Source organism: Mus caroli, unplaced genomic scaffold, assembly GCF_978045245.1.
Source record: "Mus caroli unplaced genomic scaffold, Mus_caroli_1 scaffold_17, whole genome shotgun sequence".
Classification (NCBI taxonomy): Eukaryota; Metazoa; Chordata; class Mammalia; order Rodentia; family Muridae; genus Mus; species Mus caroli.
In genome coordinates, this window is record NW_028227272.1 from 66,078,499 (window position 1) to 66,150,587 (window position 72,089).

A 72,089-nucleotide genomic window follows, 5' to 3' on the forward strand; every position below is an offset into this window, starting at 1 on the left:
CTTTAATCTCATCCCTTCTTCTGAGGAAATAAAAGCAACAGTTAGAGTGGTGAATTATAATTTAATGTGTTCTTCAATTCTGTTTTCAAGTGTTTTAGTGATGCTTATTTGGAGGGGGAGTACTGGAAAACTGCATTAATATTTTAGTTTTGTTATTTATTGAGGTTTAGTAATTCAGTACAGAACTAGCAAGACAGCTCAGAAGTTTAAGGTAATAACTGCCGACAAGCCTGACAACCTAAATTATTTTTCTTTCTATTATATTTATTTTATTGTTTAAAATATTTTTAATTTTTAATATATTTTGTTAATTTATTCCCCTTCCAAAGACTTTCCATAAACTCTCCCCATCAAAACAAACCCAATTGTAAGTTATTTCTGAAAAAATTAGAATTTTAATTATATTTTCATCAAAGACTATTCTTATATTTGTGTTATTTAAATACATTGTTGAGCAGGCAGTGCTGGCCTACACCTTTAATCCCAGCACTTGGGAGGCAGAGGCAAGTGGATTTCTGAGTTTGAGGCCACCCTGGTCTACAGAGTGAGTTCCAGGACAGCCAGGGCTACACAGAAAAACCCTGTCTCTACCCTCTGTCCCCCCCCAAAAAAAACATTGCTATTAGATTTTCATTGATTCTTTCTCTGGTTATGAAATTAATGTAATTCTGGCTTTGTAAAAGGGAATGGAGCAAGTTTCTCCCTTTTTATTTTTGTGTGGAATAGTTGGAAGACTATTGCTGTTAATTCTTTATTGGTCTGGTATAATTAGCCTATGAATCCACAATTTGGATTGGGATTTTTTTTTTGTTGGAAAAATATTTATTTCAGCAGTTATTTCAATGGCTTTTTAGATCTATTAAAACTAGTTACTTCTTTTTAGTTTACTAGAGATATATCCATATATAAACATAAATATACATGTATCCATTATGTGTATATATGCATTTCTTTTACATTTTCATTTTGATAGAATATTAATAATTCATGTTCTTTAATTTTCTGTATTTCTTCAGTGCCTGTTGCAATCTCTCCCTTTTGATTTTTAATTTTAATAATTTGAATACTTTCATTCAGTTAGTTTAGTTAAGGATTTGTAAATCTTGTAAATCTTTCAAATGTACAATCATGTAAAATGGTTAAAAAAATACTGTATAGCAGAGCAACCATTTAACTTTTAAATATGGGAAGCTAAGAAATAAAATGCTCAGAGGAGTACTCGTCAAACATCTACTTAGGGAAAGCAGTTATTGGCAGTTGTGACCCTATGTGAGAGTGAGAGACAGTTTTCCCTTAGAATGTAGACCCTGGAATATCAATCATTCTCCTCTGGAACTAAGTTCATCTAAAAACATTTGGAAACTATAAACCAGATTTAAAAAATTTAAAATTATTTTAGTAACACAAAGTAGAATGGAAGGAAATGGGTGTGTGGGAAGAGTTGGGGCAATTGAATGCATATGACCAAAATATGTAAGAACCTATTAAAAGACTAGTAGAAATAATAATGAAATTGAAGAAATGTTTTGAAAGATCATTTATTTTGACTAATGATGGTTGGTTTAATCTCGAAGAAAATGAGATCAGAATAAGAGCATCTAAAAGTAAATAGAACCAAAGACAGGAAATTGAGAAAAATATTAAAAACAAATATGACATAGGTAAGCATGAGAACTTTTATTAACAGGTATATAAAATATAATGTTTGACTTTTAGCCATTTTCTGGTAAAGGAAATGAAAGAAAAATGGAAAATAGCTAACAGAGTATGTGGTAATAATGGCCAAAAGATGCATTGTTTTTACTAGACAAAAATATCAGCAAATATGTGGAGATTTTCATATTAGGAAACAGATAGTATGGGTTAAAAGTTAACTTTTTTATATGAATATAATGAATGATATTTTAAAGTTGAAGCTAAAGTCAAATTGGATAAAGAGTCTTAGTAAAGAGTAGAGGCAAACTTAGGGATCATAGGTAAAAATGATCAAAATATCAAAGAAAATTAAAGAAATCTAAATGCTAAATGGGATTAAAGTTTCTATACTGCAAATTGCTAAATCTAACAGGCTCACCTTTATCTATCATATCTCTATTTATGTCTATATTTCTCATAGATAGATATATTACAGAAAACAATAACAAAATCTGAATAAGCCAAAATATAAAATTATTCAAATAATCAAAACAATCCAAATATGAATAAAATTTAAAACATTAGGGATCAAGGTCAAACCACAAAAACCTTGTGCAAAACACAAGGAAGAAAACATACACGCAATCAAATATAACAATCACAGTTTAGTGGTCAAGAGAAGGAAATTTTATAGACTGTACAGGCTCTGATTTGGACATTTATCAGTGCAAAGGTGTAAAATAATTGCAATGAGATAAAGGAGACCAGGACATCTTCAAAATTCTGTCACTTATATATGATGGGGAAGTTTCACCTCTGAAGTCTTCATAGTTTAGTCACTTAAATGTATCCCGAATGTTGATATCATCAGCTGACTTACTAATATGAAAGGGCAAGATCCCTTTAAGACAAATCTTCCTTGATATGCCAAACATTATAAGGAGATAGCATCATAGAAAGAATACTGACAATTCCTCTCTGAAATAAATCACTTGTAGAACATTTAGAAAGCTCATTAAGTAAACTGTAAAACATTACAGAAACATAGACATACACCTGATTCTCTTGTTTAGATATTTCTTTGTATAATAGATATCTTTTTTCCATATATTTGATAAACAATTGGATTATTTAGAGTAACATTGCTAGCACCAGTCGGTTTTTTTATTTTTATTTTTTTATTTTTTAGCATCATTCTTAATATTACTATTAATATTAATAGTACTTAATAATATTTAATATTACTATTACTATAACTCAAAACATTCATAAATGAAAAGGTAGCCTACATCCTTGGAGTAATGACCTCAAGTTCTGCTTTCTAATAATTGTTTTTATGCCACTTTAACATGGTTGGTACATAAAATTATGACAGCTTTGTTTGTGCATTCAATAATTAATGCTATGTTATATTATATACAATTATATGATTTAACTGTTTATATTTTATTTAATTCAGAAGAAAAATAAAACAAATTGAAATTCTGGTAGTGGAGTTGACAATATTTAGTTGATATACTCTCCAATAAGGGGGGGGGGGAATGTCTGCTATCCAACTCGGGCATAGAGTTATTAAAGTTCTCATTAATTTAATGTTCAAAAATATCTCCCAACTTTGCAGTGTATACTGTTCTCTCTTTATGTTAGTTGTTTTGTATATTCTGTAAAATGAGTTTATTATCATATCTTTGAATTTAACAGAGAAAACGAAAACATCGGTCTTTCTCACAGAACATTCCACACTTTTGTCTATTTTTCTTGTGGAATTCAAAGTAATCATTAGACTCATTAATTGATAAGTTTTTTTGTTTTTTATTTCCTGATATAGGAACAACTCATGAGAATAATGGTAGATTTTATGTATGTTAGTTTTATGTGATTTGTTTTTTAATATGAAATATCACTTTAGAGAGATGAAAGCTGTTTTTTTTATCATGTGATACTGATAATTTTAATCATGTACAACAGAGTGTGAAGTTCAGAACATATACTTGTCCTTTCATTGATCCTTTATGTAGGTGGAGACTTCATGACTTATATATTATTCCTGATTTATTTTTGCTGAGTATTTATCCACACATGAAATAAGGCAAGTTTTAGACTTGAACCAGAATAAGCACAGTATAAAATTCCAAAATAAGCTGGACATGGTGACATATACCCTTAATCCTGGCACTAGCGAGTTAGATGGAGATGGATCTCTGAGTTCCAGACCAGCCTGGTCTACAGATCAAGTTCCAGGATAGTCAGGGCTAAACAGACAAATCCTATCTAAGGAAAAAAAAATCAAGAAAAAAGCATAGTATCCAAACATTGTATATTTTTTATATCATTTGTATGAACATCTAAATATATGCCATGTGAAGGCTGATACCCATAGAGGCAAAAACGAGTTAGATTTGTTTGAGGCTTTAGGGTCCACTGTCAAGAGATTCACAATGGTCCTGGGAACTGAATTCATGTACTATGAAAGAACAGCAAAAAAAATTAATTATATTAAAAAACAACAACAATAAATATAAGTACAGTTTTTGAGAAATGAATTTTTTTCAGTTATATCTTCCATTCCTGAGATTCTTTCTTCCTTATTTTTTTATTCTGTTGGTGACACTTGTATCTGTAGTTCCTGTACCTAGATTTTTCCATTTACATAATTTCCTCAGGCTGTGTTATCTTTATTTTTTCTATTTCCACTTTCAGCTCTTAAACAAGGTTTTTCACCTGTTTATTTTTTTCTTAGAACTCCTTAAGTGATTTATTGATTTCCTTTCATTTATTTTGGTCCATTTTTTTATTTCTTTCTGGGATATTTTTAACCTCTAGTGTCCTCATAATGTTGGTTTTATGATTGTTTTTCTTGTTTGAGCTGCATTAGAATATTCAGCTCTTGCTGACATGTGTTAGCAAGGATCTAGAGGTAACCTATTACCTCTTTCTTGTTTTCTTACACTGATGATTAGGCATCTGAGTTTGTGATTATTTAAGGTCTAGGTGCTGATCTCTGTGCTTGTCTGTGTTGGGTGGGCATTTTGTTCATTTGTTTTTGTTTCCTATTTGGTCTTTTCGACTATGTGTCCTCGATTGCAGTTGGCAGCCCTAACTCCTGTTTCAGTATGGAGTCTCTGTCCCAGTTGCAGGCTGTACTTCTGGCTGCTACTTTGGACTTTGGAGCAGCAGTGGTCTCTGTTCTTTTCACTTACAGTTCCTGCACTTGTGCTACACCTGAACAGCAGATGTCTGCTGGAATCAGGCTACAGTTCTCAGCAATGGGGAGGGCATTAAGCTGGGATACGAAGCACCATAGATTCTTTGGGAACCTAATATACAGCTTGGGTCAGTTTAGCAGTCCAGTGGATCCTTTAGCTGTTCTTGGTATTGTTTCAGTGTTCTTTAAAGAAGTTGTCTAGATGATTATCCTTTTCACCACAATATACATGATTTCTGCATCGCTTCCTAAAATATGAAGAATGAAGGAGAAAAGGAAAATGAGTTGTGCATGAAGTGGAATTGTCCATTTAGATGTTTACACTAACATAACAGATTTTTTTTTTACTATAGTTTTGAATAGTATGGATAAGGAAACATGACATTCACAAGTAAATGTTTCTAATATTCTCAAGCGTTTTTACCTCCTTTTTGTATAAAGATATAAATTCTGGTTAAAATAAAAAATAGTAACTTAGATTTAATAATGAACATTGATATAAATGATAGACAATAAGAAGCTACGTTAGTGTGTGTGTGTGGGTGTGTGTGTGTAAGTCTGTGTCTATATTCTTGGCATTTTGTAAATATAAATATGCAAAATCCACTGGACTGTGGATGCATTTGTCAGTACATGTGATATGTGAAATGGTCGGTGTGAGGTGGGTTTTCCTGGGTCAATCTGCTACATGTAATGTTTTATGTTATATGGATTAATAACACTGTGGTTCCAAATTGTTTTATTTTTATTGTGCTCAAGTAATGTTTAGAAAAAATCTTTAATGTTGTGGAATTGGGCTCATAAACTGTATTTTCTAATCTATATATTTCTTGCATGTATGCTGTATAAATATGTACAGTTTTTATTCCCTTCAATAAAAGTATAACAATTTACCTACATACATTACACAGAAAGGTATACACACATATATAAATAGATAAAGTAGTTGGCATTTATTTTTGTAAGTTTGTAGTATTAATTCGCAAAGAAATGTCAGCAGAATTTTCAACTTTAAAATAAGCTCCAGGTACTATTTCCAAATATAATAATAGATGAAATGTGAACAATCATAAGTTCGTTGTTTTGCAAAAGAAGCTGTTTTGAATATCTTTTCCTTCACTATTTTTGCAGATTTATGAAATGTGTGTGTGTGTGGTCAACAAGAATTCATTTCAGGGAAATTTAATTGCATAATAAACGACTGCTCAGAAACTACATGATACAGCATGTTTTACCTTATTTACAGTAATTGATAATTAAAATTAGCCAAATAACATAAACTAAGGCATGAAAGGATTGCCTACATCTTCAAAAAGGGTTAATATACACAAAAGGAAATACTCTCAATACTAATCATTATTAAACAAAACAAAACAAAATCTTTGCATAGAGCTTGTAATAAACAACTAAAGACAGTCAAAAATTTATTTTGTTGAATTATATGTGATAAACTTTAATTTTGTAAAATTTTAGTATCAACAAGAATATCCATTGAAATGACTTAAGTTATCCTGAGTTATTTTATAAATACTTTACAAAGCTCACCTGAGGGGCTGGGGAAATGGATCAGCATTCAAGAGCAGTGTCTGTACTTCCAGACATCATTATTTCTATTCACAGCAACCACACGGTGCCTCACAACCAGTCTAGAGGCAGGTTGATCTCTGAATTCAAGGCCAGCCTAGCCGGGCGTGGTGGCGCACCCCTTTAATCCCAGCACTCGGGAGGCAGAGGCAGGCGGATTTCTGAGTTCGAGGCCAGCCTGGTCTACAAAGTGAGTGCCAGGACAGCCAGGGCTACACAGAGAAACCCTGTCTCGAAAAACAAAACAAAAAAACAAAACAAAAAAAAAAAAACAAACAAACAAAAAACAAACAAACAAACAAAAAAAGGCCAGCCTGGTCTATAGAGCAAGTTACAGGACAACCAAAACTACACACACACAAAAAAAACTTTGTCTCAAAAAACAAAGAAACAACTTCAGCCTGGTCCTTGCTGCTGGGGCAGGCTCCTAGTTGTTCTGCTCCTGTGAAGACTCCATATCCCAACCCATCCTAGAGGACCTGCTGCACTCACAGCAGTTGGTAAGAACCATACCCCTCGCCTGGAATCCCCAAGTTGCTTCTAGGAGCCTGGTAGACTCAGGACCCATCACCCTCCAAAACTCCTGCCCTTCCGAATACTACTACTCCCCTCCTTCCTTCCGTTCCACCCCTTCCACCTGGTTCTTGCTGCTGGGGCAGAGTCCTAATTGGTCAGTTCCCATGAAGACTCCATATTCCTACACATCCTAGAGTACGCACTACACTCTGAGCAGTTGAGGACCCTCTACACTCAGAACAGTTGAGGATCCACTGCACTCAGCACAGTTGGAAAACAGCTTGACTGCTCCACTGAAGACCCAACAGTCTTAAGGCCTCCCAGGAGATCTACTGCAGCCAGGGCAAGAGTTCAGCATTTTCCCTATACCTGGGAAGAGCCCCAAGTTGGAAGGCCCCACAGGTGGTCTGATACCATCAGGACCACAAGCCTGTGAGGAAACCTGAAGCAACCCAGGGACAAAAGAGGCAGACTCCATACAGTCACCCAGATCAGCAAACACCAAGGATATCCAGATGGCAGTAAAAGGCAAGAACAAGATCATAAATAACAGAAGCCAAAATATGTGGGCATCATCAGAACTCAATTCTCCCACCACAGCAAACCCTGAATATACCAACACAACTGAAAATAAGAAATCTGTCCTAAAACCCTATCTTATGAAGATAATATAGTCCTTTAAGAAGGATATCAATAACTCACTGAAAGAAATACAGGAAAGCACAGGGAAACAGGTGAAGGAATTGAATAAAGAGACCCAAAACCTAAAAAATGGAAGTAGAAACAATAAATAAAACACAAATGGAGGTAAACCTGGAAATTGAAAACCTAGGAAGGAGGTCAGGAATTAACAGATGTAAGTATCATCAACAGAGTACAAGAGACAGAAGAAAGAATCTCAGGTGAAACAGAAATGGTAGAAGAGATTGACACAACTGTCAAAGAAAATTCAAAATATAAAAAGCTCCTAACCCAAAGCATCCAGGAAATTCAGGACACAGTGAAAAGACCAAATCTAAGAATAATCAGAATAGTCTCTGGATGGTCATTACTTCAGTCTCTGCTCCACACTTTGTCTCTGTAACTCCTTCCATAGGTATCTTGTTCCCCTTCTAAGAAGGATTGAAGATTCTACACGTTGTTCTTCCTTCCTCTTGAGTTTCATATATTTTTCAAATTGTATCTTGGGTATTCTGAGCTTCTGAACTAATATCCACTTATCAGTGAGTTCATACCATGTGAGTTCTTTTGTGATTGGGTTACCTCACTCAGGATGATATCCTCCAGATCCATCCATTAGCCTACAAATTTCATAAATATATTGTTTTTAATACCTGTGTAGTACTCCACTGTGTAAATGTATCACATTTTCTGTATCCATTCCTCTGTTGAGAGACATGTGGGCTATTAACATCTTCTGGCTATTATAAATAAGGCTGGTATGAACATAGTGGAGTATGTATCCCTATTACATATTGGAGCATCTTCTAGGTATATGCCCAGGACTGGTATTGCTGGATCCTTCAGTATTATTATATCCATTTTTCTAAGTAACAGTGAAACTGATAGACAGAATGGTTGTACCAGCTTGCAATCCCATCAGCAATAAAGGAGTATTCACCTTTCTCCACATCCTTGCCAACATCTGCTGTCACCTGAGTTTTGATCTTAGCCATTCTGAGAGATGTGAGGTGAAATCTCAGCGTAGTTTTGATTTGCATTTCCCTGATTAAGGGATGTTAAACATTTTTTCAAGTGATTCTCAGCCATTCGGTATTTCTCAGTTGAGAATTCTTTGTTTAGCTCTGTACCCATTTTTAATAGGTTTATTTGGTTGTCTGGGGTCAAACTTCTTGAGTTCTTTTTATATATTAGATATTAGCCCTATATCAGACACAGGATTGGTAAAGATCTTTTCCCAATATGTTGGGTGACTTTTTGTCTTATTGACAGTGTCCTTTCCTTTACAAAAGCTTTGCAATTTTATGAGGTTCTGTTTGTCAATTCTTGATCTTATAGTACTAGACACTGGTGTTCTGTTCAGGAATTTTTTCCCCTTTATTCATATGTTTGAGGCTCTTCTTCACATTCTCTTCTGTAAGTTTTAGTGTATCTGATTTTATGTGGATTTCCTTGATCCAATTGGACTTGAGTTTTGTACAGGGAGATAAGAATGGATAGAATTTCATTCTTCTATATGCTGACCACCAGTTGAGCCAGCACCATTTGTTGAAAATGCTGGGTTTTTTTTGTTGTTGTTGTTGGTGGTGGTGGTGGTTTTTTTTCTGCCCCCATTGGATGGCTTTAGCTCCTTTCTCAAAGATCAAGTAAGTGACCAGAGGTGTGTGGGTTCATTTCTGGCTCTTCAATTTTATTCCATTAATCTATCTGTCTGTTACTGTACCAGTACCATGCAGTTTTTATCACAATAAAGTACAGCTTGAGGTCAGGGATGGTGATTCTACCAGAACCTTTTTTAATGTTGAGAATAACTTTTGCTATCCTAGGATTTTTGTTATTCTGGATGAATTTGCAAGTTGCTCTTCCTAACTCTGTGAAGAAATGAGGTGCAATTTTGATAGGGATTGCATTGAATCTGTAAATTGCTTTCGGCAGGATAGCCATTTTTACTATATTAATCCTGCCAATCTATGATCATGGGAGATCTTTCAATCTTTTAAGATCTTCTTTGAATTCTTTCTTCAGAAAATTGAAGTTCTTTTCATACAGATGTTTCACTGACTTAGAGTCACACCAAGGTATTTTATATTATTTGTGACTATTGTGAAGGGTGTTATTTCTCTAGTTTCTTTCTCAGCCTGTTTATCTTTTGTGTAGAGAAAGGCCATTGATATATTTGAGTTAATTATATCTAGTTCCTTTGTTGAAGGTTTTTTGTTTGTTTGTTTGTTTTTGTTTTTTGTTTTTGTTTTGTTTTGTTTTGTTTTGTTTTAATCAGGTTTAAGAGTTCTCTGTTGGAATGGAATTTTGGGGTCACCTATGTATACTATCATATCATCTGCAAATAGTGAAATTTTGACTTCTTCCTTTCCAGTTTGTATCCCTTTGATTAACTTTTGTTGTCTAATTGTTCTGGCTAGGACTTCAAGTACTATATTAAGTAGGCAGGGAGAGAGTTGGCAGCCTTATCTAGTCTCTGATTTTTGTGGAATGACCATCCAGAGACTGCCCTACCTTGAGATCCCTCTAGTTACAAGCCCCAAACCTAGACACTATTGTGGATACCAACAAGAGCTTCCTGACAGGAGCCTCATATAGTTGTCTTCTGAGAGGTTCTGCAAGTTCCTGACTAATTCAGAAGTGGATGCTCACAGCCATTCATTGGATGGAGCACAGGCTCCCCAATGAAAGAGCTAGAGAAAGTACCCAAGGAACTGAAGGGGTTTGCAGCCCCAGAGGAGGAACAACAATATGAACTAACCAGTATAGCCTGGGACTATAGAGCTCCCTGGGCCTAAACCACCAACCAAAGAAAACACATGGTGTGACTGGTGGCTCTAGCTGCTTATGTAGTAGAGGATGGCCTATTTGCTCATCAATGAGAGGAGAGTTCCTTGCCCTTGCAAAAGTTCTATACCCCAGTATAGGGGAGTGCCAATGGCAGGAAGTATGAGTGGGTTTGTTGTTGAGCAGAGGGAGGGGAGAGGGAATAAGGGATTTTCAGAGAGGAAACCAGGAAAGGGGATAACATTTGAAATGTAAATAAAGTATCTAAAGAAAAAAAAAAAGAATCAGAATAGATTAGAACAAAGATTCCCAGCTCATAGAACCTGAAAATATCTTCAAAAAATCATAGAAGATAACTATCCTAATCTAAAGAAAGAGATGGGCATAAAGGTACAAGAAGCCTATAGAATGACAAATAAATGAGACCAGAAAAGAAAAATCTTCTCTACACGCAATTATCAAAACACTAAATGCACAGAGCAAAGGAATAATATTAAAAGCTGCAAGGGAAAAAGGCCAAGTAACATACAAAGTTAGATTTACCAGAATTATATACGACTTCTCAACAGAAACTATGAAAGCCAGAAGAATCTGGCCAGAGGTCATTCAGACTCTAAGAGAACACAAACGCCAGCCCAGGCAACTATACAGCAAAACTTTCAGTCAACAGAGATGAAGAAGCCAAGATATTCCACGACAAAACCAAATTCAAATAGTAACTATCTACCAACCCAAACCTACAGAGGATTCTGGAAGGAAAACTCCAACACAAGGAAGATACCTGCATCAAAGAAATGACAAGATATTAATCATCTCACAGCAGGCCAAAAGGAGAGAACCACAAGCACATAAAGCCACCTACAAAAACAAATATATCAGGAATCAATAGTCATCTCTCAATTATATCTCTCAATATTAATGGACTCAACTCATCTATGAAAAGACATAAGCTAAAATACTGGATACACAAACAAGAAACATCATTTTGCTTCATACAAGAAACAAAACTCAACAATAAAGACAGGCACTATCTCACAGTAAAAGGATAGAAAAAGTTCTTCCAAGCAAATGGTACCAGGAAACAAGCAGGAGTTGATATCCTAATATCCAAAAAAAAAAAAATAAATAAATAAAAAAAATTAGACTTTCAAACAAAAGTTATCAAGCATGATGAAGAAGGACACTTCATATTCATCAAGGGAAAATCTACCAAGAGAAAGTTTCAATTTGAATATCTATGCCCCAAATGCAAGAGGATCCAAATTCATAAAAGACACTTTACTACTACTCAAAACACACATTGAACCCCACACAATAAAAGTGGGAGATTTCAACATATCACTCTCACCAATGGATAGGTCATTGAAACAGAAACTAAAGAGACACAGTGAAACTAAGAGAGCTTATGAGCCAAATAGATTTAACAGCTATCTACAGAACATTTCACCCTAAAACAAAAGAATACACCTTTTTCTCAGCACCTCATGATACCTTCTCCAACACTGACCATATAATTGGTCACAAAACAACCTTCAACAGATAAAAGAAGGTTGAAATAATACCTTGCATCCTATCAGATCACCATGGACTAAAGCTGGTCTTCAATAACAGCAAAAACTACATAAAGCCTACATACATATGGAAAGTGAACAACTGTTTACTCAACTATAACTTGGTCAGGGAAGGAAAAAAGGAAGAGATTAAATACTTCCTGGAATTTAATGAAAATTTTGACACATCATACCAAATCTTATGGGACACAATGACAGCAGTGCTAAGAGTAAAGTTCATAGCACTAAGTGCCCTGGTAAAGAAACTGGAGAGATCTTACCCTTACAACTTAACAGCACACCTGAGAGCTCTAGAACAAAAAGAACCGCACTCACCCAAGAGGAGTAGAAGGCAGGAAGTAGTCAAACTCAGTGACTAAATCAACCAAATAGAAACAAAGAAAACAATACAAAGAATCAGCAAACCAAAAGCTGTGTCTTAGAAAGAATCAACAGGATAGATAATCCCCTAGCCAAACTATCAAGAAGTTCAAGAGGCAGTATCCAAATTAAAAAAATCAAAAAGGGAAAGGGAAACAGAAACAGAAATGAAGGAAATTCAAAAATCAACAGATCCTACTATAAAAGCCTATACTCAACAAAACTTGAAAATGTAGATGAAATGAATGGTTTTCTAGACAAATGTCACCACATACCAAGTTAAATCAAGAGAAGGTAAACTATCTAAATTGCCCCATATCACACAAGGAAATAGAAGAAATCACTAAATACTTCCCAACCAAACATAAATAAATAAATAAATAAATAAATAAATAAATAAATATAAAAATAAAAATAAAAGTAAAAAAAAAAATAAAAATAAACAGGCCAGATGGATTTAGTGCAGAATTCTACCAGACCATCAAAGAATACCTAATACCAATTTTTTCAAACTATTCCATAACATAGAAACAGAAGGAACACTACCTATTTTGTTCTATGAAGCCACAACTACACTGATACCTAAAACACACAAAAACCTAACCAAGGATAAGCAGGGTGAGAAAGAAATTATGAAAACAATTCCCTTCACAATAGCCACAAATTTTATAAAATACTTTGGGGTAACTCTAACCTACCAAGTGAAAAACCTATATGACAAGAACTTCAATTCTCTCAAGAAAGAAATCAAAGATCTCAGAAAATGAAGAGATCTCCCATTCTCATGAATTAGCAGAATTAACATAGGAAAAGTGGCCATTCTACCAAAGGCAACCTATAGATTAAAGTCACAACAAAATTCTTCAAAGACATGGAAATAGGGATTCTCAAAATCATCTGAAAAGAAAAAACAAAACAAAACAAAAACAAATTAATAACAAAAACAAACAAACAAACAAAAACCAGAATAACAAAAACATTTCTTAACAATAAAAGAATACCTAGAAGAATCAACATCCCTGACTTCATGCTTTACTACAGAGCAAGAGTCATAAAAACTGCATGGTATTATTACAGAGACAGACATGTTGATCAATGAAATAGAACTGAAGACCCAGAAATAAAGCCATATATTTAAGGTCACTTAACCTTTGACAAAGCCACCAAAAATATACAATTAGAAAAAAGAAAGCATCTTTAATAAATGCTACTGTTCTAACTGAATGCCTGTATGTAGAAGGATGAAAATATTCCCATATTTGTCACCTTGTACAAAGCTCAAGTCCAAGTGGATCAAGGACCTCAAAATAAAACCAGATACACTGAATCTAACATAAGAGAAAGTGGGAAAGATCTTTGAACTCATTGGCACGGGGGGGTGGGGGATTTCCTAAACAGAATTCTAATGGCTCATGCTCTAAGATCAAGAATTGATAAATGGGACCTCATGAAACTGGAAAGATTCTGTAAGGCAAAGGAAATAGTCAACAAGATAAATCCGCAATCTACAAATTGGGAGAAAATCTTCATTACCCCCAGCTTCTGGGGCTGGAGAGACAGCTCCATTGTTAAGAGCACCCTTTGCTCTAAAAGAGAGCCTGGCTTCAGTTCCTCAAATCTATATGGGAACTCAAAATTCCAGTTCCAGGGGATCTGATACTGTCTTCTGACCTCCACAACCACCCTACATGCACATGATGCTTAGATATGATGTGCAGACAAATATCCATAGAGCAGAAATTAATAATTCTTTTTTTTTAAAAAAATAAAGCTCTCTTTGAACAAAATGATAATAAAAGAAAATAAAAGCATTTCAGTAAAATCATCACCTAACAGAAAGACAGATGTACACACAGAAAGAGAGAGGAGAGAGAGAGAGAGAGAGAGAGAGAGAGAGAGAGAGAGAGAATCCACCTGGGGATCCATCCAATAAACAGACATCAAACCCAGACACTATTGCAAATGCCAGCAAGAGTTTGCTGAAAGGACCCTGATATAGCTATCTCTTGTGAGGCTATGCCAGTGCCTGGCAAATACAGACATGGATGCTCACAGTCAGCTATTGGATGGAACACAGGGCCCCCAATGGAGGAGCTAGAGAAAGTACCCTATAGGTTGACCAACAATATGAACTAACCAGTACCCCGAGAGATCGTGTCTCTAGCTGCATATGTAGCCGAAGATGGCATAGCCGACCATCATTGGGAAGAGAGGCCCCTTGGTATTGCAAACTTTATATGCCCCAGTACAGGGGAATGCCAGGGCCAAGAAGTGGGAGTAGGTGGAATTGGCAGGCTGAATCCTCCAAAGAGCTCACCTTTAGAACAAGGTTGTAGCCAGTTTCTTTGTTGTGGAGTATTACATTTTCAGATGAAAAGGGCATTGACATCCACTAGGTAATTTTTTCTGATTATGATGATCTATCTACAATGGCATAATATAGCAGTAAAAAAAAAAAAAAAAAAAAAAGAAAAGAAAAGAAAAGAAAAGAAAAAAGTTAGTAAAAGTAATCCTATAATCAGAAATAGTAGGGTAAAGAAATAAAATTAAGGCTACATTTTAACTCCTTTGGTCATACAAATTTTACCAAAACAACACACACACACACACAATCACAGAGACAACAGAGTAAATATAACAAATGTTATTTTAAGACCACATTGTCCACTCTCTAGCTTCTAATATAAATGATATATTTAAATAGCTTTTTTTTTAAACCAAAACAAACAACCAAACAGAACAGTGGTGAGATTTTTCTTTTTTTTTTCCTTTGGTAATTTTTTAAAAATATTTTTTATTATATATATTTTATTATATATTATATATTTATTATATATTATATTTTCCTCAATTCCAATTCCAATGCTATCCCAAAAGTCCCCATACCCTCCCCTCCACTTCCCTACCCACCCATTCCCATTTGTTTGGCCCTGGCGTTCCCCTATCTGTTAAATATTTTAAAATTTTATTTTTAGTTGGGTCATGATTAAAATGAGTGCACTGTTGCTCCAGTAACCAGTAAAATGAATGATAAAGCCCTCTGCAAAATTTGTTGTGAAATTGGATTGCAAAGTTAAGTTTATGATTATGAATAAAAACTAAATAAGAAAAAATAAAGTTTGCTTTGAAAAAAATGATAATAAAAGAAAACAAAAGCATCTCAGTAAAATCATCACCTAAAAGACAGACAGTACAGACAGACAGACAGACAGACAGACAGACAGACAGACAGACAGACAGACACACACACACACACACACAGAGGGGAGGGGGAGAGATTTATTTATTTATTTATTTATTTATTTATTTATTTATTTATTTCTAGACAACTTCCAGCAGTAGGCTGCTGGATAATGATTGTAAACTCAGAGCCAACCATCAGATTGAACTCAGGTACCTTGGGGGGAACTGGTGGAAGAACTGGAGAAGCTGAGGCAGATTTCAACTCCATAGGAAGAACAACATCAGCTGGACAGGCCACCTATTGCTCCTAGGAACTAGACCACCAACCAGGGATTGTACAGGGTAGGATCCATGGCTCCAAATAAATAGCTAGCAGAGAATTGCCTTGTCTGACATCAATGGGGGTGCAGTCAGCTTGGTCCTGTGGAGATTTGATGCCCCAGCATAGGGGGATGCTGAAGGGGTGGAGTGGGAGAAGGTGGGTTGTTGGGAGAGCACCCTCATAGAGGCAAAAGCGAGGGAGGAGAGGAAAATTTTTGTGATGAAGTGGTTTTAGATGATTAACCTAGAAGTAGGAAATCATTTGATATGTAAACAAATTGAATGATTAATCAAAACAAAACAAACAAACAAGAAAACAAAAAACAGAGCACATGAAGGCTGAAGGCTCTTTAAATACCAAAATACAAAAAAAAAAAAAAAAATCAAACAGAAAAGAATGACTCTAAACATGTAAACATACTGAGTTCTCCATTCTTTCATGCAATTATCAAATATGATGGTTAGAAATACAATCAAAATGTATTTAAGTTTAAAATTGTTTTAAATAACAAAAAAATAAAATAAAGAAAGTTCATTGTGAATGGATCTGGCAACTAGCATTTCCACCTAGAAAATCTAAAATATCTTGAGAAATTTCAAAGAAGCAGAGACATCACATACACCAACAACAACCTGCCCATATCAAACGGAGCATTGCTTTATGCCAGTGAGAATCTTTGCTCTTCCACAACACTGCCCTAATCCCATCACAAAAGAAGACGATACAAAATAGACCTATGATTGAAGATAAGTACTTTCAACACAAACCTGCACATGATAGCTGCAGTCAGAGTTCAAGAAATAAAAAATAAAGAGAAAGAAACGGAGAAGAATAGGAAGAAAAATGACGGATAAAAAGAACCATGACCCCATTTAGAGCTGCAAACTAAAAGGCTTTAAGGATAAAACCAAGCCCTTCAAAACAGAAAAGTGCATTGGACCTGTGTGGCAACACAAAGACTAGGATAAATAAAGTGACCAAAAAATGAAGTGCAAAGTTAAAGCATCACAGATCTGATGTCCTTATTGGGTTCAGGATGAAGAAAACATAATGAAAGATCGTCACGCTAATAGAATAGTTTAAAGCTGCAAAGGGAACTCAAGAAACAAAAAATAAGTGTGGTTTTCCTTTTATGGTTTTTAAAATTAATTTATTAGCATCCCAATCACTGCCCAACTCTTGGTCTCCCCCTCTTTGTTCCTCCATCCCCTCTCCCCTTCTCCTCTGAGAAGCTGGCCCACCCTTCTATATCCCCTGACCCTAAAACATCATCTCTCTGCCTGATTTGTCTCATCCTCTCCTACGGAGTGTAGACAAGACAGCTCTGTTGGGAAACAGATACCACAGTCAGGCTCTAGCTTTAAGGGCAGGCCATACTCCAGTTGTTGGAGGACCCACATAGAGACTGAGCTGCATGTCTGCTGCATATGTGCCATGTATGTTCTTTGTCTTATGGCTACATATGTGCCTGTGTATGGTCTTTGGTTGGTGGCTTAGTCTCTGAGAGCTCCCTGGGGTCCTGGTCAGTTGATTCTGTTGATTCTATGAATTTTCTACCCCCTACAGAGCTCTCCATATCCTTCAGCCAACTCTTCCATAAGAGTCCTTGACCTCTGTCCAATGTTTTGCTGTGGGTATCTGCATCTCCTTCACTCAGCTGCTGGGTAGAATCTCCCAGAGGACACTTACCCTAGGCTACTGTCTGCAAGCATAACACAGTAACATTAGTAGTGTCAGAGAATGGTGCTTGTTTGTGGCATGTGTCTCATTTGAGCCTGTTATTGGTTGGCCAGTCAGTCAGTCAGTCTCTTAGTTGCTTTAATTAAGGAGAAAGTAAGAAACAAAACAAAACAAAAACAAACAAACAAAAAAGAAAAACAAAACAAGCAAACAAACAAACCAAAAAACCCTATAGAATCAGGATATTATAGCCTTATAAGGAAAGAGCAATTCACGCAAAGTCTAATACTTAATGTGCGGTATTATTCCAGAAATAGAAATTGAAGGACACTTCATATGTGAACATGGTACAAAGTTCTCATAAAATAGTCCATAATGAAATAAACATTGTTGAAAATTTCATGATTGTTGAGATTATATTTACATTTTGACTATGCATAAGTGAATTGTTGTAGGAATCCTGTTGAATATTTATTACTACTAGTATTTTATATGTCATAGAGCATGGGCCCAAGTGAATTACATTATTTTGTCTCAACATCATTCATATAGCAAGGAAAGTAAGGATTTATTTCAGGAAAGAAGTATTTCTAATAAATACTAATAAATTCTAATAAATACTAATAAAACTAAATCCAAACATAAAGCATCAAAATTAGCCATGAGAATGCGTTTCAGCTATTAATGTGCTTGCCTAGTCTGCGCAAAGACCTGGATTCTTTATCCAACACTATGTGAACCTGGTATGATGGTATTTACTTACAGTCTCAAAACTAAAGAGGAGGCATGAAGATCAGGATTTCAAAATAATCCTTGGCTACAAAGTGAGTCCAATACATATGCATAAGTCCATATCTCAAATTAATAAACAAATAAACAACAATAAACAAAAGGAAAAAATGTAATATACCAATGGTCCAAAAACTCATAATACCTCTTACAGATAAAGCTCAAACTACATAACCTTGAAATAGTCAAAGAAAACAATATTATAGTGAAATTGTGTCCCTCACAAAAGAATCATATTATGAACAAAGGTTTAAATATGTTTAAAGTCTTGGATACTATATATCATGAAAGAGAAATCTATACTCTCAAATATAGTGATGATCAATATTATGTAAGATTATTATCAGGGACAAATGCTTTAAGAAATGCAAAGTCAAGAGGATGAATGCACATAAGAATTCACAGTCACGGAGGTAACATGCCCAGAACCTGCACGGGTCTGCACTACTTGGGATTCTAGAACAGAAATTAGAAGTGGATACTTGCCCTCTTTGCTAACCTAAAAGCATTTTCCACTTAATAAACTCTTGCTAATGAAGATGTCCTTTTCTCCAAGCATCTTGCTGTGGGAGCACACAACTCTTAGTGGGATGACCCATGTCCTGAAGTAGATGTGCAACACAAAATGAACTAAATGGCTCCGTTGCAGTTTCCTTGTCTCATAAAGGTGTGTCAGGGCTTTAAAAAAACTTAATTTTCATTTTATTTATATATTTTCTTTCTTTAACCACATAAATGGTTGGGTATATAGCATGGCTTCCAGTTTAGTGTTTTTAAGGAATTCCGGATGTGAAAACAAATGAGCCTCTCATCCTTGTGCCTCTTCTTAGGCTATTCTCCCTCTGTTCACTTGTTTTCACCCTATTCTAGTGTGATCATCTTGGTTTATTTTATTTTGTTATATTAACATTCCTTAAAAAGCCTTTTTCATTTTTTTTCTAATGAGAGAAAGAAAGTGGGTGAATCCTTATGGGAAAGGAAGATGGAGGAACTCTGAGAAGTAAAGGATGGAGAAACTATAGTCAGGATTTATTATGTGAGAAAAAGATATATTTTCAATAAAAGAAACATTTTTTGTTTTTTGTTTTGTTTTGTTTTGTTTTTTCGAGACAGGGTTTCTCTGTATAGCCCTGGCTGTCCTGGAACTCACTTTATAGACCAGGCTGGCCTCGAACTCAGAAATCCGCCTGCCTCTGCCTCCCGAGTGCTGGGACTAAAGGCGTGCGCCACCACGCCCGGCGAAACATTTTTTTTTTTTTTTTTTTGTTGGTTTTTTCGAGACAGGGTTTCTCTGTATAGCCCTGGCTGTCCTGGAACTCACTTTGTAGACCAGGCTGGCCTCGAACTCAGAAATCCACCTGCCTCTGCCTCCCGAGTGCTGGGATTAAAGGCGTGCGCCACCACGCCCGGCTGAAACATTTTTTAAAAAGGAATATAAGTTTGAAGTTTGAAATGAACACTCATGTTTTTCTAGAATTCCTTATTCAATGTTTTAACTTCTTCCAGAAGTTATATTATCTTTTTGCGGCAGGTTATTACATTGATGTTAATTTCATAAATGTGACAAAGAAATTACCAAAAATTTTCTTAGAAGATTTGGGGAAGTTATTAGGTAATGTGTGGAAGAAAACTTAGGGCACTGGTGAGCTAAGTTGAAACATGACAAGATCTTTTGGGTTGAAATGTGATTTTTAGTTTTGTCAAACTTTAGTTTTCTTGTTACTTTAAATGTACAATAAACCTTGTTACAGAGTGACTTGGTTGTGCACTGAAGCTAGCTACAGTATGAAAAACTGCTATGTGACAGTAAAACCTTTACAGTCTCACTTATATATGCATGAATATTTTCTCTTCAAATTTCAGTAAGAGAACCATCAGAAAAAGACAATGAAACAACTGTTTGGTGCTAAAACCCTACAGTGACTTTCAAGAGCTATGTTGTATAAGCAAATAGACTATAAACTACTAATAATATCCATGTCAAGATATTCACTACAAAAATGAAAATGTGAACAGAGTCTTTCAAAATATTTCCAACTATATCAAATTGGTATCCTAAATGAAAATTTTAACAGAAATGGATCATTAACAATGTTATCTTTATGAATAAGTAAATTTAAAAAGTACTTAAGTAGAAGATATCCAAGTATATATATATATATATATATATATATATATATATATATACCCAAAGGTAGTGAAAGGAAAAAGAATAAATATAATAGTTTAATGACTAGTGACCTTAGGTTTTGGAAGAACACAAAAATTATATTTTTGTGTATGTTTGAAATTATAACACAATTAAATCATTTTTCTCCCCTTTCCTCCCTCTAAACCTTCTATATACCCTGTCCTTGTTCCTTTTCAAACTTATGGCCTGTTTTTCTTCTAATTGTTGTTTAATGTTCGTATGTGAATCAATACTGTTCCTGAATATAAACTTCTTGGTCTGTATCATGTTGTGTGTGTGTTGTCAGTGCTGATCATTGGGGACTGGATAATCAATTGCAGCATACTTAATACCTCACTAAATGTTTGTAATTCATACTCTTACAGACTATGCTCTTCGGTTTTCCCAGGCTCAACAACCCTCAGGAGTACTTTTGGATCCATTTTGATTCAGTTACACAGCTTCCATTGAACCCTCGCTTTTAATGACCTTGAACACATTTATATATGTCCTCTGGTGAAGGGGTTCATGTTTGCAAGTTTCCTGACATTAAAAATGTATACTAAATCATCTTCTTACAGAGGGCATTCTGCTCATTTTATTGTAAAATAAATACCTTGAATGAATTATCTGCTTATGAATCTTCATAGTCATTTTCAAAATGTTTGTATTTCTCTTACATGTCTGTTTACCCAGCTCTGCATCCAACATTTACAAACTTCTGGAGTCACAAATTTCATGGGATTCTGAAAGTTTCCAATAAAGCAAAGGCCTCAAGTGTAAGTGGCCAAACTTACTATAGCAACAGCTCCATCGATTGGTGCCATTTTCTGCTTTTGTTTGTTTGATGGTAGACTGGTTGGTTTGTATTTTACTCTGTTGCCAAGAAACATATGGGAGATGCTTTATTTGACTTACAGTCCTTTAGGTACACTTTCCATCAAACTGGTGAAGGCAGCATACTAACAGGAGTGTGAGAGAGGCAAGAGACAAGGACAGTGAAAATGGAATAGAAAGTTCAAAGTCAAATCACAAAACTTCAAAGCCCAGGCCTTATGATGTTTTCCCATTCCTAAAACCTGTATAATTTTTCTGCGTAGCAGCATTGGCTAGGGACCAATCAAGCACACTATTCAATGTGTAAGAACACTTAGCATTCAAACCACAACAATGTATTTAATTTTTTATCAAACCCTGACAAAACTAATTTTGTAATTAGAAATATAGTTTGGTATTAATATCCTGTATAACACACTGGCTAGAATAGGATCTCATACACAAGAGATACACATGAATTAATCGAATTTTTCTCCCTCCCACTTCTGACAATCACTCCCCTCAAATTCCCTTTCCACATTCATGTATTTTTGTATTATTTTATATTCTCTGATTTTTAGCAAGGCTAGTTTATGAGACTATGTGTGGAGCTATAACCTTTAGTTTGGCATGCTCACTGATGGGTACACAGTTACTGAAAAGTGTTCTACTCTCGCAACATCTTCAAAAAAAATTATCCTAAATGATGAGGTTTCCATATTGCCTTCCCATTTCAAGACTATTTTTCAATTGAAGTAGCTCTGTGAAGACTTAGTTTTAGAAGAAAGTTTTATTAAAAGCATTTGTTAATAAGGCCAAATTCTAAATGCTCAGAAATCATTATCAGTCCAGATGATACTCAAAACAATATCAGCTCATTTAGGGTGTTTTTTCTTAAAGGAGTATCTAATAATTTAGCATCCTGAACATTATAAATTCTGCTAAGGGAGTTACTTTATGTTTATTACACTAGAACATACTTCAACAAGAACTGACAAAGAAATTGATGAGGTTGTTTGTACTATGGTTTTAAATAAGTATATTTCTTATTGTCTCATACCTCATAAATTGTTTTCATTTATTGGATTCACTTCTATCATCATGTATTCTCTGGGACTGAATTAATTATTTGTTCTTTCTATTTATCTGAATGAAGTTCGTGTGTTTATAAGAGAGTCATTTGATCTTGTTCAAATAATTTATGATTTTCCACAGGGTTATCTTTTAAATTATGTTCTCTGTGTTATTTGCATATTTGTATTAAACATATTTTTGGACATGAGTTGTGAATTATTGTTGTTTCATGCATCAAACAATCTTATTTGTGTCATTCTGATGATATAAATTCCTCTTCTAAAATGTATTCAAAAATGATTCTTACAGATACCTAAAGAATGAAATTCTATTTGCATTAATATAAATTCTCTTCTAGCATCAAAGAACATAAGCATTCTTGTTTGACTTAGTTGTCTGGCGATAAAAAGAAAAAGCTTAATAATTGATAGACCTTATCTTTCTAACTGTCAATTTTGACATACATATATTAATAGACTAATAATGTTTGACATGGCTCAATGATAATGCATGCATTTATATCATTAAAATAAAAGAACATCATTTATTAAATCTTGAAGTTGAATACCACATTTAACTTGTTATGCTAGACCGTAGAATTCATGAATGTCAGTTTTCTATGAAGCAGTTGTAAAAAATATCAAAGAGAGAGTTCTAGGATGAGAAAAGAAAAAGATAAGAACAGGAAAAAAATACACTTGTCACTTTTTCCAGGGTAAATTATTGTCTTGTATCTGATAGAGAGGAAATAATGAAAACAATTGTCCTCTGATCTCTTTATACTTTTGAGGATACCATGTATATGTTCAATGAAATTTAATAACCTACCACTATTGACCCCCCAACTCCTTTCATTTAGTAATCATTGTTGCCAAATTACAACACCATGTAAGACTTTTTTTTTTTTGATAATTCAGTGATTTCAACTGTTATTGCCTTATGGACATGAGTGCAGGGTACACGAATATAGCAAGCCTGAAGGTAGCTGCATTCACAGTGAGTCTCCTTCCTTGACCACTTTTCTACTGCCAATAGTTCATGACTAAGTGATGGAGCCTGGAAATCTACTACCCTGTTGCTTCTGAAATTTTGGGCTGATTTATCTTTTGCAGAGAACCAGCAAAATATAGAGAGCTGTATTATGAATGGGATATCCATGACAAATGTATCTCACAGCAACCCTCACCGTCCAACTTCTTCCTGTTTAGTTGTTGTGCTTAGCTGAGGTAAAAATAAATAAATAAATAAATCCACAAGTTTTAAATAATTACAATTGCTGAAGGTCTTCAGTCCTACAAAGATCTTCAAGGATATACAGACAGATTTGAGAAAACTATTAGTATGTTACCTGGTTTTCGCCATATACTTGTCTCACCATATTTTCATATGCACACACACACATGCACACATACACTCTAACACCTACTAACACATAAACTAATATAATATCTACCCACTAAGGATCTCTATTATCTCTTGTTTTACCATGTCTACCAATTTTGCTGAAATTTCTTCCCATGTCACATTTTCAACAGAAAGAGCCTAGAATAAAGAAGTAAAGGATTTTGAATTCACATTTTAAAATTTTGTTCATGCAAATTTTTTGTGTCTAAATATTTCAGTATAATGATATTAATTTCATATTTTTTCATTAGTTAACTGTTAAGCCATTATCATTTAAATGGGGATTAGATTTATCAGTACCATGAAACTCTAGACTAGAAATCTTTATATAAAATCTAAGAAATATACCCAGGCCTCTCTGGTGACCTCATTATCTTCTCCATATGTGTCTGAGGTGAAGAATGATTTGCCAATCACTGTCCTGAAGGACCCGTTTAAGCTCACTGAGAGGATATGATTTTTATCTTTCATGCCTTTGATCTTCACAGGGTGCAATTATCAGGGCACTGACTCTTCTGTCGTATTTGTCTTTAGGGAAACACCTGCAAGCTTCAATTCTTAGAAGGTGAACCTCAAGCCCTCCTTTATTTTACTTTTATATGACAGATACAATTTAGATATACCAGTACTTATTAACTAAGTTATCAAATGTAGTTGCTGTTCTATTTGACTTCTGGAATGTGTAAATCATTGATAAGCTTTACATTTAACACACATTTACAGAAAATGCTGGACTAGATAAAATACTGCATCTTATAGGAAGTTCAACATTTATTTTTTTTTAAAAAAAGATTTGTGTTTTATTACTAATCAAATAAATTGACATAGCTAACAAAAGGCAGTATTTTTGCAGCACCAGTATAAATTATTATATATCTTTTGCCTCAGTGATGGTAGCTTTTAATCTGCAAAACTCAATAATTACTACAATATATCAGTTGTAGCCAGAGAATTATAATACATGAAAGCCATTTACTGTGCTACAAATAGTGTCTGCTATTAGATATTTACTCAAGTACATATCCACTCAATGATATTTATATAAATATTCATAGAGCCATTTATTCTAATACACTCAATGTAAAAAATAAAATGAAGTGCTAATTGCATTGTGCTGCATGTATCCACACAGTGATCAGGAAGAATTGCATAACATTGCTTTACACTGCACCCCCCAGCTTGCAGACACCTCCAAAAGAAAGCTATGTGATGGATAAAAATCATGGTCACAGTCAAAACTGTTCAAATGCAGTATAGTAATGTTAATTTTTATAAAATATTTGAGTGTGTGGGATAGAAGGTAGATAGAGTATCATTAGTCTTTGGCTGAAAATAACTTCAAGGTGACAGGATGGACCTTTTCTGAATTACAAAAATATTCTATTTCTTTATGATGGTTTTAATGTGTGTTTGTGTGTGTGCATGTGTGTGTGTGTATATACAATATATGGGGATAATACTACCACCATGCAAGTACCATAGACTATCTAAGAATATATTCTTTCAGATCTTTATCAGAGTAGAACAAGCAATTCCTCCAAAAAATTAGACTATTTCAATTGTCCTTGATTGCTTCTGAGGACTTAAAGTGATGACTGTATTATTGAATAAACCTCTTATTTGGATACAGGACCTGGAGGAAATAAGATGGAAGTGACTTGAGAGCCCTTTTTTTTCCAGGACCATCTCTCATATTGTCAGCAGGTACTGTATAAGCTGCCAAGGGAGAAATTCAATCCATGTTTCTACCCAGCATCAAAACTCACAAATGATAACAGAGGTGAAAGATCTCTCAGATGTGCAATATTTCCACTTTTATTTGGGAAATAAGCAACAATTAATTAGTTAGACTGAAAGTCGACTATATTTATGAGACTACATGCCTGGGAATTTAAAGTTAGGTACTTTAAATGTAGCTGGAGTGGTCATATATCTCAGAGGAGAATCTACTATTGTCTTATTTTTTTTTCATTTTTTATTGGTTATTTTATTTATTTACATTTCAAATGTTATCCCCCTTCTCAGTTTCCTCTCTATAAATCTCCTATCTCCTCCTCCCTTCCCCTACATCTATGAAGTGCTCCCTTACTCATCTACCCACTCCTTGACACCTCAATGGGGTATCAAGCCTCTACAGAAGCAAAGGGCTCCCCTCTCAGTGATGCCTGATAAGGCAATCCTCAAATTCCTATTTTCATTTGCACATATAAGTAGAGCTCTGATCCATCTAAGTAGCTTCTTTTCACAACAGACAGAAAGTATTACAGAGAAGTAAAGTAGTTAAATAGAAACAAGAACTAACACGAGAGCACACTGCCACATTTAAAACATGTACAATACAGCAATTATCCCCAAGTCTCAGAGAAATCATAGAAAAGGAGCAAAAGTTCATAAAAACCAGAAGATTAGTATTTCTAATTCTGCATAGTTTCTGAAAGACACAGCAGAGAAATTGCAACCGTGAAATCTCAATACTATGGTGTCTTAAAGATAAGAATAATGACAATATCAGGTTATATGACAACTGGATGTGTTCATTTTACAGGACTTTATACTTGGTTAAAGAACTACAGGCAACAGGTGCTTGTATAAGAGGAAGATAAGATGTATTTAATTCTCAATTTAAAAATTTACCTGTGCTTGGTGATGCATGTTTTAGTTTTGTCATTGAGAAAGCAGTCAGGTAGATCTCTAGAACTGTTGGGGGCTACATAAAAACACCACTTTTTACAAAAGTAGAAATGAAATAAATTAAAACAAGGAAATTGTGAAAAACATTCCTGTAAAAATCAATGCAATGAAAGTCAATTTTAAATAATGATTATTAAAAATTAGTTGGCATTTCAACCTAAACACTTAATTCTCTTTATACATTGACTTCAGATTGGACAATTCTACTCTAAAGGGTCAGTACCTATTGTCATATATATATGTTAAGGGTTGGAGTTGGGGAAATAACAATAAAATTCTACTCAGATGCCAAATTTGGTTCTAATTAAGAAATGTCAATCATTTTATTCTTATAAGTATTTATGATTAAAATAGAAATAACAGGAATTAATATATGCATATTAATAATTTAGTTTTAAAGTATAAATTATATTTTAATAATAAAATTATTTTAAGTTTGTAGATTATCTCTCGTAGTAGATAGTTGTCAAACAAATTTTCATTCCAATGAAAAAAGTATCGATTTTTATACTTTGAATTAAGTAAAAATATATTAGATAATTTAAGTTTGAAGAGTATGCAAGAAATTTAATTAACATAGTTATTTGTTAATTCCATTTATTAGATTCATAATAAGTTTTCATAATATTCAGGAGATTTGAAAAGTACTTGTGTAGGTAGATTATTTTAGTTGGATTTAAAATTGTTCTTTTGGATACCTAGAATGCTAGATCAGACAGCAGAGTTAAATTTATACATATATAATTTTACATATTTATTTTAAATATATTCACCACAACCAATCATTGGTCTGTTGTTGGGGACTTCTATGGAAGTGTTAGGGGAAGGAGTGAAGTAGCTGAAGGGAATGGCAACCCCATAGGAAGACCAACAGTGTCAACTAATGCGGACCCCCGGGAACTCCCAAAGTCTTATCCAACAAACAAAGAGCTGGTCACTGGCCCAAATATAGCAGAGCACAGCCTAGTCTAACCTCAGTGGGAGAGGATATAGCTAATCCTGGGAAGACTTGCTGAACCAGAGCATAAGGATGCTGAGAGTGTTGTATGGTATGGGTAGGTGGTAGAGGTAGGGGGTGGGTGGGTAGAGAAGCAGCGACTCAAAGGCAAAGAGGATGGGGATAGGGGGTCAAGATCTCTGGAAGGGCAACCAGAAAGGGGACACATTTGGAATGGAAATAAATAAAATAATTATTAAAAATAAATGTTAATCGAATAATTTACAGATATTTTATTTAATATGGTTTTCTCAACCATCTAGTAATAAAATAATTTATGAGTATGAATAGTCTAAAGTTGGTAGACTACAAGTATAATCAATTCAGTGTTATAAATGCTCGGCTTGAAATTTAACTTAAAATATGGATGTACAACTAAAGATTCTACTTTTCCTGTTTTGATTGTGTGAGAAAAGATCTTTCCCTGTAGCTTGGGCTAGCCTTGAATCATGAATTTCTTGTTACCCCATCCTTACTTGTGTTGGATGAGCCTTTAAACCCAGGTCAAATAATTCTTTTCAACATCTAAACATTACCCTGAAAACTTACATAGAACTTAGTATTCTATAATGGAGAATTGAAATAAAATATTTTCTGAAGAGTTTGTTGTTGTTGTTTTCTTTTTCTGAAAGCAAAAGATTAGCTTTAGAAATTCATGACAATAGCATGTCAATTAAAAATAAGAACTTAAGTCCACACACTAATTCTAAATTTAAAGTAGATAAAAATTTAGTATATACAACATAATTTTCTTCCTTTAAACTATTTCAAGAATAAAACAAAGTAAGCATGTCTGATCTGATGAGTTTCAGAGAACAAGATACATAAAGAATGTTAATGGAAGGAATGTGAAGATAGATTTGGAAACACTAGATAAACGTAGGAATGGAACAATATTAGGTGATGTCAAGAGGTCAACTGCAAGAAGGATAAAGTCCTGGGACACTTTCAGATTTAATGAAGAGTTCCATCCAGTACAGATGCCCATCATACTGATAGTCCGCTAAAAGGTGATAACGTGATTTAAAGCTCATCATAAAAACAGAACACAGTGGCTTCAATGATGATTTTGTAGCAATAGATTGTTATCATCATTTGAGTGTGAAACATCCCCCAAATGACTAATGTTTTCATTCTTTCTGTGTCTGCTGTCACGTTGTTTTTAGGAGATAGGGTCTAGGTAATAGAAATGGGCAGTAGTGATGTGTGTTTGAAAATTATACCCATTTTAATGGTGTTCTTGCTAACATGAACACAAGAATTAGGAAGTATGCAGTGAAACCATTGGGAAGCATAAGGCAGTATACAGCTTTAAAACTTTATTTTTGTCATATAGTGAAGTCAGAGTGACATATATGTAAATAATAAAGTACAGTGAAGTAAAGTGGTTTAATTTTAAAAAAATTGTAATTGAAGGATATTATGTTGTATAAAAGACAAAGACAGTGAGCAAGAATGGACTCACAACTATAGTAAATAAATACTAAGCATACATTTTTACTTTTTATTTTTATAAATATATAATAATCCAGTGGGGCATATACATGGAAATGAAATGTATGTGCAAAGTATTGTGCATATACAATTTATCTCCCTGATACTAAAATAACATGAATGAGAAATGCAGTTTCAGCTCTGGAAAATGTTGAACGTGAACCTAACAAAGGTATTTCTTGAATACAATAGAATATATTTAAAATGGAGTCTACCTTAAGGTCTTTTAAAAGTATATTTACTTATTTTATTTATGTTTTTACTTATGAGAGAGAGATAGAGACAGAGACAGAGACAGAGACAGAGACAGAGACAGAGACAGAGACAGAGAAGTAGACACAGATAGAGAGACTGAGACAGAGACACAGAAAGAAATACACACATCATTCTACCTTTGAGTTCTAGGGACTCAACTCATGGAATCAGATTTGGCTCATTTACTTCCACAGGCTTAGTCAATTCTGTCACTACGACAGGACCTTTACCCCTTGCATAGTGATATAACTCTGCTTCAGGAAATCTTATATTTACTCCACATTCAGACACATCAATATAATTTAATCAATGAATAAATATAATAATACAAATCCACAATAAAAAAACACCTTCAAAATTCATAAACACCAATTCACTTTCTTGGAAACTTGTCAATAAAAGCAACATCTCATATATTCATGGTAACTTGCTTCTTTTTTCCCTCTTATTTTGCAACATTCAATTCATGTATACATGCTAACATTATTAGTCAACTCTCGTTAACAGTAAAAATAGCAAATATAGCCAGGTGTGTTTACTACAGCTTTGAGAAGAACAACTTGTAACACCTATAATTTCTGCATATACAAAAAAATCATTTTTCCATCAAATTCTTTAATGAATTTGGAATATCTCAATTGACTCTCCCTCTTGAAATTATTTATCTCATAACATATCAGATATGAAACTTGAAGAGTTCCATCTTACTTTTCTGATGTTTCATCTCCTGTTATTAGGTACTAAATGTTGTGATTTCTCACTCTAACAAAAATGTAGTATTCAATTCAGAGATCATTCCATAATATTCACACTTGAATGTCTCCAAGCTAAGCATATGGCTATCATTTGTACCCTTGTTCCTCTGACAGGCTTCTCTCTAATACTCACCCAAATGATTCTCAATGAATCGGTGCCAAAACACATGGTTACACTTTAGCATTTTGTCAAAATGCTAAATGATTTAGAAGCAGAACATGCTCTGTACCTTCCCCAGCTCCCTGACATCAACTGCTTTTAATTTTCTTCTTAAAATACAGATAAAAACACACCCATTTCAAGGCTTCTGCACAAACCTGTACTTCTAAAATAGGTGAAGGGTCAAATTACAGTTTTGTATTAAGAATTTTATGTGAAAAATTCCTTTATCATATTTTCTGCTTATGATTTTCTTCTTAAAAATCATGAGTACTAGCCCATCAAGTACTTATTTTCTGCATTTATTTATCTGAAAATTTCCCATGGATATATCAACATTTATTAGGCATAAAATAGTGACTACTTATTACTGTAATTGCTGTCTTCTTTAAGCTCAAAACTAGTAATATTAATTTAATATATAATTTATTGCATAAAGCTAAGATAGTGAAATCACATGAGGTAGGTAGTACAAGGAAACATTTTTTTAAATAAAATATGCTATTAATGTTAGCTGTGATTTTAAGGAAAGAAGAAATGTGCAATTTATACCTAGAAATATAAATATGAGTTTCACAGCAATGCTAACTACATCATTACATTGAATATTCTAATTTTATCTGTTTTAAACAATTGCTCAGAAGAATGAAAATGAACAAATACAGCCATATAATATTTGCAGTGAATTGTACGTCTCTGGGTTGATACTAATTTAAATCTTTATAAGAAATAAGATTATTCTTTAGGATTTATAGTGTAATAATTACCAAATATCAAATAAGAGTCTTTTGAAAATCTATTTTTACAAGGAAGCAGGAGAAAATAAGCTTCATTAAAAGTGAGAAAAACACAAAGAAACACTGAGATTAAATTTGCTAAAGTAAAAGGGAAGATTTTCAAAAGGGTGTATTTAACAGTGCCAAATTCTGCAGGAGGATTAAGGATGGTGAAAACAAAACAGGGGATTGGCTGTATTGATGAAGAATTCGTTAGTAATTGAAGCAAAAGCTTCCCCAGGGTAGTCATAGAAATAGGGACCACATGCAAGGCATTAGGGGATGAAGTGCTAATAAAGACATTGCCTTTAACCGTTTGTGTTCATGAGGTTTGTGATAAAAGAAGGGAAATAGGCTGCAGCATTCTGAATTCTCATTCCATGGGAAAGAAGAAGAGGAGGTCTGACTTAGGAAAAATAGCACTGAAATGGGATAGAGGTGTAGGAAAGCAAGGTTCGTACAGGGAGCCAAAAGAGAACAGAAACAGTGTTCTAAAGTATTCAAAATAATAAAATCATATCAGACTGAATACATCCCCTAGTGGAAAGGAAAATTCAAAGATAACCATATATTTTCCCCAGTGTGAATAGATAAAGAATGCTGAAATTGTGATATTTAATGACAGATAGTAGAGAACATGTTCACTCTTGTTTTGATATTGGTCCACTTTTAGATGAACAGTAACGATTATTGAGTTTCGCCCTCAAGTTAGTAAATATTCAGTTTTGCTTGAGTGTTGTAACTCATTGGCAGTATTAGTATTCATGAAGTGAACTTTGTTTTGGGCTGAATGTTCTCCATATAAGATTCATGTAGTTACTTTGGTGGTTTAATAGTTTTGGCCTCCATAGATTCATGTGTTTGAGTGCTTGTTCCATAGGGAGGGGCACTATTAGGAAGTATGGCCTTGTTGCAGTAGGAGTGGCCTTGGTAGGGGAAATGTGTTGCTGTGGGAGTGGACTTTGAGTTTTCCTATGTTCAAAGTCTGCCCATTGAAGTTCCCTGTCTGCCTTCAGAGCAAGATGTAGAACTCTTGGTTCCTCCAAGAACCATGATGGCCTATAAGATGTCATGTTTCTTGTTATGATGAAAATAGAGCAAACCTCGAAAATTGTAAGACTGCTCTAATTAAATGCTTTCATTTTTAGAAGATGCAATGGCTGTGGTCTTTCTTCTTAGCAACGGAAATCCTAAGGCAATACTCTAACACCCACTTTTAAAATTTTTATTTTTATTTTTGTATTAATTAATTTTTTACACTCCATATTTTATTCCCCACACCCATCCTGATTCACCCACCAACTGTTCCACATCCCATACCACCTCCCCGCCTACCTGTCTCCACGTGGATGTTCCCATCCCCAACCCTACATGACCTCTAAACTCCATGGGGCCTCCAGTATCTTGAGGGTAAAATGCATTCTCTCTGAATGGACACAGACCCAGAAGTCCTCTACTATATGTGTGTTGGGAGCCTCATATCAGCTGGTGTATGCTGCCTGTTTGAAGGTCCAATGTTTGAGAGACTTAAAGGGTTTATATTAATTGAGAATGCTGGTCCTCTTACAGGATAGCCCTTCTCAGCTTTTTCAGCCTTCTCTAATTCAACAACAGGGGTCAGCTGTTTCTATCCATTGGATGGGGACAAATATCTGCATCTGATTCTTTCTGCTACTTGTTGGGTCTTTCGGAGGGCAGTCATGATAGATCCATTTTTGCGAGTGCTCCATAGCTTCAGTAATAGTGTAGGCCTCAGGAACTCCCTGTGAGCTATATATCTCACTTTGTGCCTGTCACTGGACCTTCTTTTTCTCTGGCTCCTCTCCATTTCCACCCTATAATTCTTTCAGAAAGGAACAATTATGGGTCAGAGTTATGACTGTAGGATGGCAACCTTATCCCTCACTTGATGTCTTGTTTTCCTGCTGGAGGTGGGCTCTATAAGTTCCCTCTCCCTACTGTAGGGCATTTCATCTTTGAGACCTGAGAGTCTCTCACCTCTCGGGTATCTGGTACATTCTGGTGGATCCCCCCAACCTCCTATTTCCTGAGGTTGCCTGTTTCCATTCTTTCTGCTGGCCCTCAGGCCTTCAGTCTTTTTCCCTCACCCAATACCAGATCAGGTTCCTCCCTTCCCCCCACTGCCTCCACCATATCCACTTTCCCTCCCAGGTCCCTCCCTCCCTCCCCACTTGTGCTTTCTTCTCTCTCCCAAGTAGCACTGAGGTGTCTGTCCTCACTGGGGTACTTCAGTTTACATTTTTGAGTTCTGTGGACTGTATCTTTGGCATATATATATATATATATATATATATATATATATATATATATGGCTATTATTCACTTATGCATGTCTTTTTGGGTCTGAGTTACCTCACTCAGGATGATATTTTCTAATTCCATCCATTTGCCTGCAAAACTCAGGATTTCCTCATTCTTAAAAGCTGAGTATTATTCCATTTTGTAAATGAACCACATTTTCTGTATCCATTTTCTGTCTTGGGGCATCTGAGTTGTTTCTAGCTTCTGTCAATCAAAAACAAGGCTGCTATGAACATAGTGGAACATGTGCTCCTGTTGCATGGTGAGGCATCTTTTGGGTATATTCCCAACAGTGGAATATCTGGGTCTCTAGGTAGATCTACTTTCAATTTTCTAGGAACCCCCAGTTTGACTTCTAGAATGGTTGTACCAGTTGCAATCTCACCAGCAAGTTCTAGCACTCTTGATTCAAAGAGCGATCATATTCAGACACAGAGCTTTTAATGACACAGGGAAGCTGAATCAAAGTCTCCTTACTTTTTATCATATAGTCTGATTATTTTATAACATACATACAACTTGAACTAACAGGTAAATATAGGCAAAAAAAAAAAATACAGGAGGAAGTAATAAAGAATCAACGAGCCAAGACAATAGGCCTCAGAAGAAACCAAGTCACCTGCAACTTGATCTTGTAAGTCTAACATTCTCAGATATAAAATATTGAATTTGAGTTGTTAAAACCCCAGTCTGTTGTATCCCAGAAGGAAACATAAGCTTTTTAAGTTTAATTTCAGTTTTGTTTGTTTGTTTGTTTGTTTGTTTGTTTTACTTATTTACTTTACAGCCTGCTCACTGCTCCACTCCCAGTCAGCCCTCCACCCCAATCCATACTCTGTTATTCTTATAGTAGCATGGTTGTTGTCAAGAGGCTCCATCCAGTAGTTGACTGAAACAGATATAGACACCCACAGGCAAACAGTAGATGGAGCTTGGGACTTTTATAGAAGAATAAACTATTTTCTTATGTTTTAAATAAATATTATCATTGTATTAAATAATGAAAAAAAAGGAAACATGACTACTTCAAATAATATCTAAATCACAGTATTAACAGCTAAAATCTAAAATTTATTGAGTCTACTCTATTTGCAACAAAAATTGTTGCTTCCACTTAAAGGACAAGTTTTAAATAAAGAATTTTCCCCCCAAATCCCAAGATGTAATAGAATCCTGAAAATCTTTAAAACTGATTTCCTGGAATTCTGTACACTTCCAAAACTGGTTAGAGAACAACAAAAAACATTATAATTTTGGGGTTATTTTTTTTCAAAAGTTACTTTAATAAGTGTACTTCTATGCTCCCTTCTGGTTCACCACCCACCAGAAGTAGTGGCAAGCAAAGGGTAATAGGGCAAAGGAGGATGTAGACCCGTTTAGAAATAGTTCTTTATGTCACATCCAATCTGCATTGTCAGGATATTGGTTTACTACACAGGAATCAGTGACAGTAGTTCAATCCACAGATCAGCAATGGCAGTTTGATTGAGAAGAAACTGCAATACTTGGCTAATCGGCCTAATTCTTCAGAATCAGCAAGAATTTACCAGAATGCCACCAGAATTTCTTTGGTGCATTCCTCCCAACAGCCACAATAAACAATAATAAGCAAAGAAGGCAAGGAAACCGGATACTACTCAGCATCATCAGTGAAAAACAGTATCAAGCAAGTCCAATGAGGACCAAGAAAGAGTGGGATGGAGAACCAAAACCACACAGCATCATCCACTGTCTGTTAGGATATATTTCTACCCTTTCCAAATACCACTTGTTCTCTCAAGCATCTGCTCTAGCAAAGCAGCAAATACCCCTTTCCAGATAGTTTCCAGAAAAACACCAATTGTCTGTTCTCAGCAAAACATCCTCCATGTATGTGCTCCAGCAAAAAACATCCTTTCTTTCTTTCTTTCTTTTTTTAAAATTTGGTATTTTGTTTATTTACATTTTAAATATTATTCCCTTTCCTGTTTTCCCCTCTAAAAGCACTCTATCCTCTCCTCCTTCCCTTCTCACCAACCCACCCATTCCTGTTTCCTGACCCTAGCATTCCCCTACACTAGGGGCATAGAGCCTTCACAGGACCAAGGGCCTCTCCTCCCATTAATGACTGACAAGGCCATCTTCTACATCTTTTCCTGATAAAACTTCCAGAAAAATGGCACATGGTACAACTGAGTCTCTAAAGAAACCAGGAATTTCCACTTCAAGTAACATAGATAAAATTGAAAAGATTCAAGAATTTATATAAGTAGAATATAGACACCAAGACAAATGAGTTAAGGTCTATTATCAGCATACATGTCATATTGAGAAATAAAGTTATCTGTCATCTTTTCAACCAACAGTCTCTGGAGGTAAATTGTAAAATAGCAGATTGCTGCATTCAATGAGAATTCATTTTGTCATGTAGTATGGTTTTAGTGGGATGAGCCTACAATAAGCTAGTATTGAACTCAATTACATTTGGTTGTGATAATTTAATGTGTGCCTGGATGGAGAAAGTAGGTCACTGATGCATTCTCCTTAAAGCATATGTCTAGTCTGTGTCTCTGTTTCAAATTTAAACAGTTTTACTTTTTTCATGATCATATAGATTGAAAGTTCTGAAACTATAATGAAGTAGCAGTTTGCCTTATCAAAAATGCTTCCAGTCAAGAAATCTTAGAAATATTAAAATGCCAAGTAATCTAACATATTATCCAGTTAGAATGGCATGAAAGAAGAAAATCTGAGTGATGTATATAAGAAAAATATTTATAAATAATTTATTATAAAATTAAACATGACAGTTGAAACAATATGGAAAAGTGGTGGCCATGAATGAGTATAAAAACTTTCATAAACGTAATACCAGAGAAAATGAACCAATCTGAGTTCTAATCAGGGAGTTGCACTTTAAACAGTACAATCATAGAAAGTTTGTTATGATTAGAATTCATAATTTCTGCTTGTGGACCTACAAATGAGTGTTTAAGGCATTACTTTGATTTTAAGAAAATCACTGTTCTATGAGCCTTCACCTAGGAAGATAATTCACATGCATATTATGCACTCAGATACCAGTATTTTCAAAAACAGCAATGTTGGAGAGTCTATGCAACTAAGAGCTAAAATAATTAAGAATAATCAGAGGACTATACCAGACTGGATGGATTAGTAAAACTAATCTTATGAGGCAATACACTTATTACATGTGATTTCAAAACTCATAGTGTATTTTTTCCCAACAAGGTTACAAATGATATAAGACTATTTCAATTGGTGATATTATTCAAAACAAATTGAGCATAATCAGTGCCCTCAAAATAACTGCTATATTTTTCATCACAAGACTAGAAAATTAATAAAATATAGGAAGAATTTATTTTTAAATTTATGATTTAAAAATTCATCATAAATTCATCAGATGATGGTAGAATTGAAACAACAGGAGAGAAGGGGGCATGGTGGGTAATATATGAGTTGCACACAAATGGAATTGAATCTCTACAGTATGAAATTTAAGTCACCATAGATAGGATAAAATCAACATTTTATTAAGATAAACAGGAACTCCCTGACCATCTGTACATCTCCTTGATCTCCTCCTATACAGGGGATGGGAGACTGGAGGTAGCAACCAGAAAGTCCCAAATGCCAGGAAAACAAGAGCCTCCCAGGGCCCCATGGAGATGACATTAGCTGAAGTATCCCACAAAGGGGAGGGAGAACATCCTGAGAACATATCCAGAAGTTAGGCATGACACCCTAGTTGATGGATGTGACTTTGAAGATGTGGCAACACATCTCCAAAATTTTAACCCAGAATTGTTGCTGTCTAAAGAAAATACAATACAAGGACAAAGAGTAGAGCAGAGACTGAAGGAAAGGCCATCAAGAGACTGCCCTACCTGGGGATCCATCCCATAAAAAGATACCAAACCCAGACACTATTGTGAATGCCAAGAAGTTCTTGCTTACAGGAGCCTGCTATAGCTCTCTCCTGAGAGGCTCTGCCTGAGCCTGACCAATACAGATGTGGATGCTCGCAGCCAACTGAGCACAGGGACCCAAATGGAGGAATTAGGTGAAGGACTGAAGGAGATGAGGGGGTCTTATCTGGCATCAATGGGAGGGGAGGTCCTTGGTCCTGTAAAGGTTTGATGCCACAGTATAGAGGAATGCTAAGGCAGTAAGGAAGGTGTGGGTAGCTGGGTGTGGGAGCAGCCTGATAGAAGCAGTGTAAGGGGGAATGGGATAGGAGGTTTGCAGAGGGAAAGCTAGGAAAGTGGATAACATTTGAAATGTAAATAAAATATCCAATTAAAAGAGGAAAAAGTACTCATACAATAATCTTTTAAATAAAAGTAATTAAAGATTGACAAAAATAGTGTCTGGGTTTGGTGAATGTATATGGGATGAATCCCCAAGTGGGGCAGTCTCTGGATAGCCTTTCCTTTAGTCTCTTTCCCACACTCTGTCTTTGTATCTCCTCCCATGGGTATTTTGTTCCCCTTCTAATTAGATTCGATGTATCCACACTTTGGTCTTCCTTCTTCTTGAACTTCATGTAGTCTGTGTCACTAAACCCAGGCACTATTGTGAATGCCAGCAAGTGCTTGCTTACAGTAACCTGATATAGCTGTCACCTGAGAGGCTCAGCCATTGCCTGACAAATACAGATGTGGATGCTCCCAGCCAACCCTTGGACTGAGGAGAGGGTCCCCAATGGAGGTGTTAGAGAAAGGACCCAAGGAGCTGAAGGTGCTTGCAGCCCCTTAGGAGGAACAAAAATATGAACCAACCAGTGCCCCCAGAGCTCCCAGTGACTAAACCACTAACCAAAGAGTATACATGGAGGGACTCATGACTCCAGCCACATATGTAGCAGATGGCCTTGTTGGTCATCAATTCAATGATAGTCCTTTGGTCCTGAGAAAGATTGATGCCCCAGTGTAGGCGAATTCCACAACCAAGAAGTGGGAATGGGTAGGTTGATTAGCAGAAGGAGGGGGAGAGGATGGAGGCTTTAGGGGGACACCAGAAAATGGGACAACATTTGAAATGTAATTATATAAAATATCTAAGAAAAAATAATAAAAAAGAAAAAAAAAGATTCAAGAAAAAAAAAAACTTTGCCAGAATAGGCTTAATTTTTTTTTTAATTTTTGCATCAGTGAAGTTTATTTTTTTTTTTACTTTTGTCATTTTTTTTATTACGTTTTTTCCTCAATTACATTTCCAATGCTATCCCAAAAGTCCCCCATACCCCACCCCCACTTCCCTACCCACCCATTCCCATTCTTTTGGCCCTGGCATTCCCCTGTATTGGGGCATATAAAGTTTGCAAGTCCAATGGGCCTCTCTTTCCAGTGATGGCCGACTAGGCCATCTTTCGATACATATGCAGCTAGAGACAAGAGCTCCGGGGTACTGGTTAGTTCATCATGTTGTTCCAACTATAGGGTTGCAGGTCCCTTTAGCTCCTTGGGTACTTTCTCTAGCTTCTTCATTGGGAGCCCTGTGATCCATCCAATAGCTGACAGTGAGCATCCACTTCTGTGTTTGTTTGGCCCCTGCATAGTTTCAAAAGAGAGAGCTATATCTGGGTCCTTTCAGCAAAATCTTGCTAAGGTATGCAATGGTGTCAGCGTTTGGAAGCTGATTATGGGATGGATCCCTGGATATGGCAGTCTCTAGATGGTCCATCCTTTCATCACAGCTCCAAACTTTGTCTCTGTAACTCCTTCCATGGGTGTTTTGTTCCCAATTCTAAGAAGGGGCACAGTGTCCACACTTTGGTCTTCATTCTTCTTGAATTTCATGCGTTTAGCAAATTGTATCTTATATCTTGGGTATCCTAAGTTTTGGGCTAATATCCACTTATCAGTGAATACATATTGTGTGAGTTCCTTTGTGATTGTGTTACCTCACTCAAAATGATGCCCTCTAGGTCCATCCATTTGGCTAGGAATTTCATAAATTCATTCTTTTTAATGGCTGAGTAGAACTCTATCATGTAAATGTACCATATTTTCATTATCCATTCCTCTGTTGAGGGGCATCTGGGTACTTTCCAGCTTCTGGCTATTATAAATAAGGCTGCTATGAACATAGTGGAGCATGTGTCCTTTTACTGGTTGGGGCATTTTCTGGATATATGCCCAGGAGAGGTATTATTGGATCCTCTGGTAGTACTATGTCCAATTTTCTGAGGAACCACCAGACTGATTTCCAGAGTGGTTGTACAAGCTTGCAATCCCACCAACAATGGAGGAGTGTTCCTCTTTCTCCACATCCTTGTGAGCATCTGCTGTCACCTGAATTTTTGATCTTAGCCATTCTGACTGGTGTGAGGTGGAATCTCAGGGTTGTTTTGATTTGCATTTCCCTGATGATTAAGGATGTTGAACATTTTTTCAGGTGCTTCTCTGCCATTCAGTATTCCTCAGGTGAGAATTCTTTGTTCAGTTCTGAGCCCCATTTTTAATGGGGTTATTTGATTTTCTGGAGTCCACTTTCTTGAGTTCTTAATATATATTGGATATTAGTCCCTTATCTGATTTAGAATAGGTAAAGATCCTTTCCCAATGTGTTGGTGGTCTTTTTGTCTTATTTATGGTGTCTTTTGCCTTGCAGAAGCTTTGCAGTTTCATGAGGTCCCACTTGTCTATTCTCGATCTTACAGCACAAGCTTTTGCTGTTCTATTCAAGAATTTTTCCCCTGTGCCCATATCTTTGAGGCTTTTCCCCACTTTCTCCTCTATAAGTTTCAGTGTCTCTGGTTTTATGTGAAGTTCCTTGATCCACTTAGATTTGACCTTAGTACAAGGAGATAGGAATGGATCAATTCACATTCTTCTACATGATAACAACCAGTTGTGCCAGCACCATTTGTTGAAAATGCTGTCTTTCTTCCACTGGATGGTTTTAGCCCCCTTGTCAAAGATCAAATGACCATAGGTGTGTGGCTTCATTTCTGGGTCTTCAATTCTATTCCATAGGTCTACTTGTCTGTCACTATACCAGTACCATGCAGTTTTTATCACAATTGCTCTGTAGTAAAGCTTTAGGTCCGGCCTTGTGATTCCACCAAAGGATCTTTTATCCTTGAGAAGAGTTTTTGCTATCCTAGGTTTTTTGTTATTCCAGATGAATTTGCAGATTGCATTTTCTAATTCGTTGAAGAATTGAGTTGGAATTTTGATGGGGATTGCATTGAGTCTATAGATTGCTTTTGGCAAGATAGCCATTTTTACAATGTTGATCCTGCCAATGCATGAGCATGGTAGATCTTTCCATCTTCTGAGATCTTCTTTAGTTTCTTTCTTCAGAGACTTGAAGTTTTTATTATACAGATCTTTCACTTCCTGCAAGCAGCAAAATGTTGGGTCTTTTTTGTGTAGCCAGTTTGTTAGTCTATGTCTTTTTATTGGGGAGTTGAGTCCATTGATATTATGTGATATTAAGGAAAAGTAATTGTTCCTTCCTGTTATTTTTGTTGTTAAAGTTGGCATTCTGTTCTTGTGGCTGTCTTCTTTTAGGTTTGTTGAGGGATTAACTTCTTGTTGTTTCTAGGGCGTGGTTCCCGTCCATGTTTGGTTTTTTTTCTGTTATTATCCTTTGAAGGGCTGGATTCATGGAAAGATAATGTGTGAATTTGGTTTTGTCGTGGAATACTTTGGTTTCTCCATCTATGTTAATTGAGAGTTGGCTGGATCTTTTTGCATTTTCCATTTTCTTTGATTGTTGTGCCGATGTTCTCTATGGAATCTTCTGCACCTGAGATTCTCTCTTCCATCTCTTGGCTGGGCTGGAATTTGTGTTCTTTTAGTGTCTGTATAACATCTGTCCAGGATCTTCTGGCTTTCATAGTCTCTGGTGAAAAATCTGGTGTAATAATGATAGGCTTGCCTTTATATGTTACTTGGCCTTTTACCTTACTGCTTTTAGTATTCTATCTTTAATTAGTGCATTTGTTGTTCTGATTATTACGGTCTGGAGGTATTTCTTTTCTGGTCCAGTCTATTTGGAGTTCTGTAGGCTTCTTGTATGTTCATGGGCATCTCTTTCTTTAGATTTGGGAAGTTTTCTTCTAAAATTTTGTTGAAGATGTTTGCTGGTCCTTTGAGTTGAAAATCTTCATTCTCATCCACTCCTATTATCCGTAGGTTTGGTCTTCTCATTGTGTCCTGTATTTTCTGGATGTTTTGAGTTAGGATCTTTTTGCATTTTCCATTTTCCTTGATTGTTGTACTGATGTTCTCTATGGAATCTTCTGCACCTGAGATTCTCTCTTCCATCTCTTGTATTCTGTTGCTGATGCTCGCATCTATGGTTCCAGATTTCTTTCCTAGGGTTTCTATCTCCAGTGTTGCCTCATTTTGGGTTTTCTTTATTGTGTCTACTTCCCTTTTTAGGTCTAGTATGGTTTTGTTCATTTCCATCACCTGTTTGGATGTGTTTTCCTGTTTTTCTTTAAGAACTTCTACCTGTTTGGTTGTCTTTTCCTGTTTTTCTTTAAGGACTTCTACCTGTTTGGTTGTCTTTTCCTGTTTTTCTTTAAGGACTTCTACCTGTTTGATTGTGTTATCCTGTTTTTCTTTAAGGACTTGTAACTCTTTAGCAATGTTCTCCTGTAATTCTTTAAGTGAGTTATTAAAGTCCTTCTTGATGTCCTCTACCATCATCATGAGATATGCTTTTAAATCCAGATCTAGCTTTTCGGGTGTGTTGGGGTGGCCTGGACTGGGCGAAGTGGGAGTGCTTGGTTCTGATGATGGTGAGTGGTCTTGGTTAGTAAGATTCTTATGTTTACCTTTCGCCATTTGGTAATCTCTGGAGTTAGTTGTTATAGTTGTCTCTGTTTAGTGATTGTTCTTCTGGTGATTCTGATTACTGTCTATCAGCAGACCTGGGAGACAGGCTCTCTCCTCTGAGTTTCAGTGGTTAGAGCACTCTCAGCTGGCAAGCTCTCCTCTTACAGGGAAGGTGCACAGATATCTGGTGTTTGGACCTCCTCCTGGCTGAAGAAGAAGTCCCAAAACAGGACCTTTCCCAGATGCTGTGTTGCTTTGGCAGGTCACAGAAGCTGTCAGCTTCTGTGGTGCACACTCTCACCTGTGCAGACTAAGTTCCTAAGTTCGGTGGAGTCCCGGATCCAAGATGGTGCTCCCTGATCCTGAGGCAGAGGGCTCCAGTGCTGGGCGGACTCCTGTCTTCTCAGGCTGGGAGGGTGGCTGGATGTCTGCAGCCAGAAAAGGGTGCTGCCTCAGCGGCTCTGTGGCTCCTGCCTGTCCCAGAAGCTGTCTGCTTCTGTGGTGCACACTCTCACCTGTGCAGACTAAGTTCCTAAATTCGGTGGAGTCCCCGATCCAAGATCAGGCTTAATATTATAGTACAAAATTTGATGATTCTGATTCGATAAATTATTGGAAAACACTGTCTTCATTGTGTTTATTGACCATGGTAACTCCTATAAAGTTATTTTTTATTCATCAGATATAAATGTCAACTTGGAGGCTTACTACCAAGTAAACTGACCCTCTTTAACTCTTTCTAAACCATGGCTGGCTGGTTCAAATCAGCTGTTCTAACACAAACTCCACTGCAAGCTGACTGATTCAAGCTCGCTTCTTTTGGATTTTAATTGAATTGATCTGATTGGCCTCAAATTCTGGTAATCTAGTCTAATCTCCTGGCTTTTCATTCTCTGGTTTTTTATGTTTTCACTGGCAACCTTTGTATGTAACATTTTCCAAGTAAACCCAACTCCTCCCTGTGTCTCTGTCTTTGTCTCTCTGTCTGTCTCTCTCTCTATTCTGTGCTCTTATATTGTCTCTTTTTCTTGTCTGTTCTCATGAAAGTTGGGCTTATCCTATCTCTGACTCATTCTGTCAAATATTTCTGTGATTTGCTACTTTGTCTGCCCCTCAATAAATGTCATTTCAAACATAGCTACTACCATCTACAAACTAAATGTACCTCCATTGTGAGGGATTAAATATGTGTAGTAAGGGTGTGTCTATGTTCCAGCCAGATCACCTGGTAATCCAGTATGTGTCTGTAATCTAGCAGGTTCACATATACCTAAGTTTTTGGATGTGATCCCTTGCCAGAGCTGCCATCTTGCAGGATTAAAAGTTCTCTATAAGTTCCTGATATTAAATGTGTCTATAAATGTCATTAGCATACTAATTATATTTCACAGATGTAAGTGTTCCACCATGACTCAGAAATCTTTAGGATACCAGGAACAGATTGCTAAAATTGAACTTGACCAGTTTTGTTAGCATGGGAGTAGAAGGTTGTCTTTAGAAAGGATTTAGGGGCTGGAGAGATGGCTCAGTGGGAAAGAGCACCCGACTGCTCTTCCGAAGGTCCGGAGTTCAAATCCCAGCAACCACATGGTGGCTCACAACCATCTGTAACGAAATCTGACTCCCTCTTCTGGAGTGTCTGAAGACAGTGACAGTGTACTTACATATAATAAATAAATAAACAAATAAAAAAAAATAGAAAGGATTTAGGAGCATTATTTTCCATCCATTCAGTGAGTCTCTCAGCACCATTGTATACAATCCACTTTTCATTAGATATGACGAGTTAATAGAGAAATAGTTTGTTTTTAAGTAGCATACATAAAACTAAGATGTGAAAATAATGGTTCAAATGTATAACTTGCTCCAAATACTGAGTAACCTTGAATAAATACTTCAAATGATATTTGATGGTGTTGTGCCAGTTTTTGGGAGACCCAAAAGACCTCCAAAGGAGCTGATTCTGATGCACTTGCACAAGAGTCCTTATTCAAGCTTGAGCTTGGGCCACACTGTCATCACTGGTGTGCAAGAGAAAGGTTAAAGCCTCAAGCCAAAAGTCAATCAAGAATGTATAGAGGTAAGCAAAGAAGCAATTGGGTATCTAGTTTGCCACACATCTGATTTGGGGGCTATTATGGACTTTGTTGCTCTTTAAAGGGATTGTCTGGTGCTGGGAGCTAAAGCATAAACTTTCATAAGTAAATACCTTAAATAAATATAACTATAACTTCTGCTTTACTTCTGATGGGGGTTGTTAGGGAGTGACCTGGAGACCAGTTGTAGGTACAAGCCTGGTGTTTAACTCGAGTTCAACCTTAGGTCAGGTTCTCTAAGATGGTGCCTGAACCCAAGATGGAGTTGGTCTAGTTTCTCACTTACAACTGCACTTACTCTTCTAAAAAATCAGCTTTCATCTGGGCAGTGGTGGCACACACCTTTAATCCCAGCGCTTGGGAGGCAGAGACAGGCTGATTTTTGAGTTAGAGACCAGTCTGGTCTACAGAGTGAGTTCCAGGACAGCCTGTGCTATACAGAGAAACCCTGTCTCAAAAAACAAAAACAAACAAACAAACAAAAAACAAACAAACAAAATTAAAGAAAAGAATATCAACTTTCTTTCTCAAAGAATGTTTATTTTCAGCAATCGCTGTCTACTAGAATTGCATTTTAAGGTTACTACTATTGTGCATATGCATGGAGTCCAGTGTAAGTCACTAATCACATATAGCACAATATATTTTAAACCAAGTTGGCCTAAAATATGTAAATACATGTAACATTCCATAGAATCTGATATTTTAATATTAATTTTATTTTTGAGTTCCCATATAAAGTACTAGATACCATTATGTCATTTTAATCAAAGTGTGCTTTGTCTCACTCGTATTTCTCCTCCAGCTATTCCAAATCCACCCATACAATATATATTTTCTATTTTATGACTATCCTCATATCTATCTCTGCCTCCTGTTTAGGTGTGGTTTGCTGTAATTGTTTCTGTATGGTTCAAAGAGAAATTTCCTTGGTGTGCTTTAGGATAAAATCTCTCAGTGTAAGGATGGATATTTAAAGTACAGTTAGAAGTTATGGTTCTTTAGTAAAGTGTAGTTTAACTTCTGTTCCATATTCCAGGATTACACAAATCTTGGTTAGTTGGCTAGATGTTCAGTATCAAGCATGAGATTTCCATCTTGTTGAGCGGGTCTTATAAAGTTTCTATACAGGTAAAGAAACAATCAAAAAATAAAAAGTAATTCCAATATTTGGCAGAGGATCATTGACAACTACATATATCTGATAGAAGATTGGTATCAAGAATATATTAAGATCTCAAATAAACAAAACACAACATATCCAAAGTGATGTCCAATAAATGGGACTGGGGCATGAACAGTGAGACCCCAAAAAGACAAAGAAGAAGAGGAAATGATTGAGAAATGATTTCCAAAGAACACAGAATACTAGACACAGAATACTAGAATGGGTGTATTTAAAAACATAACATTAATTTACTGCTTTTCGAGTTACATACTGTACCAGATATTGAAAATAGAAATTTTCAAAATTAGAAAAATAAATTTCCAAATTTACTCAGCTGTATCACTGAGTGACATATGCCCAAAGGATTTGACCCCCTACTTCACAGATAGTTGGTCAGACATGATCACTGCTGTTATATTCACAATAGCTAGGATTTGGAAGCAAACTAAATATCCTTCAACTAATGAATTGATAATGAAAATGTGGTGCATATATAATTTTGGAAAGAATTCACATGTAAATAATGTCTAGTTAATGTATAGTTACTTGTGAATTTGTTTTGCATAAATGTTGTACAAATTTTAAATACAGAAATACAATCTAAATCAGAAGCTAGATAGACATATTGATCTACTTGCACAACAGTAATTATGAGTTTTAATTTGAAACTTGGACAATAACAACTGCATCTTTACATTTTTTTTCCATTCACAATGGAAAACATTCTTTCCGGAAGTCCTCAGGCTTCACCCATGTCCTCCCCTGTCCTTCAATACCTGATCATGTTTCCCCTTCCCCTCCCTGTCCCCTTTCCTACCCAGGCCCCTCTCTCCCTCTGCCTCTGTGACTGCTTTCTTCTCCTCTCAAGTGTGATTGAGGAATCCTCACTCAACCTCAGTACATAGGAGATGGAGGAACCCTGGAGAATGTACTAGAGTTGTGGGAGGTGAGACACCCTCAGCACTCAAAGGGAGTGCTTACATGAATTGCTCTACAGTGGGGAGGGGGAACTTGTAGAATTCACCTCCAGTGAAGGGACATGACCTCAAGTGGAGGGATGGGTTTACCATTCCACAGTCAAAGCACTGACCTGGAATTGTTCCTATCTGAAGGAAGTGAAGGGACAAAATTGGAGAAGAGCACAAGAGAAAGGAGGTCCAGTAACAGGCCCAAATTGGGATTCAGCTAAAGTAGAGGCCTGGGGCCCTTACTGATGCTGCGGTGTAGAAAGGAGCCTAGTATGACTGCCTTCTGAGAGGCTCAACAAGTATCTGAAACAGTCATATGCTCTAGCACCCTACCAATGGATAGAAGCTGGGGATCCCTATGGTTGAATTGGGGAAAAGCTGGAAAAAGCTGAGGAGCAGTGCAGCTCCATTGAACCATATACCAACTGATATAGGGCCCCTGACACAAATACAGCAGAGTATATAGTCTGTCTCAGTGAGAGAAGATGTACCTAAACCTGGAGGAGACTTGAGGCCCCAGAGAGTGGGGAGGTCTGGTGGGGTGGGAGTGGAGGGTGGAGACATCCTCTTGAAAACTAGGTGAGGGAGATGGTATGGTATGGGGAGTGGTGGGGGGCAGACTCAGAGGGGAATGAAGTCTGGACTGTAAAAAAGCATTAAAAATTGGGAAACCCGTTTTCTCGATAATGTTTTCTTTCCTACACATTGTATGATATTTTTCCTTCAATGATTAACAATTTTATTAGTGGCTCATTGGCTTTGAAATGAGGACTTATTTACACATTAATCATCACTTGTTAAAGAACTCTTAAATTAATTTTAAAATCTACTAAAGAATGCAATTTTATTATTTTTAGTTTTGAAGTTAACAGGGCTCGAGAGATGATTCAGACCTTGAGAGCACACACTGCTGTGGCAGGAAATGAGGTCAACTTTAGACCCAACATGAGGGCTTACCTGTGCTTTAGTTCCAATATTTCTCAACCATTTTCTGGCTGTCATAAGTATCTGTTAGTATACTATATGTGTTACTGTATGCAACTCAGGCAGGCACACACACATGCAAGTCTTTCTTTATACATATACACGATTAAAGATCTGTGTCATTAACCAGTGCATAATCCAGTTATCTATGAATTTTGAATACTTTTCTCCAGTATTTTTTTTTAATCTAATAGGCTGAAACCAGTGCTATGACTCAGTTGTATATACACAACATTATATATTCTCAAATCTAACCTGGAGTAAATTATTATGTTACTGTTAGACCACAATGTATTTGGAGACAGAGTTTACAGAAATGATGAAAATCATAACTGTCTCTCAAAGGTAGATACCAGAACTGTACAAACACAGAAAAATGAAAAATCTATAGACTGAAAATATACCCATGTATAAACCAGAAAAGAAAACCAAAGGGGAAAAAATAAAACTTGGGAACATATTGGAATATCTGAATTATGAGCAAATAAATTATTATTAAAGCTACTCACTCAGTATGATTAAAATTAATTATAAAATTAATTCCATCAATTAACTAAAAGTAGATAAATTTCTAGTTATTATAACTGCTACAATTCTTATTTTAGCCATAAAATATCATAGAGTTCACATATCATCAAATATTGAAACTTATATTTTTACATATTATTATATGATAATCTTTTTTAATTTTAATATACATAAATTCATCTGGTGCTTTAAAATTTGCAGATAGGTAGAACTACTACATGTTAACAAAATAAAATAACTCACAAATATGATTAATATCTAGAGTATATGAAGAACTAAAAAAAAAAAAAACCATTAAGAAGACAACACAATTAAAAATGAGCCAAGGAAGTAAAAAGAGATTTCTCACAAGATGAATTAGAAATGGCTTAAAAAATAATTTGAAAATGCTCCACATTCTTAGCTACCAGGAAATTACAATATAAAACTATTTTGAGCTGTCATCATATACTAGTCAGATTGTGTAAGAAAGATAAAAATATGACAAACGCTAACATCTATAAGGGAAGGGAGAACCGTATTCACTCATGTGGGGAATATAAACCAGTCAAGCAATTTTGGAAGTCAGTATGGAAACTATGCAAATGCTAAATAAATCTACCGTAAAACCTTGCTATAACCTTCTAGGGTAAATGCACAAAGGAATGATATCCTACACTATAGACATTTGTTCCGCCCTGCTAATTAAGACTAAAGTCTACTGTTATTTGGACAGCTCTCTTGAGCTGGAAACAAAATGGAGGAATTTCTTTAACAGAGGTGTTTCTACTTCTCTGACTTTGTCTGAAAAGCCTGAAGCACCCATCCTCTACCTGCGGAATGTCAAATAGCCTTGGTGAAGATTACAAGTTCAACTTCCTCTTTTCCCATCTTCTTTTCCTGTTAAGAAACCACTCCATAAGTACGCAGGATTCCTGGAATTCCTCTTCATCTAAACCAGGCATTCACAGAACTATAAAGCTCTAGCCAATGATTTTCCTTGACTCAGAAAACTCCTTCCCAGTTTCTAAGGTCCATATATAACCCTGGTTCACTCTGAACACAGTGTAGGGGCACGAGTTGTTTTGTTGAATACTGGGAGAACTGCTTCATTAAATATCATCCAAAGCCGGGCGTGGTGGCACACGCCTTGAATCCCAGCACTCGGGAGGTAGAGGCAGGAGAATTTCTTGAGTTCGAGGCCAGCCTGGTCTACAGAGTGAGTTCCAGGACAGGGAGGGCTACACAGAAACCTGAGAGAAACCCTGTCTCAAAACAAAACAAAACAAAACAAAACAAAAACAAAACAATACAAAAAAAAAAAAAAAAACAAACCACAAAAACAAAACAAAACAAAACAAAACAAAACAAAACTCATCCAAAAACACTGTCATCTTAAAAAGTTGTGACACTGGAGTATACAGATGGAACACTACCCACAATCCCCCATGCCCCTCCCACAGAGTCCAGACACATCAAGGGGTACAGAGGAGCACATAGAACACAGACCTTGGTTTTGCTGCATCCCTTACCATTCCATGTGTAGCAGAGACTTTGGCACCACAAGAGAATAACCAGAGAAATAAAATCACAGATACTGTCTCATCCATGATCATTGATACTCTATTCATAAGAGAAATGAAATCGAAGCAACTTACAGGCCCATCAGCCAAAGAATGGATAATAATATTTTGAATCTTTACAAGATCTAGTACTATTCAGACGTTAATAGAAGAAAATTTTATTCACAGGTAAGTGTGTGGAGCTTGAAATAGTCATTCTCAGGGATATATCCAACCAAGAAATACAAACATCACTACAGGCTTCTTCACATCTCAGGGTATTAATTTTGAAACTTCAGGTTTGGGTGCATAATTTGGAAGAATCAGAGAATTAAAGGACCATGAAAGGAGCATAAAATGGAGGTGGTGTAAAACACAGTTTTGTAAAGGGATATAAGAAAATAGCAAGCATAAGAGTTAAACTAGGGCAATGATGCAGAAGCCAGAGTAGAGACAGCACTATGGGAAATAATACTGTATCCGTTTTTTAAAAGGCTTAAAGAAATGTGCTTCTGTAGGCTTCTATAGTAACTTCCTTTTATGCAAACGTAAAAAGTGATTAAATAGAGTTATCCAATAATTGGGTGGGTGACAATGTCCACTACATACCAACAAGCACCGGGAATTGGTTACTTCCTTTTGAAGTGTTGGCTAACAAAATCTTTTATAAGTACAAACGTTGAGTGCTATTTCCATTGTGGTTAGTTATCCTCCATAACTTGAATTTCAGAACCTCCTGCTAAAATGGGGATATAGCTGACTCATAGAACATGAAAAAGTCATGCTAATACTGACTTTATTTTTATGGATTGTTTATTTTTCACTCTCATACTGCAAGAAGGTGTTCGCTTGAAGGGTCTTTGCACTCTGTCAGGTTAAAACCCATCATATTCAACTGTGAACCCCAGGAAATACAGGAATGTCAGGAAGCTCTGCTGTTAAGGTGGACGTTTGATATTAATAGAAAATTCTGAGCTCAGTGTAAAAACGGGACGTCCTTTGTCAGAGAAGATTCCTTCTCTCAACCAGACCCTGCAGCCCAATTTGTGCTCCACAATGCTATGTTGGCTTGGTTAGATTACAGGCTCAGCTTCCTTTCTTCTGGTAAGAACCCATTCATTTAGCACCTGAGATTCCTGGAATGCCTTTCCATGCTAATGAGGTTTCTCAGCCTTCAGCCAGAAGGCTCACCCTGAATATTTCTACCCTTGATTCACCCTAAGTAAAGTCACAAAGCCAGTCTCAGTCTGTCATTATTACCATCACATCAACAGGACTGCTGAATCTCCCATCCATAACCCCTGCTCCATTTACCCTCATGGACCAATTTTGGCTGATGATTCCCCTGGGACAGGGAGAATTACAAAATAATGGCTAGCCTGGCAAAATATGGCCTCTGATGATTCTGTGGCACAAACATTAAAGAAGTAACCAAGCACTTTATGGTTTAAGGACAACTACACAAGATAAGTCCCAAAACTAGTATCATTAACAGAGAAAGAAAAAAAATTGGCTGGATCATAATAAGCCATATTATTTTTCTGCTAAACTGGGACATTATATAATCTCCAACGATTTAAGATTATATACAAAGATTAATTCATTTCTTGACCCCTTTTGGAAAATTTTCTTTTTGAAGTATAAAGTGGTTAACAGAAAGACAGAGAACTGAACAAGATGCAAAGATTAAAAAATAGCAGAATGCTCTACACTAAAACTAACATTTATATCACACTGAATTAGCTGTATTAACACAGAAGAGGGAAGAGAAAATGTTACAGCCAGAGATTACTCAAGACTTTAAGGAAATGGGCTCTTCTAAACAGCAATGCACATGAACATATGAACTAACAGTTGTACTGATAACATAAACCAAACTTGTGGTAGCCCAACTGACAACAAATGTCAGCTTGAGGAGAGTTAGGAAATAAGTATATATCAAGTCATGGAACTATTGGCAATTGTATACTGTTGGGAAAGGCAGTCAGTTTTATCTACAACTGTAGGATTAGGTATTTCTATTATACTTAAGTGGAAGGTCACATGTACAAGATTATCTGGGAATCCCAAAATGGTCTTGAACTATTATACTTGATTCTTTGCTTAGTTTTGCTTTATAGAAAAGCAAATATGAAGCAAGTGGGTAATGATGTGCCTCAGACCCTCTGGGTCCCTGTGTCTGCATGGAACGGGTCTCTCGACGAGGGTGGGCAAAACATGGATGAGCGAGTGACAAACAGACACACACAGGAGAGTTCGTGTGTAGAATCTGAATGTAATTTTACAATTCGAGCTTCAGACTTTTTATACAGAAGACAATAAAGAAGTTGGGTGACATACCCGCAAGGTACAGATGAGGTAACCAGATGCTTAATGATTCTTACACAGAACAGAGGAATGAAAACGCAAAGATCGGAAGGAACTGGGCAATAAATAATTGAGACAAAGTCAGCTCTATCTAAGGTCAGCTATAGTTTTAGAAGCCAGGTGTGAGAACTTTTCACTCCTAGGGTGTCTTAATTAGGGTTTTACTGCTGTGAACAGACACCATGACCAAGGCAAGTCTTATAAAAAACAACATTTAATTGGGGCTGGCTTACAGGTTCAGAGGTTCAGTCCATTATCATCAAGGTGAGAGCATGGTAGTATCCAGGCAGGCATGGCACAGGAGGAGCTAAGAGGTCTATGTCTTCATCCAAAGGCTGCTAGTGGAAGACTGACTTCCAGGCAACTAGGGTAGGGTCTTATACCCACACCCATAGTGACACACCCATTCCAACCAGGCCACACCTATTCCAACAAGGTCACACCTTCAGATGGTGCCACTCCTGGTCCAAGAATATACAAACCATCACATAGGGCAAGGGCTTTCACACCCAAGTCATGGTTCTAACTAGGGAGTTCTGTTCTAGCTAACCATCTCATGAAAAATGCAATACTCTAAAACCACAGCCCGATCTGCTTCCTAAACCATAGTAAATTCCTGTAAATAGGTGTAACTCAGCTATAATTCTAAGCATCTATTCTGGTTTCCCCTACGGTCAGAAACTTCTTTCTTCCTAGGTGATGGGTAGATTCCTGTGAAGGGCAGTGACCTAACTTTTACTCAAAGAGATAGTGTAATACCAAGCCCAAGGTCGAACTAGGACTGTTGGAACACTGGCGGATGGCTTTAGCTATGTCAGAATTCAATCTTAAAAGGCACTTATGATAGGAAAATATTGAAAGAGGGCACATGGATCCATACACTAGAGTAATGCAGGAATGGAACGAGGGAATGAAAAATTACTGTATGGGTAGGGAACGCTAGACTCCAGGAGGAGAGTTTCCTTGAAGATCTTTTGCCTCATGAGTGACTTTTAAGTCTTTTGGCCTGTCCAGGTGACTCAACCTGAGAGTGTAGCAATGATGGAGAAGGATGAAAAGGTAAACCTGGGAGGAGGAGGGAGAGGAGGAGTTGCTATATAGTAAAATCATGTTTTCTTCATACCATCAAAGTACTAACAGACACACAAACACACACAATAATACTATTAATAATAGTAGATTTCTGATTTACAAGAAAATCAAATCCAGTTTTTAAATTTTGACATTTGATCATGTGAGTATCTATTCTGTTGGTTCCTTCAGCATATATTGAATGTAAACAGCTATTTACTTTTACAAATTCAGAGATGAAATGGAGAAGCAAAAGAACAAATCTCTGACATGATCAATATTTAAGTCTCTCTAAGTCCTTATATAGCTATTTAGATATATTTTTGCACTCAGAATTGATTAGCAATTTATTGAGACATTTCAGCAGTTGGGAACATGTGAGAAGAATATGACTTCTAGAGATAATTTTAATTTCCTTTTATTTGACACAATTTTTATCTCAGGCATGAAAGCAATACTAACGCCATTTAAAAGACTTTGAAGGCATCCTTTTATTTTAATTTTATGCAATAATTCAAAAATAATGGATTTTGTTGTTTCTATTTCTCACAGAATTCTCTAGTGAATCTATTTGTGTTTTCAGAATTCTCTAGTGAACCCAACTGTGTTTTCAGAATTTTCTAATGAATCTATTTGAGATTGTTTGGGAGAGGGTCTGGGTAGGAGGTGGCAAATGTTGGGTTTAGATTATTCCTTTCACCTAATTGTACATTACATTTTGTTTAAGTTATATTTTCATCTTTTCTAAAAAATGCACATGTACCTTAAACGGATTTCCTTATTTATATTTTGTGGATAATTGAATATTGATTTGTAAATTGTGCTCTTATTATTGTCTGCATTTCATTGATATATATTGTTTCACTCCTGCTCTGGCCTTAATTAGATTTTATTCTACTTTGGATTATTTTCTTTCTTTCTTTCTTTCTTTCTTTCTTTCTTTCTTTCTTTCTTTCTTTCTTTTTTTTTTTTTTTTTTACAAAGTCTTAGTATACAGCCTGAAGATCTTTATTTTAGAAATTTAAAATTATTTGATGTAGGCAGTTGAAACTATTAAATTTCTTCAACCAATGCCCTCTATATATACTATAGTGTTTGGGTTTTTGTTTTCTGTTCTCTATTCATACTTTCACTCTATTCTAAGAACTTTTATTTTTAATATGCCTTCATTTGTTAAATAATCATTTAATAAGGTATGATTTCATCCTTTCATTGAGTACTTTCTCTTATCACTTTTTCTATTTAGATTTATGCTTTCTGATCAGAAATAATAAAGGACACTATTAAAATATTAAAATTTCTAATTTTAAGCTAGATTTGTGTCTTAGTATTAATCTAGTTTAAAGAATATTATATGATCTGTTGAAAACAGCATAATCTTGAGTGTAATATTCGGTACGTGTCTGTTAGTTCCATTTGATTCCTGGTTTTATTTAACCCCACAGATTCTTTGTTTTGCTTTTGTTCTTATTTTTCTATAGAATTCCAATATTGCCTTGACAGCTTCTTTCCTTAATGAGTATAAAATGAATAGAAAATAATCAAATATATATATATATATATGGTTGTGTACTTCTTTAGCTTGGTTTTTCATGTTCAGGTTGACTGTATTGTCAATTGTGGTATTTCAGAACTTTGAATATACAGAAATTTAAATGCTAGTGTCAAAGGATCAATACTTATTCTAGTGGATTGTTTATTTTATGTGACTTGATCTTTGTTCTTGCAGTGTTGGGTAGATTTGGTTTTGTTTTGTGAATTCAGTGTTTTTTCTTTACGTCACATGGAATTTCTTTTCTGATTTTATTTCATCATCTTTGTGGGCTTTGTGTACATAGATGTATTTTGTTCTTTAGCTTTTTCTTCTACACATTATTAGAATTATGAAACATGTTGCCTTTTCCTGCTTCAACCCTGTCGACCAGATGCAGTTTTATTCTGCTACTTGACTTATTCTTATTTCTATTATTTCAAAATCTATTTTCCAAATGTAAGATTAATTATACTCATCTCAAATTTCCTATGTATTGTGTGGTTTTTTTTTAAATTAATTAATTTATTTTTATCACCACCCCCCCTTGATGTGCATCCTCTGACTATTTCACATACCATACCTCTTTTCCACCCCTGTCCTCACCTGACCTCTAAAAGCCCTGGGGCCTCTTCCCTTTTGAGGGTTAGGTGCATCATCTCTGAATGAACACAGACCCAGCAGTCCTCTACTGTATGTGTGTTGAAGGCCTCATATAAGCAACTATATGCTGTCTGTTTGGTGGTCCAGTGTTTGAGGAAATCTCGGGGATCCAGATTAATTGAGACTGCTGGTCTTCCTACAGGGTCGCCCTCCTCCTCAGCTTCTTTCAGTCTTTCCCTAATTCAACAAGAGGGTCCAGCTGATTGTGTGCATTGGTTGTGTTGAACTATCTGCTTCTGACTCTTTTCTCCTCAGCTTCTTTCAGTCTTTCCCTAATTCAACAAGAGGGTCCAGCTGATTGTGTGCATTGGTTGTGTTGAACTATCTGCTTCTGACTCTTTAAGCTGCTTGTTGGGTCTTCCTGAGTGCGGTCTTTCTAGGTCCCTTTTTGTGAGCACTCTATAGCCTCAGTAATAGTGTCAGGGATTGGGACCTCCTATTGAGCTGGATCCCACTTTGGGCCTGTCTTGGTCCTTCTTTTCCTCAGGCTACTATCCATTTCCATCCTTGTAATTCTTTCAGACAGGAACAATTATGAGTCAGAGTTGTGACTATGGGATGCTACCCTCCTACCTCATTTGATGTCCTTTCTTTCTGCTGGAGGTGGGCTCTGTAAGTTCCCTCTCCCTACTGTTGGGCATTTCATCTAAGGTCCCTGCCTCTCTTTGAGTCCTGAGAGCCTCTCACTTCTCAGGTAACTGGTGCATTCTGGGGAGTCCCCTCAACCTCCTACCTCCTGAAGTTGCCTGTTTCTATTCTTTTTGCTGGTCCCCAGGGCTTCAATACTTTTCCCTCAGCCAATACCAGATCAGATTCCCTTCTCCCCTACCCCCTATTCCCCCCTCCATCCCATCCATTTTTGCATCCCAGGTCCCTTTCTCCCTCCCCACTTGTGATTGCTTTCTTCTCTCTTCCCAGTGGGACTGAGGTGTCTTCACTTGGATAATTCAGCTTGTTGAACTTTTTGAGTTCTGTAGACTGAATCTTGGGTATTCTATATTTATGTTTTGGCTAATATCTACCTATTAGTGAGTACATACCATGCATGTCTTTTGAGTCTGAGTTACCTCACTTGTGGTGATATTTTCTAGTTCTATCCATTTGACTGAATAACTCAGCATTTCTTATTCTTAATAGCTGAGACCCAGCAATACCACTCTTGGTAATTGTGTAAATCATAATGTTTTTATGTGCTTCCTATATTTGTCCTTGTATAAATATATCTGCAGCTGTTTTTTTTTTAAATAAGTACCTCCAAAGCTGTTTAGAACAGATGCAAATAGATAACACACACACACACACACACACACACACATACACACATAATGTATATAGATCTTTTCATTTCCAACACTGATGTTATTTTTATTTTCTTCCATTTTGTAAACTTTTCGACTGTTTATATTAGTTTATATATCATGTAATATGTTAAGAAAAAAGCGTTAAATGCAGCAAAGAATAAGATATATAAAGTGAAGTGATCATGTAATAAGACAAATCCCGACCACTTGTGGCTATACTATTATCATGTGCTCATGGGGTACACGCTGGGGAGTTATCATATACTACTACAAGGGACTTGGTACTTTTACAGTCAAAACCAATATTAAATATACGTAGTTCTTATGTTTCCTTCAATAGTTAAAGGTCACTGTGCTTGGATTATAACTGGGGCTTGTTCTTTGTCCATTGACATATTGAGTAATAGAGTCAATAGACCCATGCTCCAATTATTTTCTCTCTTTTCTAATGTGTGACCAATCATTTAAAAGCTTCTTGGTCATGATGTTTGTGCAGGAATAGAAACCCTGACTAAGACAGTAATATACCCAAAAAATGCCACAGGGGTATGTGTTCCACTATGTTCATGGTGATCTGAAGGCAACCAGGAGAACACCTCTTCTTCCCTGGTCAGAGCTTGTTCTTAGGAGCCTCAAAGCCAACTTCCACAGTGACTCACTTCCTTCAATAAGGCCACACCTATCCCAACAACAACAACAACAATAATAATAATAATAATAATAATAATAATAAATGTTATCCCCATGAGCCTGAACACAGTAGATAAAAAGATGAATGGGGAGATTTGGTAAATAATGGAAACAGTTTACAGCATCAAGTTTATATCTGAGTATCAAATGTCTTAGCAATATAATACATGATATTTCTTCATTGTTTGGCAATTATATAGAAATAGATTTTCCAAAAATAAAATTGAAAAATCTTGAATGACATGTGAAAATGAAAACAAATACCAATTTAGAAAAAAATGTATGCATTTAAATGCCCTTTTATAATTTTTCATTTTCCAGGTATTTTAGAAAATAATATCATGAGTCTAATATTGTGCCTCAAATCTGATATGGGAATATTTTCAAAGAAAAAACATCAAATTGTAATATAAGAAGATGAAAACATTGATTTGCTTCCTGTGTCTACTAACAGGAAGAAGAAAATGACCATGTTGCTAAATTTGGCATATATTTAATTTGAGTATCAAATGCCTCATCTAGAATTCAAAGGATTTTCTTTCTCATGGGCATTGATTCCTCTGGCAATAAATGAATAAAGGATATTGCACTCTTCAGACACCTCTAATTTAAATCAACTTAATCAACGCACTTCATTGAAAGATTCTGCAGTACAATTATAGCCCTAATGTGTAACTGAGTTCATTTCAGGTCTACAACCAAAGAGTAATTGCATTACATGTATTTTCTTATGGAAACCATTTATTGCCTTCAGGTATTTTTTAAGTATGATTTCTTCTATATCATGCAATTTTGAGTCACATAGAGCACCTTTTGTCTATAATATTCAACTATCATTTTTCTCATCTGATCAAAACCTAGATTAAGAATATGAAGGATAGATTTATCAGTAAAACCTAAATTCATTATTAAAATGGCTAATGATTCTTTAAATAACAAATGTAATCTTTCATTTCATGTTCTCATTTTAAGAGTTTATTCTACAATGGGAAATTTTTATTATATATCTGATACGTTGAACTATTATTATATCTTGATTGTTTTGTTGCTTCATGCTCTTGAATATTATTTAAGTATACAGAAAACATATTTTTCATACTTGACTGAAACATTCATACTTTTGGAAATAGTGGCACGTGGTGAATTTTTCTGAAAATAAAAAGTATAATTACAAACATCATAGAAAAACATGCATTTATGAATGAAAGTCATATATCAAAATGAATTAATGACCTCAAACAACTAATTCCTTCTTGAATATTTATATATTTATATATTTAATAACTAAGGATGATCTTCCTTTAATGCAATATATTTAAGCTAGTTATATTAAATATAATCTTATTTTATTCCATTCTTCTCATATGCAAATTTTGTATTCTAGGTATAGGTTATCTTTTTTATATATATAATCCTTTTATCTTACACTAATGCAATGATTTCCACTAGCTCCTTTTATTCCTTGCAGAAAATCCAAATAAATAGTTTTTTTTTAAGAATTATAATCATTTTTATAAGACAGAGATAAAAGATATTTAAGAGCGATTTTGATTGCCATGTCCAAGAAACACAGATTTAGGTAAAGCCAAATTCTGTTTCCCAACATAGAAACAGTTTCATGAAGATTTTATATCTTTAAAGAATAGAGAAAGTCATCCATTAAGTGAACTTTAAAATATCTTGATGGATAGTTAAGAAAGCCTGTTACATTGAGATCGAGGACACTTTCCTATATGCTCAAGAGGCTATCAGATGATACTCTTAGCCTACTGAGTAAATATATTCAATCGACTTTTGTGTATTGTCATAGCATATTAGTTCAGATACAGAATGGGACAAGGAATGACTGTTCAGAAAACTAAAACTAGCTAAGGTTAAGGTTATTAGCGCCCCCTTCCCACCCCCCAGGAACTTCAAAAAATTCCAATCTCACCAGAGTAGTGAAATTCCAATCAGCTATTCAATCTCTGAAGACACAAAAACTTTCAAAAGAGCTTTCTGTTCACTGCCAGATACAAATTCTCATGAATTTTCATTCATACTAGAACAGTGTGTGAAAGTTTCTCTATCATCCACACATATATCTATATGTCTATTTGTGTCTATCTATTATAAATACTCTAAAATTAAGTATTATCTTTAAATGTATTTTGTTCACTTTAAAACCTTAAATTGTTTTATTGTTTTCCCACTTAATATGAGTTTACTTTTCTCAGAGTACTGCTGAACATCCCAATATTCACAAGAAGAGATCTGTAATTCTGCTGCCAATGTAAGTAGCTAACATGGGCTGCTAGCTTGGTTCTCTGTTTCAGTCATGTTCTCAGAATTGCGTGTCATTTGATTTCAGTTGGTAAAATGCTAAGACATGAATGTTTCTTCTGAATCAGTCTCAAATTTCATTCCATATGATTCAAAATATCTACTATAATAGAAAATAAGTCCATATATTTTACTCCGCAGAATACTAATGACTCTGTGTGTGTGTGTGTGCGTGTGTGTGTGTGTGTGTGTGCATTTAGTTGATTTCTCGGATATTCACGTTCCTGAGGATTCACTGTGAACTTCTGCCCACTTACTGTGTTTTCACTAAGTTTTCTTTCAGTTTTCCAACTTTGTACCACATTTTCTCAATTACAAATCTCTTTATGTCATATTTCCCCATAATTATTCACTGTTAACCCTACTTTTTATAGACTCTCATTCAGATACATCTTCCTATTACCATATTCCTTGGTTCTTGTTTGTTTAGATAATTTTTATCTGTCACTAAAAAATGATTTTTCTTATTCCAAATAATTTGATGGATCTTTCCTTTTCAAGAGGAAAGGTTATTTTGTTCTACTTAGTTCAGACATTTTTGAATTGCCTACAGACAGAATTCTGTAATTTATCATTATAAATTCATCTACACTGTAAGATGTGCTTTAAAGGTATGTACTGTGGGTGTCTCTGTATTATAGCTAGAGAGATTCAAGGTGTGTGCTGTGTCTGCATTGCAGACAGACTTAGATCTTTGGATGTCATCCTTTACCAGAGCACTCATGTTTCAGGATTAAAATTCCTCTACAGAGGAAGTTTCTCTGATGATAGATGCTCTGAGCATTGTAGAATATTACTAGAATTAATTTTATCACATATCTTCCCTCTTTCAGACCAGTATTATTTTGTTTTCCCGGCAGTCTATGAGGTTCTTGGTCACCCAAGCAGTTCCAGGTATGATTTCTATCTAATTGGGAGGGCCTGAGGTCAAATCAGTTATTGGTTGGTTTCTCCCACAATCTTTTTTGTCAATATTTGTGGAGGACTATATTGACTATGTTGATTGTTGTAAGAAGCCCATTTCAGGATTGCTGAGTCCTGAACTGTACAAGAGAAGAGAATATCTCATAGTAAGCTTGCTTAATTTAATTGTAAATTTTATCCTCTGCTCTTAATTGTAGATAAAATAGCTGTTCATGCTCTAACATCCTCATATAAGTCGCATAGCCCCTTTCTTCCTTAAACTTCAGTTTTGTAAGTAAATTAACAAAGTAGTAAGACAAAAGGCATTGGAATAAGTTCACAAAAGAAAGCTGGTATATACATCAGTTCTAATCTACAGATTAAAAGATTGACACTTATCACACTGATAATTTCTATTCATCTTCTATCTCCTCCCCACTCAAATAGACTAAGACGTATTTACTATTATAATTCTCTCTTCAAACCCCTTTCTTTGTATGTGAATAGGAGTGCTACTTTGATTCATAAGGTATAGTCTAAAACCCTTGAATCCTGTGAGTCTATACATAAATTACTCATACACCTAAATTACTCAGTGTCTCTGAAGCTGTTCTGTTCCTTCATGACCAGAATAAAATTAAATATATTATTTTAGTTAGACACACATATTTAAGATACAGTATAATTATTTTTATACATGTATTCAATAAGTATGGATTAAGTTAGGGTAATTTTCATTTTTATCTCATACATTCCTGGGTGGATCCTTCAACATCCTCTCTGATAGCTGTTGTAACAAATGTTAATCTACAGAAATATATAGTTAAAAGATTTTCAAATTGATATTAAGAGTTATTGTTCCATCCATTTGCTGAAGAATTTCATGAATTATTTGTTTTTAATAGCTGAGTAGTACTCCATGTGTCAAAGTACCACACTTTCTGTATCCATTCCTCTGTTGAAGGGCATCTGGGTTCTTTCCAGCTTCTGGCTATTATAAATAAGCCTGCTATGAGCATAGTGGAGCATGTGTCCTTGTTATATGTTAGAACATCTTTTGGATATATGACCAGAAGTAGTATAGCTGGGTCCTCCGGTAGTACTATGTACAATTTTCTGAGGAACTGTCAGACTAATTTCCAAAGTGATTATACCAGCTTGCAATCCCACCAATAATGGAGGAGTTTTCCTCTTTCTCCACATCCTTGCCAGCATCTGTTGTCCCCTGAGTTTTTGATCTTATCCATTCTGAGGTAACCCAGTCACAAAAGAACACACATGGTATGCATTCACTGATACGTGGATATTAGCCCAAAAGCTCAGAAGACCAAAGGTACTATTTGCAGACCAAAAAGAAGGAAGTGTGGGTGCTTCAGTCCTTCTTAGAAAGGGGAACAAAATACTTATGGGAGCAAATATGGAGATAAAGTGTAGAGCAGAAACTGAAAGAAAGGCCATCCACAGACTGCCTCACCGGGAGTTCTATCCTTAAGCAAAGGATGGCCTTGTCAGGCATCAATGGCAGAAGAAGCTTTTGGCACAGTGAAGGCTCAATGCCCCAGTGTAGGGGAATGGGAGGGCAAAGAGGCGGTGGGGGTATGCCCTCATAGAAGCAGGAGGAGGGGGAGATTGGATAGGGAGTTTCTCAGGGAGAAATTGGGAAAGGTGATAACGCTTAAAATGTAAATATGTAAAATATATTTAAAAAGTCATTGTGGAGCCGGGCGTGGTAGCGCATGCCTTTAATCCCAGCACTCGGGAGGCAGAGGCAGGTGGATTTCTGAGTTCGAGACCAGCCTGGTCTACAAAGTGAGTGCCAGGACAGTCAGGGCTACACAGAGAAACCCTGTCTCGAATAACCAAAAAAAAAAAAAAAAAAAAAAGTCATTGTGATGATTTGTATATGCTTGGTCCAGTGATTGGCACTATTAGAAGTTGTGGCACAGTTAGAATAGGTGGGTCACTCTGGTTGTGGGCTTTAAGACCCTCATCCAAGCTGCCAGGAAGCCAATATTCTGCTAGCAGCCTTCAGATGAAGATGTAAACTCTCAGCTCCTCCTGCCCCATGCCTGCCTGGATGCTGTTCCCACCTTTATGATAATGGACTGAACCTCTGAAGCTGTAAACCAGCCCCAGTTAAGTGGTATCATTATAAGAGTGTCATGGTGTCTGTTCACAACAGTAAAACCATAAGAGAGTTATTTATAGTATTTTTTTAAATTCACAATCTATTATTTCTAATTTTATGCTCGAAAGGTTTTAATGCTCTACATGCAGATCTACCTCTTATACATCCTACCAAGATCCAAAAAAAAAAAAAACTTGTTAAAAATATTTCCTCGGGTGACTGAATTTATATAATATAATATATCTTCTGCTAACATATATTTTATTACAAATATTACGATTTCAAACTTATTTGAATTCATAACTCCTTCTACATATGTCTATTCTATTCTATATTCAAAATTCTATATTCCATATTCTACAGTCTAAAATATGTTACATGTTACATGTTATATATCACACAGTATATATTATAATACATAGTACACATTATATATTATACATATAATACATTGTACCTTGTACCTCATACCTTATATATTATAGATCATACTTCATGTATAATATATCATATACCATATATCAGATTACAATTATATATTTATTACATATTGCTCATATCTTATATTATACACAATATATATTATACATTATATATTATGTGTTACAGATTATATATTACATATTATATGTAACATGTTACACATTACATTTTACATTAATACATGTTGTATATTATAATTTCTACATTATATAATATAAATTATATATTTTATATTATATCTTACATAGTACCTATTTTTACCTAATACCTATCACATATCATGTATCACACATTAAATACTGCTTGTTATCCATTATTTATTATACCTATTTCACACACCACACATCAACTATCAGAAATCATACATCATAAGTCATACATCATATATCACATATTATATGAAATTATTACTTTTCTGTCTCAATATATAGTCATTTTTATTTCCTTTATCAATCTGTGTATTGGAATTCTGAGTCAATATCTTAATTATTACATATACAGCTGAAGTTAAAAGAAACAGGTTATAAAATTAATATACTCAACTTTTTGATATAGTGATTACATTTCTGGTTAGATTATACACACTCTATATCAGATCTATTGCTTTTCTGAAATACCTCCATAGTTTCTCTTAATATCTATACTATTCTTCACTTGTTCCAATAGTATATATTAACTTTCTTTTCTTTCTAAGCTTACCACCTTATTTTATGTACATCTTGTGATAACAAGCTTCCTAAATGACGTGAGATGGTATTGCATATGGGCTGCCATTTCCATTTTCTTATGCATATTAATACTGATTTTATATATTTGTTGACTTTGAAATTTCTCTTTTGAGAAATCTCACACAAGATGCCTATTTCAAAATTTTTATCATTTGATTAGTTGCTGATAATTTTGTACTTTACATATTCTGCAGACTGGTCCTTTGTAGAAGAATAAATCTTGAAGCATTAACAGGTGAAACTGATCCTTTATGTCAGATGATAATATATAAATAAACAAAAATGTACATAAGCCATGCATTGTATGTCGTGAATTCTTTTCTTTCTACTTCTGAATCTTCCAAGAACCATCTCAATGCACTCCACTTAACAAAATATACATTTAGAGAACCATGTGAAATATAACAATGGTATTTTAATTTGACATGATACATATATGCAAAAAATGAGTAATTTGAGCAATTTCAAATTAGTGAAGTAGGGAAAAGGTGCTTATAATTATAAAAGAAGGAAATCAATATATAAATTAAATTGATATATCATACTACAAAGAACAGATATTAAAAGTCTAATACAAGGAAGAGGTAACTTGTAGAAAAATATGAAAAGCAGAGAGAAATAATTTTTAAAAATTAACTATAGTCAAAATTTAAAGGCAAATAAATATAAAAGCATAGATGAATTCAAATACTGTAAAATTTCTAAAAAGTCAAAATTAAGATTTATGAAGAAATGAAACATTACTTATTATTTTATACTTCTTTTCAGGAATATTAAGAGCAAATTGTTTAAAAGTATATTAAATCAGGAAAGTTTGTTTTTATGACTAAATAAGAAGTATGGAATATAAAAATATGTCTGAGAGTAAGTAGTAGAGATGTAGTAAACATTTGGATTTTTTTGTGTTTAGAAATGTTTATTAAAATCTTAGTATTATTATTTCTGAATAAATATATAGCATAGAACAGTGACTTAGTTAGGGTTTTTCTTGCTATAAAGAAACATCATGAAAGAGACATCTCTTATGAGACAACATTTAATTGGGGCTTGCTTGAAAGTTCAACAGCTCATTATCCTTATGGACCATAGCAGCATCCAGGCAGACATGGTGGTACAGACGGAGCAAAGAGTTCTAGGTCTTGATCTAAAGGCAGTAAGGAAAAGACTGACTCTTCAAGACTGGGCAGATATCAAAGCCCAACCCCACAGTGATACACTTTCTCCAATAATGCCACACCTCTTAATAGTGCCAATCTTTGGACAAGCATATTCAAACCACCACAGACAAGTTAACAATAAAAAAGTAAAACAAAGAATAAAAACAAACAAAAACAAAAAACAAAAACAAAACAAAACAAAACAAAAAACCTCATGCAATCCCTAAATATATGTCACACCATTTATGTCATTTTTTGTGCATTAAGTGATTTGTCTTGGAGAAAATAGAAGTAAATAAAAGCTAAAAGCACTTGATGTGATCTGGCAGAAGTAAACAATGCAGAGCATTACATTTAATTTTATAAAAATTACCATAGAATGCTTTCATCAGAATACAGAAAGGGATGTAAGTTTGTGTACTGAATAATTTTGTATGTCAACTTGACATAGTTCCTTTATCAAAATTGAGAAAATACCTCCATGACATGTAACTCTAAGGTATTTTTCTCCTTTAGTGATCAATGGAGGAGGTCCAAACTCATGGTGGGTGGTGCTATCTCTGGCTTGTATTCTAAGTTCTATAAGAAATCAAGCTGTGGGAAGCAAGTCAGTAAGCCGCACCCTCCATGTCCTCTACATCCGCTCCTGCCTCCTAAACCCTGTGTTGTTGGAGTTCCTGTCCTGAATTTCTTTGGTGAGGAACAACATTGTGGAAGTGTAAGCTGAATAACACTTTCCATTCTATATTTCCTTTGGTTTATGGTTATTTTGTCACAGCAATAAAAACCCTAACTAAGACAGAAGAGAATAAAAAACAATTCATGTATAATAGTTTGTTTAAAATGGACTGTGGGTTTAAAGATATCAAACACCTGAGATACAAAATTTCACTTCAGCATAAGCTACTGATACTGACTCAAATACAAAGAGTTTTTGTAAGTTATTACAACATTAAACATTAGTCCATTTTTAACCAAATACTTGGCAACCACCAGAATACGTGAGATATATCAATCGTTCCATAATTTTATCAGATAGTCAAAAATTTTACAAATGAAAACTATAGTATCTTAAATATGAGAAACAAATATGATTTCAAATTATAAATATTTAGAATTAAATCAGAAAGAACTAATTCCATGATAAAGGTTTCAGTACTAAAATTATATCACTGAAGTAGTCCGAGGAAGGGGTATTAAATCTTAAAGCAGAACGACTGGCAACGGGAGAAGAATGTGCTTCATTGAAATGACATTTGAGAAACATTAACTGGTAAGACTTGATAATGAGCTGAATACTTAAAATCAGGAAAAATGATTGTATTACATTTACCACTGTATTCGGGTCTTCTGAGAATAAATATGCAATTAGCTAAACTCATGAACGTTGTAGAAAGAAGGTGTTTTATCCTCATGCTAGGTAGAGAGGTTACATATTCAGATCTGAAATTAATGAACTGAGCCGCCTGTGGAATATTCAAGTGAAAAATTCCTGGAATAGTTGAATATATGTTACTGACACAAGATAGAGAAATCACATGGTTAAAATTCCTTATAGTCTATATTGTACATTATAAATTGAAATCGTGAAATAAAAATGAAATCAAATTATTATATTTATTGTTTAACTATGATATTAATTCCACCAGGCATAGTGCATATATGCATTGTTACTAATTATAGATTGATACCCAAGTATGAATTCAAAATAGGGTGTGTAGCTTCAAGAGAATAGTGTCTATTATTTATACATAAATGTAAATTGATTCTAGACTTATTGCATTCTTTTTATCATTTAACGATTTCAGGTGTCTTCAAAAATTCTAAAGAACACATTAAGTATTTTATCAAGGGAAAACAAATTTAATGTTGTATTGTGAATATTTACAACAGATTATTTTGGAAAATAGCAATAACAGCAATATGCAATAATGAAATGCACAACATATTTGACAGTTACCAATAACTCACTACTTGAACTAATGAATTAATTTATTATTATTTTTTTAAACAATAACAACTCTATTTCCAAAACAGGGCCTAGAGATGTGAAATGACTTGATCAGGTATGTGACTCAGGGCACATATTTACTGATTGAGCCAACCATCAGACTGAGTCTTATTGCTCTAGCTAGAACTAGACACTATAATGCAGAGCTATGGAGAGGCTGCACAGCCTGGCCTTATCTCTGATTTTAGTGGAATTGCTTTAAGTTTTTCCTAATTTAATTTGACGTTGACTATTGACTAGCTGAATATCACCTTTAGTGTGTTCATATATGTGCCTTGTATCCCTAATCTCTCCAAAAATTTTAAGATGGGGTGTTGGTTATTGTCAAAGGCTATTTTCAGCATCTAATGAGATGATCATGTGGTCTCTTTGTTCACTTTGTTTATATGGCGGATTATGTTGATGGATAAACTGAACCACACCTGCATCTCTGGGTTAAAGCCTAATTGATCCAGTTGGATGATGTGTTTGATGTGCTCTTAGATTCAGTTTGTGCATATTTTCAGGGTTTTTGTTGTTTTGTTGTTGTTGTTGCATCAAGTATTTATAAGAGAGATTGGTTTGAAATTCTATTTCTTTGAAGTCTTTGGTTTTTTATTTTAATATCAATTAGTTTTTGTCTTATTTTATTTTTATTAGATAGTTTCTTCTATTCATTTGTCTTTTTTTTATTAGGTATTTTCTTCACTTACATTTCAAGTCCCCCATACCCCTCCCCCGACTCCCCTAACCACCCACTCCCATTTTTTGGCCCTGGCATTCCCCTGTACTGAGGCATATAAAGTTTGCACGACCAATGGGCCTCTCTTTCCAATGATGGCCGACTAGGCCATTTTCTGATACATATGCAGCTAGAGACACAAGCTCCAGGGCGTACGGGTTAGTTCAAATTGTTGCTCCACCTATAGGGTTGCAGATCCCTTTAGCTCCTTGGGTACTTTCTCTAGCTCCTCCATTGGGGGCCCTGTGATCCATCCAAGAGCTGACTGTGAGCATTCATTTCTGTGTTTGCTAGGCCCCAGAATAGTCTCACAAGAGACAGCTATATCAGGGTCCTTTCAGCAAAATCTTGCTAGTGTATGAAATGATGTCAGCGTTTGGAGGCTGATTATGGGATGGATCACTGGATATGGCAGTCTCTAGATGGTTCATCCTTTTGTCTCAGCTCCAAACTTTGTCTCTGTAACTCCTTCCATGGGTGTTTTGTTCCCAATTCTAAGAAGGGGCAAAGTGTCCACATTTTGGTCTTCGTTCTTCTTGAATTTCATGTGTTTAGCAAATTGTATCTTATATCTTGGGTATTCTAAGTACCTGGGCTAATATCGACTTATCAGTGAGTACATATCATGTAAGTTCTTTTGTGATTGGGTTACCTCACTCAGGATGATGCCCTCCAGGTCCATCCATTTGCCTAGAAATTACATGCTTCCTGTCTCTGGCATTCCCCTACACTGGGGCATAGAACCTTCACAGGACCAAGGGCCTCTCCTCCCATTGATCACTGACTATGTTCTCCTCTGCTACATATGTGGCTAGAGCCATGGGTCTTTGTGTGGTTTAATTATCAGATTGACTATGGCCTCATGGAATGAGTTTGCAAGCTTCCTTCTGTTTGTATTTTGTGGTATAGTTTGATGACTATTGTATTAGCTTTTCTTTGAAAGTCTGGTAAGATTCTGCACTAAAACCCTCTGACCAAGGCTTTCTTTCTTTCTCTTCTTTGTTCTTTTTTTTTTTTCCAAAATAGGAAAATTTTAATGAGCACACCTATAACCTTAGGGGTTTTAGGACTATTTAGGTGGTTTACCTGTTATTCATTTATATTTGGTAAGTGGTATATATCTAGAAAATCATCCATTTCACTTAGATTTTCCTGTTTTTTGTGGAGTACAGACTTTTGATGTAAGACCTAATAATTGTTAATTTCCTCATTGTCTGTTTTATTTTTCCCTTTTTATTTCTTTTTTAATTTGGATATGGTCTCTCTGTCTTTTAGTTAGTTTAGCTACAGTTTTTTTGTTTTGTTTTGTTTTGTTTTTTGTTTTTGTTTTTGTCTATATTGTTGTTTTTTCTGAAAGAACAGCTAGCCCTTGGCTTGGTTGATTATTTATATTGTTCTTTTTGTTTCTAATTTATTGATTCCAGCCTTGAGTTTGATTATTTACTACTTTCTACTCCTCTTGGGTGTGTTTCCTTATTTTTGTTCAAGAACTTTCAGGTATGCTGTTGTTAGTACTTTCAGGTGTTAAGTTGCTAGCATGAGATCTCGCCAATAACTTCATGAACGCACTTGGTGGTAGGAACTTTACTCTTAGCTTTGTTTTTATCTTGTCCCATATGTTTGGGTATGTTGTACCTTCATTTTCATTGAACTTATGAGTTATTTGAATTATTTCATTTCTTCTTTGACTCTGGTCATTGAGAAGTGAGTTGTTCAGTTTCCATGTGTTCTTAGGCTTTCTATTGTTTCTATTATTGCTGAAGTACAGGTTTCTGTACATGGTGATCTGATAATATTCAAGGGTCTAGGCAGGGCAGTGGTGGCACATACCTTTAATCCCAGCACTTGGGAGGCAGAGGCAGGTGGATTTCTGAGTTTGAGGCCAGCCTGGTCAACAAAATGAGTTCCAGGACAGCCAGGGATACACAGATATACACTATCTCGAAACAACAACAACAACAATAATAATACAATAAAAATGCAAGGGTTTTTTCCAATCTTCTTGCCTTTGTTGAATCTTGTATTGTTTCCAAGAATAGAGTCAATTTTGGAGAAGTTTCTGAATGGTGCTGAAAATGAGGTACTTTTGTGTGTATGTTGTGTTTCTCTGATATTTTTATATAGCTATACAATGCATCCATTTTATTCATAACCTCTGTTAGTTTCATTATTTCTCTGTTTAATTTGTGTTTCAATGACCTATCCATTTATGAGTGGGATATTAAAGTCTGACATTATTAATGTGTGATTTAGGGCTTAGTAATGTTTCTTTTACAAATGTGGGTGCCCTTGAATTAGGACTATGTTCTGAATTGGTATATATGTTCCATCTGTGGTGATAAAAGTTTTTGCTGGTAATTGTTGTCTGAGCTAGCATCTGTAGTGTCTTAGGGTCAGCAAAATATTTGTCTAGACTCTTCAGGATTTTACAATCTCTCATGAGAACTCAAGTGCAATTCTGATAGTTCTACCTTAATATGCTACTTGCACTTTATCCTTATTCTTTTTTTTGTCCTGTATATTTATTGGTTTAATTATTATGTAGCAGAGAATTATTTTATTCTATTTGATGTTCAGGAAGCTTATTGTACATTTAAAGATATCTCTTCCTCTAGGTTAGGGAAATTTTTTCAATGACTTTGTTGATTATATTTTCCAGATCTTTGAGTTAAGAATCTTCTCCTTCACCGGGAAGTGGTGGTGCATACATTTAATCCCAGCACTTGGGAGGTAGAGGAGGCAGATTTCTAAGTTCGAGGCCAGCCTGGTCTACAGACTGAGTTCCAGGAAAGCCAGGGCTGCACAGAGAAACCCTGTCTGGGAAAAAAAAATTCTTCTCCTTCTCATAGTGTCCCCAAATTCCTATTTATCTTTTCCTTTCTTTTCTTTCTTTCTTTCCTGTGTGTTTTGTGAGTTTTTAGATTTAGCATTTTCTTTGACCGATGTATCTTTTTTTTTCTCTTGTATATTCTATGCCTGAGATTTCCTCTTCCATCTCTCATAATGAAATTGGTGATTTGTGTGTAATTCCTGTTCTCCTTCCTAGGTTTTACATCTCCTGAGTTGTCTCAACTTGTGTCCTTTTTTTTTTTTATCGCCTCTCTTTCAATTTTCAGGTCTTGAACAGCTTTGTTAATTTTCTTCACCTGTTTGATTGTATTTTCCTGTTTTTCTTAAGGCATTAATTTATTTTTTGCTTAAATATCTCTATAGTCTTCATAAGACTAAATTTAAGGTCATTTATTTATTTTTGTCTTCAGGTGTGTTCAATTACCAAGTCTTGTTGTAGTAGGATAGCTAGGATCTCGTTGGTCCCATATTGTCCTGGCTTTTGTTGATTTTGTTCATATGCTCGTATTTACCCATCTGTTTGTTCTGTTTTTTGATGGTCTGATAGTCCCTAATGGTAGAAGAACTCTGAGACTTCAGGTAGGCTGGTAGCACCTGATGTCAGAAGACTTCTGCTTATCTTGGGTTGCAACAGGCTTCCAGGGAGGCAGGCAGAGCTGGTTGTCCCATGTGGCAGCAGGTCTCCAGGGATGCAGGTAGAGTTGTGTCCCAGGGAATTGAGTCCAGATCTGGGACTGCATGAGGAGATGTGGAAAAGAAGATGGAGTACAGAGATCAGTAAATAGAATCCATGGCCAGGGGATCCAACAGACAAGATAGTCAGGTATGGGTATCTAACATGGTTGCCCCCAGTGAGAGCAGTGCCTTAAGGGAAGGAGACAGATCTGTGGCCTGGAGAATGCAGTGCAGATCCAGGATCAAATTATTATTATTATGTGTGTTAGTTTATTGATTTATTGTATCAAAGTCTAAGAGTAGATAGCTTACATTATAGAAGTTTATTTATTTATTTACAGGTGACTCACTTCTCTTGATGAATTCTATTATTCTCCATGCTACTGCATGCTATGTCATAGTGGGCACTTCTCATCATGTGTATCTCCACAGCCAAACTAGTTTTTAAATATGTGTCCTGGTGCTTTGAATGAAAATAGCCACAATAGGCTCATAGGAAGTTGTACATGGCCTTGTTGGGGTAGATGTGCTCTTGGTGGAGGAAAGATCTGTCTAGTGGTGGAATATGTGTTTGTTTGTTTTTGTTTTTTTCACAGAAAAGTATAATAGACAGTTATTTTTTACTTTTTCTTTGTTCTCTCTCTCTCTCTCTCTCTCTCTCTCTCTCTCTCTCACACACACACACACACACACACACACACACAGAGTGAGACAGAGACAGAGACAGAGAGACTGAGAGAGAGAATTCAAATATGTGCTAACTTCAGCAATAGAATATTACAATCGAGTTCTAGATATAATGGCCACTAATATCTTGCAGTCTCTCTTAGTTAAGGTTTCAATGTGCTCTGAAAATACCACAAGACAAAGGCAACTCTCATAAAGAATAACATTTATTTGGGTCTATCTTACAATTTTAGAGGTTCAGCCCATTATCAGAATGGCAGAAATCATGGCAGTATCCAGGCACAAATAATACTGAAAGAGCTGAGATTTCTACATCTCGATCCCAATGCAGCTGGTAGGAGGGTCTCTTCCTTATCAGGCAGAGTTTAAGGATGAGAGCTCAAAGGTTGCCTACACAGTGACATACTTCCTCCAACAAGGCACCACCTATTTCAATAAGGCCCACACCTCCTAATAGTGCCACTTCATATTCACATAAAGATAGAAATGTT